Source organism: Copidosoma floridanum, unplaced genomic scaffold, assembly GCF_036245765.1.
Source record: "Copidosoma floridanum isolate Cflo_tuat_1 unplaced genomic scaffold, Cflo_Japanese_pri ptg000032l, whole genome shotgun sequence".
NCBI classification, from domain to species: domain Eukaryota; kingdom Metazoa; phylum Arthropoda; class Insecta; order Hymenoptera; family Encyrtidae; genus Copidosoma; species Copidosoma floridanum.
The window spans coordinates 3,036,183-3,108,271 of record NW_028321909.1 but is presented as its reverse complement, the minus strand read 5'-3'; the positions used below and the strand labels follow the sequence as shown (position 1 = coordinate 3,108,271).

Sequence of the window (72,089 nt, the reverse complement as noted above, 5' to 3'; positions counted from 1 at the left end):
TTGTATGTTTGAGTGCAGTATTGTCATCTATTGTATACATTATTCACCACAATCACTTTGTTAAGAATGCCGATTAAAAGTTTAGATACACCGAAAGTTTTCAACGGCGCAAAGAAAGTAGTTTATGACCATCTCGTAGATTTCGATCTCTTACAATAGCATTTGTCTCTAATAAAAAACGATGCTGCATTAAAAGTATGTTACTTAATATCTTACATGATTTTTGTATTCATCAAGCAAGAAAAAAGTTAAGAATACGTTAAGTATGGTAAGGATTGAATTTTTTATTTGCTTTTCTCACTTTTGGAAGTATCTGTGAAGTATTAATAAATTATTATATTAGAAATGGAAACACTAATAAAGGTCTATAAAATTTTGTTGATGCTTACCAAAACGTACCTTTTATTTTGTTGTCCCTATTTGTCCTTTTTCGCATCCTAACACTTGCATTTATTTTACACTTTTTTCTTCATTTTAAAAATCAAACACATTTGTAGACATCATAAGAGTTTTCAACATCTAAAGATACACGTTACTTATACTGGTAACCTAAGATCACTATTCTTCGCAGCTGACTTTGCTATCGAAAACTTTTCTGCATGATTATGATTTTAGCTATTAAAGAATATAAAATCTACTGCCACAAAATGAAATATGACCTAGTAAAAAAAACGTGGTGCACAAAATACTAGTAACAAAAAAATTGATTCGCCGAAATAATTAAATAAAAAATTATTAACTTACTTACAACCATAGAAAATGAGCGAAGATCTGAAAACCTTCATGATGTTAACTTTTCTGCAAGACTGAAATATTATGTTTCAGCAATGATTATTTTTTTAGAAGTACTATAAAACATAAAAATCAGATTAGATGGTAATTTTTTTTTCTCTCTTATCAAGACAAAAGGTGAAGGATTCGTCAAAGTTTGTGAATCATAAGAATGTATACTTGCTTGTCTTCTTGTTACGGGAATTCAGTTACGGGATAATGAGTCCGTCTGTTGATGTGCGCACAGTAGCTGAAAGGGAATTTTCTTTACGTAATTACTGTAAAATGAAAAGAAAATGTGAGATAAATTAAAATTGGTCAGAGAGCCAGTTGATAGAAATCCAAATCTTTTGCTCGTGGTGCACCAGCAAGACCAGTAAGCCTCAGTGATGGTTGGACGAAGAATTCTTTTAGAACGAGAAGCTCGTATTTGTTCTTTATTGACACAGGGGCAGATGGCGCATTTATATCCTAAACCGCCAAGTTTGCGTCTAGGGGTAATCATCTCCAGTTGTCCAGCTTTAGTTATATAGTGGACTCCCAGGTATCATCGTTGGTGGCCTGAGCGTTGAGCCCAAGTAATAGATGTTACTCCTGCCGACAACGTTTGGTTTGCTACAAAATTTAAAAACTTTTATAAGTAAAGCGTTTTGTGCTTGTTGATTGGCTTCAAATTTCACTCTTAATACATAGATGTAACGTTTATATCGTAGCATCAAAGTACAACAGTAAGTAATATTCGTTCAGATCGGTCTTACGATTTAATGAGTAAAATATTGTATTTAATATCAAAAGGAGTTTTACTGTGCAATTAATTAAATGACCAATCTCATCAGGAAGCCACAAAAACGGGAGAAGGCAAGTTTTTATTTATTTACGTGTTCTTTCGTTTTATTTATATCTTGATATATTTTTTAACTACTAATAATACTTCAAATTTTTTTAACAGTATTTCTAAATTTTTTTTTTTTTTAAAATGAATATCATCTTAATTTTTCTCTCGCATTTAAAAGACTCATCATATAATTGACCTATTATCTTACAATTATGACACTGTTAAAAAAATTCAGGCAAAATCAGTACACATATGATGAGAGAAAACTAAAAATACGTAACGAAATTTTAAAATCTGATTTTAAAAATATCTTAGAGACATTCTTACATTTAACACAGTGACTTATAATATTTGTAAAGTAGGTATTTAAATTGAAATAAAAGTCCATTACTTTAAAATACAAGTATTCTTTGAAAAGGAAATACTATACGTGATTGAAAATTCAAAAACATAACGAAATTAAAACAACACGTAAAAAATTTAAAATTTAATAATTTTTTGAATTTTAAATTAAATACTTGATTAAAATTATAAAACAACATTAACAATTCAGAAGAAGCTAGGCCTAATATTACATAAAAAAATTATTAATTCCAAAATACTATTTTTGTATACAGAGGTCATTGTATTATATCGAATGAACCATATTTTGGGTACATTATATATTCCAGGAAAGTATTAGCTATGTGAAAGGCAGCTAAGTAGGTGTTAACCGCGAATTCGCAGTGTAGCAATGCTACTAGTGACTCATTATTTTTCTTCTACTTAATGAAGACAGTGAAAACCAACTTAATTAACTTATTATTGTCGTTATCAATCTATTTTTGATTCATGTGTGCGCTCAGCACCTCACCCCTATTTCTTTTTATGCTTTGTAATTGGACTTCTAGCCCGTTAATCAAATAAATAAGAAAATATTTTCTTATCTGAACTAATATCTTATATTAATCTAATTAAATAAAATATATAATTCTAAAAAAAATTTATTTACTTTATTATTGCAGTATCAATACAAATACTTGTTATTATTTAATCAAAAAAAGATTATTATTTCTAAAATACGTTGACAAATGTTTTTAAGTATAACTAATAAATAAATTGTTTCCTTGGACATGCAAGCGTTAGTGTTTAGAAACCTAGCTGCTTTTCAGTATTATTTAATAAGAAAATATGCTGTGACTTGAGCATGAGCATCGCCGATTAAAAACCCACCTGTTCTTTAGTATTGATCATGAATAAAATGTGCCCTTAGGTAAAGCAAACATTGACTATTGGAAAACTAATTGTTTTTTTAATACTTTTTACTAATTAAATGTGCCCCAAGATCCCCAAGTATCAGTAATAAGCAAACCCAACGGTTTATTACAATTATTAATTTGAAAAAGGTACGTGTTAACAAGCAAGCATCGGTGACTAGCAGTTTATATTTTGTTTATTATTAATACTACAAGACAGTTAAGTTTATAATAGCCGATACTTGCTCGTTTAGGAAAAAATGTATTAAAAAATAAGTCGGCGAACGGCACATTCTGTTGTAAAATGATACTTATAAGCAATTTTGTGTCTAATTGTCAATGCTTGCTCGCCCGTGGACTTACTTTATAAACAAATAATGCTAATAATCAATAGTTGAGATTTTAATCATTAATACTTGTTCCCCTGAGAAAATGTTTTTCTCATTGCATATTGCTGGTGCTTTCTTGGATAGAGGCATATTTTATTAATAAATAATACTAATTAACAGAAATGCGAGGCAAATTAAAAAATCTTTTTGAAAATTTAAAGTTATATTATGGTGATGTAATTTTTAACAAAAAGTAATACCAATCTTTCGTTAGGATTAAAAATGCACGTGAATTTTCCAAAACATGTTGAATTGTAAGATTGTTAGTGATTATTACAGTAAATGTGTATTGATTAGACATAAATGTATAAATTAAAAACCATGACATAAAAGTTTTCACTTAAATTAAAAATTCGTTTGAATTTTTAAAAACATTTTAAATGTTAAGTAACAATATACATACATACATACATATATATATATATATATATATATGTATACACCACTCAAGATCAAGAGTTATCAAGAAAGTCGAGTACAAATCAAGACAAGGACGATGTTACCGATTTCGAGAACGACTCAAGAATAATACGATATCTGATTTCAATCTATTTGGAGAAACGACAAGATTTAGGAAAATATCGTATTCATATACAGAACTAAGCATACCCATAAAGAAACAAAATATAGATATGTACAATTGCAGATAATAATGGGGGCTATTTTCTGCCACTGGGGACGCTCGCCATCACATTAGGTACTCGCCACTCGCGTGTATTTCGTATATATATATATATATTACGATGCGTGATGAGCCTCACATAAAATATAGATATACTAAGGTGTACAGAGTACCTCATGTAATGACGAGCGCCCCCATGGCAGAATAGACTTCATTACAATGTAAGATTAAGGTAGAAAGTTTGTAATATTCAAATGAATATAATGAATGAGGAAAAAGGCATGTACCATGAACATAATGTATATGATAACACAGAAGAAAACACTGGATGAACTATAAATCTAGATTAGAAATAGGGACTCAGTTGAAAATTTATAGCTATGGCTACACCTATAGAGATAATAGCTTTATAGTTGTAGCTATAATGACTTACGTCCATAGCTAAAGTCAACTACAATGTACCTATGAATTATTGTGAATTATAGCGAATATAAAACTAAAACTATTTCTAAAACTGATTTTTTTTTTTTTAAGTAAGTTCAAACGTAAAAGGCGTTATTACGTGGATGACAACTTAAAAACTGAGGGCTTCAAGTACTTTCCAATAAGAAGAAAAAGAATAAGTTTATTTGTTTATATAATTTTTTTAATATTCCTCGAAAGTTCTTGAATACCCCAATTTTTAAGTTATCATCCACATAATAACGCCTTTCATGGCTGATATAACTTTAAAAAAACGAGAGTTCAAAACAACTTTTCCTTAAAATACGCGAAAAATTTATAGCTGAACACCTACATTTTACAACTACTATTCACAAAAATGTATAGATACGTTGTTGTTGATTATAGCTATAAATATATGCCATTGTAGCTATAATAAAAGCTATATTATTTATAGGCATAATTATAGCTATAAATTTTAGACAAAGAAGTAGAAATTCAATACGTATATTGCAAACAACATACTGGCGGAAAAAAGAGTGAGATATGGTTACAATAACATTAAAAAAAGGTACCACCTAGGGTATCGACGTATTCGACGTAGTGGCCGCGGACGCGTATGATAAATATATTGCTATATGCATCCATGCGCCTTTTCTAACCTATACGCCTTGCGACACGCGCTACTTTCTTCAGATTAGAGAATTGAACAAAGTACTGATAACCACTGTTCTATTGAATAATTAGGTTTTTGAGCTACATAATGAGCAGTACAGTGATAAATTAGTTTTTAAAATTTAGTAAAGTAAATATACGATTTTGAAATTTGTTTCGTGGCTTTTTGTTAACCTCAAGGTTTGAAAAACTATTGTCGTTGATTTTAAATAGTAAAACTCAATCCAGTATTAAATACAAATAATATAGCACATTGTCATACTTAAATTTTTCAATGTATCAAGCTGTGAAAAAGAACTATTATAAAAATCTACATCATGCATGATATGAATTGGATGATTAAAAAGGGGCACTTTAAGGGTATTAACATAAATTTACGTCAACAGAAAAACAGAGCCGTGCTAAAGAGAGCCGTACACGGAGCAAGTAATGGCTTTGCACTAATGTGTCTCGTCCTCATAGATGAATGACGAATTTGCATTCGGCATGAATAAAAATAAGAAAATTTAGCAGCAGGGTCGTACTAAAAATAAAAAGCACTTACCTAATTAGTAGTTTTTGTCGAACAATTCTCTGCCACGTTCGCCGACGAGTGCTACTTGATAATGAAAGCCGTTGGTAACTTTTTCCACAAGCAGGCGCACGACTTTCACTTCGTGGGTGACGTACACTGAAAAACTATCGTTACCGCTGTTAACTCGCAGGTGGCACAGATGTACTGCCGTAGCTTCGGCGTAAGAAGAGCGCCGAAAGTATTGGCTTCAAGATGGCGAAAAGTGGTCCCCCCACCACTCTCCTGTCTAAGAAGAGTGGTAGGAGGACTGCTTTTTGGTCACGGCTGCGCGACAGCCAAAAGCGTCGTCTGTTACGACAGTGGTTCTCAAATACTATAGTCACTAGTCATTTATGATGTAGCCATATATATACATGTGTGTATATAATTTATACCAGCTGATTGTTGCGCTATATAGTGGTTAAGTGCTCTGTGTTGTCTGTTCTGTCATTCCTGTCTCCTGTATCGGTGCTGATAACTGAGATACCAAGAGCCAAGCCAACGTTAATGCTGGTACTTATAAGTACTGACCAATGGCTTGACCTTGACTTCTCTTCAACCAACTGTGGCCTTTTTCACCAAGTCAAACTATGAGGTGAGCAAAGATACTACTGTTAGTGCTAGCAGTTTGACAAGTAGCTGCTAAGCAGATCTGACAAGTAAACTGCATATTTCAGTTATAAGCCCAACAGTGTTTGGTGAGTTGCAGTGCTTGTTTTTTTATTCTCTTTTTGTATATTTTTTTGTCTCTCTTAAATTTGTATATAAATCAAGCAGGACTTTAACGTGGGATTGCTAACAAATGAGTAATTCCCACAAGTTTCCAGTCACAAAGTTGTGAATTACTTTTCCTGCAATCAAATCAAACAAAACAAAAAAAAACTTATCAAGAAGCAAGAGGTTAAAATTTAGTTTTATCAAGCACAATTTTGGAGGATAATAAGAAAAATCAAGGGCTGATGAAGTTTGACAAGAAAATGTACCTGAATCTCTGAAATCATCGAATGGCTGTGAATTCCAGTTGCTTTAGAGGCTGTAGTAAAGAGTTTTTTAATAATTATTGTTCACAATGAAGGTACAGAGAAAAGTCACTCAACGCTCTCATGAAAACTTGGTGCCATGTGATGCTAATAGCACAGTTAATAATAAAAATGAAGTTCAGACTTGCTCAAAGTTAACAAGTGCGCAGCTCATCATATTCCAAACATAAAGTACAGTTGTGGCAGATGGTCTTTACAATTATTCAAATGAAGTAAATTATGAAGGTTAAGAAATTTCCCCACCAACTTTCCAATTTTGCTGGCTGCAGTAACAGTTGCTTAGCAGTTGGATATCAGTTTTAGTATCGTAATGCCAGTTTGGATTTGTATTCTCTCGACCTGGAGCAGCCAGGCTGTATGATACGTACATCAAGATCAGTGTGCCAAGTGATCAAAGGTTTTGTCCTTTTTTTTATTCATGTGTACCTAAAATATTCGTAGTGTTGAGAAATTTAGTATGATAATTATAATTACCATCAAGATTTTACAAAATAATTTGGGGAGCTGGCGGAACGAATTCAGCTGGCATTATTGTGAGTTGCTATGATTGTGGAAAAATAATGATTCACTTTGCTGACAAGATGTTTGAGAACGACAGCAACTGTTTGATTAGCAGTCCCGACAAACACAAAGGTCCTGTGAGAGCACTGGACTTTAATCCATTTCAGTCTTATTTTCTAGCTACTGGTGCGACAGATAGTGACATTTATACTTTGTATATTAATTGGACAAATAAGCCTATGTCTCCTAGTTCCAAAAAAATTTACCACCTGAGAATGTACTAGATGAATCATGGAATACACGAGGTACGTTACTTGGCAACATTTTTTTTTACATATTCATAATTGACATTAGAGCATTTTGTTGTTTACAGTGCAACACATTCTTGCTTCAACATTTTCACAGCGTTGTGTCATTTGAAGAAGAATTGAGCCATGGTAATACTCACCGATGCCAATTCAAGAGCCTCTATAAGCATTGTCATCAGGAATTGTAACATAATAATTCTTCATCATTATTGAAATATAAGTGAGATGAAAATCAGTACACTAAAATCCTTATATATAGTCACACAGCTGTCTCTTGCTTCAGAAGAGGATTAAAATCCAATTATTGAACTGTGGGATTTGAGATTTGCAACCACACCGTAAAAACATTCCAAAACCATCGAAGGAAAGTAATATCAATTGCCTGGAATCCTTATTATTCTGATCTTCTCAGTTATGCAAAAGACAATAGAATTCTCTCTTGGAATCCTAATTTCGACATTCGAGTACGTAGCAGTTAAATTTTTCTTGCAACTCTGTTTTTTTATTGTGTGATGCTTATTTTTTATTACAAATCTTATTTTAGGGTGGTGATATTGTTGGCTAATTGGCTCAAACAAATCATGGAAACTTAAATGTATCTTAGTGTCCTAGATGAGCTTGTTTGGTTGTGAGTACTACTTCATATGGCCAGGCAATAGTACACTCTCTGTAAGGTGGAGCTGACCATTGATCTGCTGAAACGTTGAATAAAATGTTGATTTATTTCCTGGCATGGACCCATTCCCACAAATCTCACCGATGATGCAAACAGAAGTATATTATGAAAATAATGCTGTAGAGTCCCCAGTCTCTGGTTTAATGGTAGCTAACTATGCGAATAATACCATAGTTGAAGTTATAACTTTTATTCAACTAACAATGAGAGTTGGAAACAAAAATAAATTAGTACCCGAACCAAATAATATACCAATTAAGTCAGACTATACACCTGAAATTCATGATCAAACTGATAAATTCCAACTACTCCAATAATTGTAATTAAAAACGCTTCCAACTACTGTTCTCGTAATTTATGTAGCTCTACTAGAAAAAAGTAAGCATTTGCAATTGACCAAATTGTTTAAAGAGATACTACTTTCAAAAATTTAAGTATTAGTTACATTTCAACATTTTTACAAATTAAACTCTAATTTTTTTTTAGAAATAACAAACATTTTATTACACCTGGATCTGTCCTTACTCTTATTTTCCATTATCCTTTTTTCACGATATTCTCTATTGGATTAAATTTTTCTTTGAGCTCATTAATAGAGAAAACATTAATCATACACAACGTTAAATATCAAAAGAAAATTGCAAAATCTACACCTATAGAAATAATGTAAAGTCAAAGACAAGATTATTTAAAGAGTAAATAAAAAATAGAGAGGTAAATGTAGAGATGAATAAGAGGTTTAGTCGAGTTATTTAATTGTATATTCGTTAATTTACCATAAATCAGTTATTAATCAATTTTTTTTTTTTTTTTTTTTTTTTTTTTTTTCTTCCATTTAATGATTTTAATTTAGGAAACAATTTTTTTTTTTCGTCACATTTTTCACAGTAAATCTTTCTCTTTTAAAATTGCACCTGGTAATGAATATGCAAAAGTTGGACTCAACAATAGCTTAATAAAAAATCAGGTAACTGTTAAATGAATATTATGTATACATCGGGTAAGATTTGCTCAAGATTTACATAAATATATTAATATTTAATAATAAGAACATTCTAAATAATAATTAAATTATTTACTGGGAAAGAAAGCGCCAGTTAAAAAAGCCTTGCTGTTTCGGAGATTTTAACAGTAAGTAGAATAATTCTTATGTAAGCAAGCGGTAGTGATAACTAGCCCAGTCATTTATTAATTCATTTAATGAATAAATTATTCCTTCGGCGAGCAAGTGACGGCGATAAGTAGCTTTACCATTTATTAATTTACTTAATAAATATATTATTTCATTGGCAAGCAAGCGGTACCAACAATAAGTTTGGCGATTTATTAGCTTATTTGATAGATAAACTTTTTTTTTGACAAGCAAGCGACAACAACAAGTAGCTCAGCTTTTTGATGGATTATTTAGTTAGTAAATTTATTCCTTGGTGAGCAAGTAGTGGCAATAAGTAAATTAGCTGTTAATTAGTTTATTTAATAAATTTATAACTTCTTTGGCGAGCAAGCGATGGCAGTTCATAGCTCAGCTATTCATTAGTTCAGTTAAGAAATAAATTATTCAGTTGGGGAGCAAGAAATGCCAATAACAAGCCCAGCTATTTCTAAGTTTAATGAATAAATTATTTTTTTGCTGAGCAAGCGAAAGCGAAGAGTAGCTCAGCTATTTATTAATTTGTTTAATAAATATATAATTTCTTTAGCAAGCAAGTGATGGCAATAAGAAGCTTAGCTGTTTATTAGTTTAATAAACTAATTAACTTTTTAGTGAGCAAGCGACATCAACGAGTAGCTCAGCTATTTATTACTTTTTTAAATGAATTAATTCTTTCTTCGGCGAGTATGCGACGGCGATGAGTAGCTCTACTATTTATTAATTTACTTGATGAATATATTATTTCTTTGGCAAGCAAACTACGGCAGTAAGAAATTCAGCGATTTATTAGTTGATATGATAGATAAACTATTCCTTTGGCGAGCAAGCAGTGGCAATAAATAGCTCAGCTATTTATTAGTTTATGCAATAACTCAGATGATTCTTTGGCAGGCAAGCGATGGCAAGAAAAAGCTTAGCATTTTGAAAGTTCATTAAATAGATAAAATATTTATTTGATCAGCAAGAGACGGCAGAAAGTAGCTTAGCTACTTATTAATTTATTAAATAGATAAAACAAAATCTAAAAATAAATATATCTCTATAGCGGGAATGCGACGTTAATGAGAAGCTTAGCTATTCATTAATTTATTTATTAAATAAATCATTTTTTTAGCAAGCAAGCAGCTGCAAACAAAAAGCTGAGCTTATCATTATTTTATTTGGAAACTACATTTTTTCTCCGGTGAGCGAGTGACGGCAACTACTTGATTACCTATTTATGAATTCATTTATTAAATAAAGCATTTTTTTTGTAAGAAAGCGACGGCAATGAGTAACTCTGATTTTCAATAGATTATTTAATAAATACGATATTTCTTTGGCAAGCAAGCAGTAGCAATAAATAGCTCAGCTTTTCATGAATCCCTTTTATTGTTAAACTTATTCTTTGGCAAGAAATCGTCGGTGGTAAACAGCCCAGCTTTTTATTAATTCATGCAATAAACAAATTATTTCTTAGGCGAGTAAAAGTAGTGGCAATAAGTAAATTAGCTATATATTAGTTCATTCGTCAAATGAATTATTTTTATGGCAAGCAAGTGTCGGTAATGAGAAATTCAGCAATTTATTTGTTAGGAAAAATCGGGTTTCACCTGGTGCGTATTCGACCAGGGAATCACGAGTCAGCCAATAACGCTACGCTTATGATGCTTTTTTACTGCTAGCCTATAGATAAACTTTTTTTTTGACAAGCAAGCAACGACAACGAGTAGCTCAGCTTTTTGATAGATTATTGAGTTAACAAAATTATTGCTTGGTGAGTAAGTAGTGGTAATAAGTAAATTAGCTGTTAATTATAGCTTATTTTATAAATTTATAACTTCTTAGACGAGCAAGCGATGGCAGTTTATAGTTTAGCTATTTATTAGCTCAGTTAAGAAATAAATTATTTATGTTGGGAGCGAGTGACACCAATAAAAAGCCCAGCTTTTGATGAGTTCATTTGATAAATAATTTTTATTTTTGGCAAAAAAGTGATTGCAATGAATAACTTATCTATTTGTTAGTTTATTTTATAAGTAAATTAATTTTTTGGTGAGCAATTGACGGCAACGAGTAGCTCAGCTTTTTATTAGATTACTCAGTAAATAAATTTATTCTTTGGCGAGCAAGTGGTAGCAGTTAGTAGCTTAGATTTTTATTACATTATTTGATAAATAAGTTATTTATTTGATGAGCAACTATCAGCAATTAGTAGCTTGCCTTAGTTTTTGTTTGTTGAATGAATAAATTTCCTGATCAACGAGCAAGCGGTAAAACTACGCAGCTCAGCTTTTTTATTATTCAAATTGATAAATATATAATTTAAGCTTAGCAATTAGTAACTTAGCTGTATATAAATTTGTTTTATAAATAAACTATTCCTTTGGCGAGCAAGCAGTGGCAACAAATAGTTCAGTTATTTGTTAGTTTATATATTTACTAAGATGATTCTTTGGCAGGTTAGTGATAGCAAGAATGAGCTCAGCAATTTATAAGTTTATTTAATGGTTAAAATATTGATTTGATCAGCAAGATACGGCAAGAAGTAACTCAGCTTTCTAATACATTTTTTATCAACGAAATATTTTTTGGTAATTAGCCGACAGAAATAAGTATTTTAGCTCATTATTAGTTTGTTCGATTAATAAGATATTTTCTTGGCAAGAAACTGACAGCAAGGACCAGTTTCGCTTTTTGATTGATACCCAAAGTTATTATGATCGAATACAACATTTAGAATGCTATTAATAGTGTAGGCCCTCATGAAAATTTCAGTATACTTTCAATAAAAAAAAACTTACGCTGCGTAAGGATGGAGTCTTGAACCTTGAACTTTAAGGATCAATCCATGTACCCCCAATCCCTAATAACCCAACCTCCCCAGGGTGTGTAACTTGGCGCCGGCCGTACCGAGTGATCTCTGAAACATGTGGCATCTCCGGGGATGTTATTTGTTAATTAGCCTTGATATGATGCTTTTTCAGAGAGCGCCGACTTATCTGGTGAGGAGCAGACGTCTTGAAACACGAAGTTTTCTCCGGGGAAAGGCTAAACAGTGGCGAGTGGACTCGTTGCATCATTGATGCAAAGAATGCTACTGTGCCCATGAAATGATAGGTATATGATATTGAGTAAGAGATTGGTAAATGGGTGTGGCAATAAGTTTACCTTCACACATAGGTAGTGAGTGAGGGTGGCCCTGAAGACTAGGCCTGTAGGCTCTCTTGGTAATCCGGTAAAAGAAAATTATTTTGAAAATTTGATCTAGCTATTGGGATTATGCCTATACCACGTGACCTCAGTATATATATGACTAATATAGAGGCGAAATAACACAGGTCTTACGGGAGGAATCTTGTTTTTATTTTTTTTCGCACTTAAGGACGTTCGGTAGTGTTAGCGGGGGGAAACATTTGCGCGGTGAGGGGAAACCAGCGATGAATGAAGATTTGGCAACGTCGTACGGGTCTTAAATGTGTGAGTGTTCATGTACACGCATCAGGTGTCTCTGCACACTCTACACTGTCTGCTCGTCTGCTGCGTGCTGCGTCGGTTACGACAGCGTTCGTGTATCAATGTTTTTGTGATAAAGCTGTAAGTATTTGTTACTGATTTATTATAAAAGTGTAGTGAAAATGAATAAATGAGTAATTAGAAAGACTTGTAACAATTGTATTTCTATTTGTAGATTTAGTCTATCATTCCCAAAACAGTGATTAAAAATCTATCTTAAGAAGAAATAATAAATTTGAAATTAAAAAAAAAAAATAAATAGCGTGTTATTAACATTTATTGTTTTTTATGGGAAGGGGTGGGCGTTCTGTACATACACTCACGCACACACGTAAGCTTGTATTTTATGCGTGAATGCATAAATATCTACAATAATATTGAGATATTTACTGATCAACATCCTGGAACATTTTGAATTTCCCGCCCCTTGCGACGTTGCCGTTGCGTTTCGGTCGAGCTTTTATTTAATTTTTTATTTATAAACGAATCAGACGATCGTCGCAAAACTTAGCATACATCAAATTAATAACATTATCTGTAACATATAAAAAAATTGGCCAAATTCACTGGCCCAATTTGCTTAAAACTGTGATTTAGTCAGTTCTCCTATAAGCGACAGTGTTAAAATGACTTAAATTTGAAATTCAATATCTCGAAAACGAAACAGAGGAACCTCTTTAAATTTTGACTGGTTTATTGTAACAACAATAAAAACGTCTGGTCAAAATTTCAGAAAAATTCGTTGGAAAATTCAATCACTACCGAACGTCCTTAAAAAGATATTGAGCTTAAAAAGGTTGTTAATTCCATGTTACTGACATAATGAGAGTTACGTAGTTATTTTTTTCCTTTGGTGAATTCGTTCATGAAGGTTGAAACAGCGTTTTGAACCGTATACGGAGTGCCGTTTAACCCTACTTTGAGCTGTTTGTTTCAGCTGTTGCTGCTGCTGCGACACTGCTGCTGATGCTCAGAGGTAAACAAACAGCTCAAAGTAGGGTTAAACGGCACTCCGTATACGGTTCAAAACGCTGTTTCAACCTTCATGAACGAATTCACCAAAGGAAAAAAATAACTACGTAACTCTCATTATGTCAGTAACATGGAATTAACAATCTTTTTAAGCTCAATATCTTTTTAAGTGCGAAAAAAAATAAAAACAAGATTCCTCCCATAAGACCTGTGTTATTTCGCCTCTATATTAGTCATATATATACTGAGGTCACGTGGTAGAGGCATAATGCCAATACTATAAAGTTCAGGGCAGCCAAATAAATTTTTAAATTAACAATCGTTCTGTGATGTCATTTTTAATGTTAGATAAAAGTAGTTGCAGATAATTCAACCCACTCTGATCGATAGACTTGTTAGAAAAAATAAATCGTTGGAAGCGATTTGTATTGTGATCAGAATACGAAGCGTTGTTATCGTAACCTTATTGCGATCACAAATAAAATCTCGCTCAAACGCATGGATGGAACCATTTGTTGTAATAAAAACCAAGTACAAGTAGCACTCCGGGAGTGCAGGCAGAAGTGAAAACTTGAACTTATGGCGCGTTGGGCACTTTTTTGGGTGAGCATTTTTAGGTGCGCTCACGACATGAGAAATTGTACATAAAAAAATCAAGTTTATCAAAGCAATGTGGGCACTTTTTGAATGGACATGAAGTATAATAATATAGAAACTATATTCGAAGTAAGTGGTTTTATTTAAATGAGTAAATATTAGTAAATAGTAAATACAAAATTTATCAATTTGTTTAACACATAGCAGCAACACAAGTCAAATGAAATATTTAAATGAACAAATTTTCCGTTTAATATTCATTTATAAAATAAACATAAAAAACTCTCAATCTCGTCTGTCGCGAGGGCATTAATTGGGCATTCGTTCGTGCCTTTTGAAGCAGTACAAAAGGTTAAAATTTTTTCACCCGCCATGGATAACTAAATTTATAAAATATTCTGTTACTAACTTATATTTACTTAAATGAAAGAAAAATGAAAAAATAAAAATTACCGAACGCCTAGAGCACTGGAAAACAAGAGACTTTTAACTAGCTACAACTGCAGTTTTGAAGTATCAAGCAAGTTCTAACGATATTAGTTATCACGATTGTAGTTAAATTTTTTTTACTGTAAGTTCGGTCACATTATACTTGGTAAACGCTGTCAAAAATTTTCTTGATCATGAAAAAAAAAAAAATTGGTCCTCTAGATTACATTTTTGACAAAAAATTTTTGTTTTTAGTTAACACAGCACGTTTTAATGTAAGTTTAATTTATATACGTGATAAATATAATGGGATACGACTAATTATGTATGGATTAAAATAACTTATCGATTAATTATCCCATTTAAAGTTTACTTATTAAGGATATAACATATCATTTTTTTTTTTCAGACGCCCTATAGTATTAAAACGTAATCAAAAACGTCAAAATCAATAAAGCTATTAGCTGTTTGTCGTAACTGTAAAAAGTTTTATAAAAAATTGTTTAGATATTGAGTAGGTTAAATACTTTTTTTTATATTTGTGTATTCCAAATTTATCTGTTCATACAACTTTTTGGAATATACAAATAGCCACCGTATACTTTTGAAAAAGCTATTTTCAGAGTTTCAATCATTAGGTAAGTTATAGTTGACGGTTGAGTCAATTTTTCGGTGGCTGTTACAACTGATCTTGCCAATTTGGTGATTATTTTTTGTGTATACTGAAAGTCATCAGTTTCCATTAAAATTTTTTTTATCTCCACTTCATGTTTCTTGTACAGCTCGATCTCCAATGGCTTTTTAAAGCATTGAACAAAACATGCCTCATTAATCTAAAGGGAAAAAGACGTTTATGAAACTAAGTATCACCAGGCAACAAATTGTAACAAACCATGACTTTAAATTTAAGTGTTAAACTTGTATATTTACCTTGTATAAACTTCTAGACATGAAAATCACAGGTTGCCACATTTCTTCACAAGCTTTGCAAGAACATGGAAAACCGAGATTACATACTCTCATACACTTCACTTTAAGCGTAAAACTAGGTCCATAGCTGAAACATAACTGCAAGAAAACAATAATAAATTGGGTGAGTCATCTATGTATTTTCGTGTATTTTGTCAAATGTGTACATTTAATTATATTAATTAATAAATACTGCACCTGCTCATTATTTTTTATTGGCTTCAAGGCATACACGACAATCCTGTTATCTTCCGTAAAACATCTGCTGATATTAGGATCGCAGTCATGATTGATTAAAGCAGAAATAGTTGGAATACAGTAACCTCGTATTGATAAGTCACTTAAATCATCTAAATAACCGTAATTCTTTAAACCAAAGCGTTTGTTGTCGATCTGGAATTATTTTAATTTGGTTAGCTTAAAAATTAGATTCAAAGCACAGGTTCATAAATCAGCGTATGAATGTTACAAACTACAAGGAGTAAGTGAACGAATCTTAAATACCAACAAAAGAATTTTTATTTAGTAACAATAAATATATTTTTTACTATGTTTTTACCTTGACACCGCAAGAATAAGATATTTTCATTAATTTCAAAATCAGAGATCCAATAAACAAAGCTTCTTTATTTCTCAATAACCTTTTGCATTCATCACCAGAGTATTTATTGCCAAGAAATAGTGTATACTTAGCTAAAGATATCATAATGCGTAAGGAAATTTTCGCAAATACAGCTGAAATTGTTGGTGAAACACTACTGTCCAAATTTAAGATGCTTGTCAAACCTTTGTTCTGTAAACTTCCATCAACAGTAAATGCACTTAAACGATCATCTAAAAAAACAAATTTTTTTTTTTAACAAAATCAGGAAACATCATTGATAATTTTAAAACACCAGAAGTGATTCATTTATTACTATAGGACTTTAGCAAGAAAAACTTGAGGTGATTCATAAACTTTAGTAAAACAATTTTGATTGAAAGAAAACGTGATTACTCACCTTTGTTTTCTTCAACAGCAGAAAGAACCAAGTCTTGAAGATTAGAAATAGATCCAGCCTTTTTACATTCTAATATGACCAATCTGAGACTAGTCAACAAAAAATCATCAAAGTTCATGAAACCATCTCTCATACAGTATCCAAATGCTGGACATTCAATTTCATGGTATTGCTCCCAAGACTCTTGCTTACATTTTTCCGAACAGTACATGCACCAACTGCATGAATCACAAGGTATCATATTCCAGCACACGATGAAACAGTGATTGCAGAAGGCATGGGCTTTGCACAGATTTAATGCCGATACGTATGGCCTTTCTACAAAAACAACTTCTCCTGGTTGAATATTCCGAGTGGCAACGAGATGTCGTTGAAATCTAGGATTAAATTTGGCACTAACCAAACTGAAGTCAGCAGTTTGCTTGTTCACCTGTGGTGCAGTCTCAGTTTCCTTCTTTTCATCATCTGATTTGCTTGTTTTCATGCAGTTTATAGACTCTCCAGTTTCCTTTATCAATGTTGCTGAGCTTTTTTTATCCGAAACACTGCTCATAAAGGATTTAGCTTCTTGCAACACTTTTCTTGTATCTGGTGATTTAATGTGTGAGAGGCATTTGGCTTTGCGACACAGCCATTTGAGTTTTGAGTCATTGGACTTTGAAATGCTGATTGCTCTGTCAATGTCTACGATAGCTTCTTTGTATTTGTACAAGTGCATGAGAAAAGCGGATCTATTGGCATAAGCGAGTTCCTGTGCAACTGATCCTGGAAAAGCTACTGCTATGCTCATACAGTACAGCTGCCAAATTTTTTCGTGAGTTGTCATGTCATGTCTTCTAGAGCTATACAAAATATTTCCTTTTTCTCTGTCAAGCCTAGAAATTTCATCGCTTTTTGAGATCCTTCGCATAAGTCCATATATTACATTGTCATTTCGAGGATCCAAAAATTCCCTGATCATGGCGTTCTTTTCTTCCTCCATCGTGTTTATTGAAAAATGGACTGGGCAACAAAACGTGTAAAAAAAATTATTTTAATTTTTTTTCTATTTCCATTCATAAACATCGAGCAAGCATAAAGCAATACAAAAAAATGAGATATATGAGCACTAGGAGCTTTTTATTTTTACTCCCATGTGTTTGCATAATTATATACACGTCATTTATTGTGTTTTTCCCTGCAAAATTTTCATACTCATTAAAATTTATAAACGTATTAACAATATGACTCTGCACATATCCACAGCAAAAATTGAAATATATATGTATGCACTTGACCCAAAAGATCACACAATAGAATTTTTTTAGCAATTCTACGACCAGTGTTGGATATAGTCCGACGTTTAGCATTGGGCTAGTGTGTGTGTATATAAATAAAGATGTAGCATTATAATTTCCAACATCCAATCCAATATAAAATTTTCATGAATTAGTACGATTTTGAAATTGAAGCTTCACAGCACACAGGCGTGAGAAATTCGTTCTTGAATTTTACGTAATAAAAGTATATAAGCACGAGAGACGCTGAAGCACATTTGCAATTGACCAACGATTAATAAAAAAAAAAAAAAATCCAAATAAATCTTGTTCCAAAAATGTTCATCCTTGTGAGGGTGATTTATGTATATTTGCATTGATTTTAACGCGTAAAAACAGGGTAGACGCATGCTATTTTTATCTATGTAGAGTTTTTGGTACAAAATCCAAACGGATTTCCTTGTTGGAATCGTCAACATTGATAACAATAAGAAATATAATTAAAATTACCTTTTTCGTCAAAAAGTCACAAAAAAAGCTGCAACTAAGTAAATTGTCGGAGAAGTTACAGGCACAGGACTGTACTTTATATGCGTTGCAAGTTGCAATGCAAATCGCTCGACGCGTTTATGACTGTTTATAAGCACTGTTACGAATTGACTAAGGCGGTTGTAAGCATGTAAACTTGTAAGTACAATACGAAGTAACTTTATATACCTATATATACTTAGGTATATTCATAACTGCGCCGCAACAAAGACAGCTACAGCTTAAGTAGCTCTTATAGAGAAAAAAATACGCCGTACTTAAGGCTTATTATTTACATTATTGGCATTACCATTGCATTCATGTTGGGTGACATATGCTTGATAACACTGAGTTCGTAGAAAACCCTATCTGAAATTCTGAAGCCGAGACTACCATATTAATACATCTATATCTATGCGGACCAAAAATATACGTTACAGAGACAAAGGAAGTAATTTTTGATGTTTATGTTCAACTGAGTAAAAATTATCTTTAAAAAAGATTTCAAAATGTAAAAATATACCAAATGCAACAATAATTTGAGTAAGTATACTCAAGCATGGCAAAAGATTACCACGTAAACTTTTTTTTTGAGAATTAAAAAAAATTAATAATTCTCAAACTTTGGCATTACATTTTTTAGTTTTTTAAGGGTTTTTTTTTTTTTTTTTATTTAAGATTAAAATGTGTCATTTTTTGGATAAGTATGGATATATTTTTTTTTTCAATCGTCTACGACTGTAATGAAAGCTTTCTAGCTCAGTAGAGGGATTTATTTTGCCATCGAGAGGATGAAATTTTACTCACTGTCAGCCAGACGGATGTTCATTCCGAGGTTCATTCGATTCACTACATATATACCTACATTAAAGTCACTCACAATTGTTTTATTATTTAGAACAATGTTTCAAACTAATGTACGCACGTTCCGAAAATTAAAGTTCCATAAATACAGAAATAGAACTTTAGTAATTTTGATGGTTGTGGTAAAAATAGAACGTTACGCCGCTTGTTATAATTTTCACTCAACTACTCCCTACACTTTTTCCCAATTTAGTACACAATTTTTTCTGCTCAACAGAAGTACATACCTGAGTAGTGAGAATTAAAATGGCCAAAAAAAATTGAACAAAGTTGAAAAATTGATTTTTAGGATATAGATTTTAGTTTTGGGGTGTACTTTACCAAAGAGATATCAAGGGGTACATGATCGATTGGGAAATAACAACGAACACCCCAATGCACATTAAGAAAAAATACGTTTAAGGTGGCTTCGGCATTTTTTATTAGAATGATAAAAACCTAAAATTCAGATATTATGTCAATAAAGTATGCTCAATATGCATAATATTATGGTCAACCAGTTTATTTTCGAGTACTTACATCGCAACTGCTTAAAAATTGCCACTTTAACACGTACTCTTAAGGGAATTGTTACAAAGTATAAAGGAAGAAAAGTATGAAATAAGTATATCAATACTTCTCCTCTGAGCTGCTTCTGAATGTGTATATCGACGGCCCGGACGAAGAAAAGCTTATCTCAGATTTTGCCGTTCAAAATAACATGGAAGTCTAAGGTTGCGATTATTTGGACCAAAAAATATCCCAAACTTGTCTTACTCGTGTCTTACGTCAAGATTAGACATGAATTTGACAAGTTTAGGATATTCTTTTAGTCCATGTAATCGCAGCCTGAGCTAAGCTTTTCTTCGTCCAGGCCGTCGGTATGTACATGCGCCAGGTACGTACCATTTTAGGTGCTTTAAAAAAATCTATTAATTTTTACAACCATTATTTTTCGATACTTTTCTGGTGATATTTTTTTTTATCTTGTATAACTTATTGTTATAACTGTATTTATACAGAAGACGGTCCAAGTCACCCTAAAAATTAAAAAAAAAAAATGTAATACCAGTTTGAGTGTTGTGGATATTTTTTTCGTGTTTTTTCTTTTCAAAAGTTTAGGTCTACGATGGTACTTTGCCAAGCTTGAATGTACTCAAACTATTATTGCAACTTATAAGAAATATTTATGCATAATAAGATTATAGTATTTTTTTAGTAGATGGGTATTTTATAGTTAGAAAAAAAAAAATTAATTTACAACTCTTAAATTGTCATGACATTTTTAATTTTTTTATAAGGAAATTGTTTTTTATTTAAAATCTTACTTTTTTCGAGGTAAAATTCATTACTCAAATGTCCGACTTTCCAACCAGTTAACTGGTTTTTTTAAGTTTCATGCGAGTCTCTTCGCGTTAATGATAGAGCACTTATTGCTCGTCAATCTGCTCGACCGGGGATCGAATCCCGGCTCTGACCGCACCTTTTTTCAGGAACCTCTGTGGTTTTTCCATGTCCCCTATAGGATATCCCTGCTATGTAGTAAGTATATGTCCCATCCGCTGTGCTAGCTCCACACCAGTGTGGTGTATAATACTTAGGTATACCTCATATTACCTTTTCTTCTTTATTAATTATTTTAAGATTCGAGTGATAGCTAATGATTTTTGAAATTTTGAAATTTGTGGTAAGGCAGCGAATGTATTCTATATATACCCCTCCCCCGTTAAAATGTTGTGTTTTTCTATTTATTATTGTAAATATACGTTTTGGAATTTTAAAATTAAGTAAAACAAACTATGTAACATACCCATATGTGGACTTATGTAAGGAAAAAAAGTACACACTTCTCGTCCAGAAAGTAAGCTATTTCCAACACTCTAAGAATAAAAAGACTTGTATGAGTTCGTGAATGTAAAGTAAGTAGACATACATATGTTATTTACCATTACGGTCGATCAGTGAAGTCAAGCAACATCGGCGACGGTGAGTATGATGGGTAAGTAACTGTTCGCCTTTGCTATTGATATCTCTGATCGATTGATTGATTCTTCTGTCCTTTTTCGTCACATTTCGAATATAGCCCGCTGTGTAGTCGTATGGAATCGAGATATATCCTCTTTCTCTATAATATACTGCTGAAATATTGTTTTTGCCAGTCAAAAAGTCTACTTTTTTTTAGTATAATTTATCAACGTTTTCAATTTTATGCGATGAAGAATTTAATTCTTTATCAATTATTTTGGAAATAGCGTAAGCCTAGTCTACTTGTTTGAAAAAAAGTTTATTCAATACAATAAAAATTACAATAAACTTGTAAGTAACTGCTCAAAATTACATTGAACTGTTTGATTTTATAAACTACACTCCAGTAGAGGAATTTAAAACTGCAACTAGTTTTTGAGCTATAGTTAACACTCACATAAATACTTCTTGATTTGAAAAATACAAAAAAATTAGGAAGCTTGTCATAATTGTAAGTAAATACAATCAAGCTCTATTGTAATGATTTAAATTTCTAGCATGCATTAAATAAATTAAAGAGTTGTTAAAAGATTATTACTTTTACTGAGGCAAAGAAAACTTATTAGTTACGCAGTCATCAGATATTGGATAGACATACGAATACACGTGACTACTAACTAAGTTTAATGCTGCAAGCAAGAAGCAGGTTACAGCTGAAGGTTGGGGTATTTCTTTAAGAGCAGTTTCTATTGATCGTGCCAAATCCGTCAACATTTGCTGAGTGCACACAAAATTGTAAATAAGTTGATAGTTTTTTGCAATCACTGACTCATGTTTTCTGTACAACTCTAGTTCTAGTGGCGTTTTAAACAGCTTCTTTTCGTAGTTTTTTGGTTTCATCTGAAAATAAATTTCAAATTTTTTTGAGCACAAACTTGTTCTAATATATAATTATATGGTTAATGTTCAAAAGGATAAATAATACCATCATTATGGAGTCAGTTGTATTCAGTAGAGGAGGCCAATTTTCTTCACAAGCTCGACAGTTACATGTAAATTGGTGATATTCTAATAAGTACATCTGTCTCGAAAATTTATCCTGTATTCTATAATTATCGACATAAGCCGCGAGTATCTAAAATTAGATTGAATAAAAATTTTTTAAAAATCATTTATCGCATGATACACTTAAAAACATAAATGAAATTAAAACTGCAATACCTTTTCACCCTGTTTTATTGGTCTCAAAGCATAGACGGCTAGAGTACTGGCTTGATTAAAGGTTTTGCTGGCATTTGGGTCACAGCTATGTTTAACAAAACAAGTAAACACACTTGGTATTGCGGCACCAATGGTAGAATTACGGTCAGTTCGTCTTCTCATAAAATCCCGTATATTCGAAATCTTTATAAAAATGTTATCACATGAAATGCATTTTTAGTCGTTATTGCAATTAATTATTTATAAGTTGAGTAACATTTAATTTTTTCAAGTATTTCTTCTAAATTACATTATAACATATTAACATTCAAAGAAAAATTTTTCTGAAGCAATCGCACAATCAGAAACAGAAAATTCTTTTTAAATAACAAATAGTACTTTACTCATGAAAATACTCACTTCGATTCCATTGGCAACAAATGTAGTAATCCTGTAAATGAGTGATCCCAAAAACACAATATTCTTGTTACTGGACAAAATTTTACATTCTTTAGCATTAAATTTTTTCCCACAAAACGTAGTGTTCAAAGCCAAAGAAATCAAAGTGTGCAAGGCTATGTCTGAATAATTGTCTAAAGTAAAAGATGACTCAGTTGCAACCAATTGGCATAGTTTTAAGAATTTGTTCATTTTTAGATTTCCATCAATAATGACTTTTTCTGTAGGATTTTCTGTAAAGTGAAAACATCGTGACTATTTCTTTTTTTTTTTTTATTTTAAAAACTTAATGGGTAAAATGTAGAAAATGAAAGTAAACTTAGGCTTACCTTTTTTTTTGTTAATTTTTCCCAGAAGAAGTTTGAGATTCTCTATGCCACTATTTTTTCTACATTCCATTACTGTAATATGAATAACGTTGTGTATAATACTATCTGTACTATTTCCCTTCATGTAATCTGCTAAAGTATAGCACTCAATATCGTGGTATTCATTCCAAGCGTCGGTCTTACATTTTTCAGAGCAAAACATTACTGATGGACACAAATCACATGGTATTGTTGTCAAACATGCAGCATGACAATGACTGCAGAAGGGATATGCTTTTTTGGAATGTAAAATAGATACCGAGTAAAGTTCTTCGACATATATCACTTCCCCAGGGGCAATGTCACGAGTTGCAACAAGGTGTCTTCCTAGTTTTGGACTGTACTTGTCTGTGACGTTACTAAAGTCTTATGTTTCAATGTTAAGCTCTGGCATCTTAGGATCGTTAAATTTTTCACTTGGCTTGGAATATTTTTTGCTGATTAATTTCTCAGTCGATTCAATCAGAGTCAGCACTTTGGTGTGATCTTTGTTCTTGTGGGTGATGAGTTCAATGTGACCCTTAGCTTCTTGCATCAACTTGTGAGCACTTGGCAAGTCATCAAGGGCATGAAAGCACTTGGCCTTACGGCATAGCCATTTGGCTTTTGAAAGATCAGAATCAGTGATACTTAGTGCCCGATCAATATCGACAATGCAGTCCTCGTACTTCAACAAGTGTAAGAGTAGAGCTGATCTGTTGGCATAAGCTGTTGCTAGCTCTTCAGACTTGGTTGGGGCAAGGGCTATGGCCATTGTGTATCTTTGCCAAATGAATTCATGTGCATCAAAATCGTGGACCTTCCGTTCAAATAACTCGTTACCTTTCAACCTCATCTTCTCGGAAGATATCAGATTCTTAGGTTTTGGTGTGACTGCATACTTTTTAATGCTCTGACAAGACAGAGACTTAAGCTTCCTCAGTAAAACTTTTTTCTCTTGTTCCAACATTGTTATAACTAGGTAAAACCTATAAAAATAACATATTTCAAGCAAACTTCAGAATGCCGGTGTTTATAAGAGCGGAAAAAAGTTTAATTTTGTGGCAATAAATGATAGTGGAAAATAAAATAGGGAGTGCCTAAACAATAAAGTTATATGAGAACGAGAAATATACAAATCGTTATCATAAATGAGAAACAATAGAGATTGAAAATTTTGCCTCACTTGATGTGCTAACAAATTAGTTTTATTTCCGTATAATACCTTTGATCATACGTTATTTTTGTTAACAAGGTACGCATTTTTCTTACCAGATATTCCAAATCGTGGACTTTGAAGACTGGAGGAAAAGAAAGTATCAACGATAAGTGGAGTACTTTTGAGAGTTTTGAGCTCGCAGTAGCGTTGTTTATAGTTGTTTAAAACTAAAACAGTTGTTTTACCGAGTGTGAAGTGTATCACGCTCATAGTCTATGACTGAACTGAACACTGAAGAAGTGAAGAGTGAAGAAACTAAAGCGCCACGCATGACGTAACGGCGCGTCAGTTTTAGTCATTTAGGATGCGTATACATCATGTATACATGGGAGTCCCGAAGTCGAGACTGACTAAGGGTGCCTGTACATGGAAGACCTGCTGTTTGGCAACTTCTCGTCATGGGCATTTGTTCGTGCCCTCGCGACAGACGAGATTGAGAGTTTATTGTATTTATTTTATAAATGAATATCAAACGGAAAATTTATTTATTTAAATATTTCATTTGACTTGTGTTGCTGCTATGGTATTGTGTAAAAAAAATTGATAAATTTTGTATTTACTATTTAATAATATTTACTCATTTAAATAAAACCACTTCCTTCGAATATAGTTTCTATATTATTATACTTCATGTCTATTCAAAAAGTGCCCACATTGCTTTGATAAACTTGATTTTTTATGTACAATTTCTCATGTCGCGAGCGCACCTAAGGGTGAGATTACATGGAGTCTGGCAGTCTGCAGACTGGCAGAATCGCGCTAAGTTTAAAGTATGTTTCAATATCAATATTTAAAACCTGTTACGCAAGCAAAGAAATAATTATCGTAATACATTTGCATTTCTGTATTAACTAATATTTATGAAAAAAAAGGCGACAAAAAACGTTTTGTCACAGTTACATATTGTTATATATACCAGGTTACATCAGTGACCCTACTGACCGACTGTGCGATGTTAACATAAATCTATAAAAAAAGTTATAAAATAATATTTGACACGTTTTATTGAAAATGAAATTGATTGTAACTAAGCCTTTATTCTGTTATGACAATAATTACAATTTTTTCTTTATTTTACTAAATTATTCTGAAATGTTATAATTTAAACATAATTTAAACTTAGCGCGATTCTGCCAGTCTGCAGACTGCCAGACTCCATGTAATCTCACCCTAAAAATGCTCACCCAAAAAAGTGCCCAACGCGCCATAAGTTCAAGTTTTCACGTCTGCCTGCACTCCCAGAGTGCTACTTGTACTTGGTTTTTTTTCTTGCATTCTGTACAACAGACACCTTGTTTTCAATGAAACTAGACTCTGAAGTCGTATTTTGATTTTAGAAACTAGTTTTAGTAAAAAGTTTTAAAAAAATTTAGAGTCAGTATAACAAACGACTAGTCGGTAAACAGGGAAATTAGAGTAACAGGCTGCCAGCAAAAACTAGTCATTTGTTATACTTACTCGAAATTTTTTACCAAAATCAATTTCTGACATCAAAATGCGACTTTAGAGTTTAATTTCATTGAAAACAAGGTGTCTGCTGTACGGAATGCAAGAAAAAAAAAAATATTGATCTCTATCAATTTGAATTGAATCGCCCGGCGAAGCTTTGACTGGCATTCTCCAGGCTCTGTTCGGAAATGATACGTTGGTTAAGTTTTTGGTTGGTACCTACCCCCACCCTAGCTTAACTAACCGACCGTGTGTTCGCACATGTAAACAATAGTTAATCAGCTGATCACGTTTTGGTGCACTTTAAGCGCTTTTGTGGTTAAAGAGAGGACTTGAAAGCTAGGGTGGGGGTAGGTACCAACTTAATACTTAACCAACCCATCATTTCCGAACAGAGCCCCAGACTGCAGGTTTCCCAAGGCTCCATTAGTTAAGTCAGTTAAGGTCACGTGATCATTTATCGTAAGTGCGAGGGAGACAACATGATGTCACCGTCTCACTCGCACGCATAATAAATGATCACGTGACCTTAACTGACTTAACTAACGCTATATGCTCATTTCCACGCGAGTCCACTCCTCTTCTCGTAGGCGCACGCTGTTCTATACGAGTCGCGCACTCTCGAGATATATATTTGTTTATTGATTTTTTTTACTAATTAGTAATTAAATAATTACAATACACTGACTTGACAGAGATTACATATAGTCTTATGATCATCGTATAAGATATTATTGCCGAAGAATGAGTGAGACGGTGACATCATGTTGTCTCCCTCGCACTCATGATAAATGATCACGTGACCTTAACTGACTTAACTAACGGAGTCTTATGTGAACACAGCCTGCATAGATTAAGACATCTAATGTATACATATTTACATATCTATATAACTGCTGATGTTCCGCAATAATATCTTATACGATGATCATAAGACTATATGTAATCTCTGTCAAGTCAGTGTATTGTAATGACTTAATTACTAATTAGTAAAAAAAGTCAATAAACAAATATCTATCTTGAGAGTGCGAGACTCGTATCAAACAGCGTGCACCTACGAGGAGAGGAGTGGATTCGCGTGTAAATGAGCATATAAGCGCACATTTTGGAAACATGTGGAAGAAGTATATCGGATATTTGCCTACGAGGAGAGAAGCGGAAATGTCGACTATAGCTATATAGCTGAGGGCACAGCCAAAGCAAGCGGCGACACGAGTTTTTCTCTTTTGACTGCAACCGAGTATATGCTATATATATTTAACTGACTCTTGATCTCTCGCTCTTGCTTCAATGTTATTTATCAATCTGACTCAATTAAATCGTGGAACTACATGCTCATTAATTATATGCACAGACTTTTGATTTCTATACATTATTTTTTAATCCTCCCGTACTGTTAACATTCGCAAAACCATGAGTGTTTTTAAAAAATGTACAACTTCAACTATTTTTTAAGGTTTTCAGTACAGCTTTCACCACTAATTTATTAATTTTACACATCCTAACTGCTGTGAACGGTTGAACAAGCTCTGGAGGATATCCATGAATATATGTGACTTTAAAAGAAAATTATCTGGACCTTCAGATGGCTGAGTTGGATAAGGCTTATGCCACTTAATGAATCGTTTTACACTTTAGGGTCCAATTCCACGTCATGGTGGATTTTTTTGTTTAAACAATTTATCATTTTGTTTTCATTTCTTTTATTTATGTTTCATTTAAAAATACATATGTGTCGAAATTTTTTTCGAATACATCAAAATAAACATTGTTACTTTGATACTTCTTGTTATTAAGGCCATTCCACAATTTTATAACACTAAAATAACTTTGAGGATTTGAACACGATTTATGCATTTTGAAATTTCTAAGACATTATGAACATCCTATTAACGACAAAAAAGAAGCTAGAGGCAGAGGAAAACTCATACTTTTACTACGATAATATCAAATATGATTATTACCAGTTAAGTAGAACTTATATCCAATTATACGTGAATATTTATCTACCTACATATATTATATTTTTTGGCTTATATTGACATTCCTTATTAATACCTTGTGGTTATTACATTGACAAAACTCGTACTACATTATAATTATGTACAAACATTAAGGCAGATTCTTTAGTTTTTATAGATAGTGCTTATTTTAGATTAAAGCTTTTTTTATTCAACTCATACTAGTTTCAACCACTTGTAACTCGGAGTATGAATGTAAAAAAAAAGTTGTATTGTGTATAAACAATTAATCTTTATACCTACAATGAATTATTATTGTAATTTTACGGAAATAGTTACCAAAATCTCTTGATAGCGCGTAAATCATATACAGATAATAAACATGTTTTTTTCTGTTTTGAAGGTGGCACTGTATATATATTTTTATCGATCAATTACTATAAAGATATTATAATTTTACAATTTACATTGTACTTTAAGTCCTCGCAATTGGTTAATTAATTTAACATTTTATGCAACACACAATAATTTGCATTTTGTTCGACTGTTTGTAGTTGATAAGATGGACCATCAAAAAACACCTCTAGCCATACAACGCAAGGCAGCTAATTTTTTTTTGTACTTATAGTAACACTAGCGGCCCCCCAGTCTCGGCTTCACCCGAGACTCACTAAATGGAACACCGTAGTGTGTTGACACGTAATGTGAAACGTTTTCAGTTAAAAATTTTACATACATTTCTAACACTGCTCAAAACAAAAATATTCTTATTAAAAACATATTTGTTCGGAATTCATACAGTTTATTTAGTCAAATAATAAGCTGTAAGAAAATGGAAAAAATATAATCATGCTTAAAAGAACCTCGCGTTCCTTAAGCCATAAAATAATCATTTGCCCTAAAGGGCCGTTGATTTGCAGTTTCTCCCGTATAATCTATGAACAGGGCTATTTTATAAAGCTGTAAGGATTTAAAACTCACAAAAAATTTCCTATTAAAAAAAAAATTTCTTCTCTTATCTCACAACTTTATTACTACAGTAATAAAGTCCTGGAGCTCAATCTCTACATTTTTTATGGCCACAAAAATATAAATACATATTCTACCTATTTACAAATTTTTCAGATATAAGAGATTACTATGATGGTTATAGTGAAAAGCTGATCATTCACTTAATAAATTCTTTATTTATCGATTTTGATGCTGCTTTAATCTCGATAAATGTTCAGCGTCATTTTCTTGATGCCTAAAATTGTATTCATTAGATGCATTTAAGGTTTTCCTTCCAATTCGACTTCTTGCGACTTTTGACATAGTTAAGACTCTTGTGAGCCCTAAAGGCTATTTTTTAACTTTATAAGGTTGTAATGTATTTGTTGGCATCGTAGTTTGACGTCCGATGACCTTGAAAAGGACCGGTGAGCTTCTTATACCCTTTTTTGACTGAAGTTTCCAGCACACGTGATTGCCTCTATACTTCAGGGTGATCTTCTCTGGCCTGTTATTGTAGCACCACACTGATCAGGAGGAAAACTACGTTTGAAGCTTTACATAGTCTTTTAGTCGACGAATTGTTTTCAGAAATGGTAGTAAAAATTTATTTGTTGGCAAGGTAGTTCAAACTTAGGGGGTCCTTAAAAGAACTGATGAGATTGATGGTTAATTAGGGAACGTAAATACTTATAATGGCCCTGAAAAGGACCAGCGGTGAAATTTCCAGCTATTCCTTATTATAATTTTTGATGATGAAGAGCTGGCCATGGGTAGCTTAACTCTTACCCTCGAAGTCTTTGTATACTGAGAACATGACGGAGGGAGGTACGCCGCTGACCAAAGAATATCTCGTCTTCGGGTCGTTCCCCGGATAACCAACCGCTCATCGTTAGTCGGAAAACTGGGCCTGAAGAATACCTTCTCTGTAGGTATGCCGTTGGGATGACCACTAAGAAGGAGGCAGTTGTGGTTACTTTTACTCTTCAGGGCTGTCTTCCCTGGCTTGCATTTGAAGTAGAAAATCTGACGATACCAGGCCAGATGGTTGAACTTCCACAGAACTCTAAAGTGTTGGAGCAGGATATGCTATGCTATGCTCTGGATAGACACGTCTCCTGATATTCCACTGGAGATGTTGACGTTCCGAACACCAATTTCTCCGTGGCACTCGGTTATCTTGTCGATCCGGAATATAAATCGATTTATTTTGCTTGCCCATGAAAGAAGTGTGTCATCGGTAGCCAGGATGCCCAGCTGCACGACTAACAACGCTGTTCTTGGTGTACTACGGATGAACGACTACGATAACGGACAACTCGGTGGGGTATCTTATAACCACTTTTCACTATCTTTGATTGCGGGTGGCTTCAATTTTACCTTGATTCCACCTAGTGAATCTTACTGAACTAAAGCGCAAAGCTACCTTATTTTAGCAGAACTTAGAGCTCATTTATCGCTGTTGTTATTAATTTTTTCACGAAAAAAACTGTGCGAAAACCATTTCAGAATTATCAAGAATCGTTTGTAAATTTTAGCTTAACCATATGGAGAAACTCTTCAGCTAAGGCTTTCTTCTCTGGATTTTTATTTTGTATGCATTCCCCTATCCACAGATTACATACATCAACAGTGATTCGAGCTACGTCTCTAGCTGTTGCTGGTGCATCGAATCGCTGTTCCTGAATATTGAATCTGCCTAAGTCGTTAGCTGTTTCAATGTAAAATTTTGTGTAACCAGGATCCATCGTTGATATGAGATCAGTTACATCACTACACTTTAGTCGTAACGTATTTAACATTCTTGCTAATAATCGCACTTCTGCCCTAATCTGTTTGTTGTGATGATTAGAGTTTTGAAATTTAAATGCTTCATCGTTTCCATAGAGCACAATAAGCAAATCATACTTTGCGGTATTACCTATATCATCGTCATGTAATCTTGACAAGACTATTCTGAGGTAAACACTTGCTTCTGGATGGAAATCACCAATAACAATGTTGCTCAAGACGGTTGAATTAGCATGACTAACGTTATCACTACCTTTACAACGTGACATATGGTTATAAATTCCAGTTGCAAGTAGAAATGCAAAGCAAAATCTACAAACTCGATAGTCTTTTAATGTTTTTTGTTTTCCATTACCTAAGTCTCGCGCGCGTCTTGGAAATTGGATTTCATCTAACGTGGCAGACTGACAGTTATGTAAAAAGTTACCCTTATCTTTGATTTTTCGCAATCGTTTCAACCTCTCAAGCTTTGATTTTTCGCAATCGATTCAACCTCTCAAGCTTTGATTTTTCGCAATCGATTCAACCTCTCAAGCTGTTGAGTTGTAAGTTTAATACTTGATGGTTCGTTTTTGACAATTTTTTTGGCACGCTTTGCTGCAGGAAGTTTTGAAATGATTTGAACTTCAGGGTCATCCATATGTTTTCGAAAAAGGTGATCCACTAATTTGCCTTTATAGAGGATTTGCCGAGGTTTTCCTTTTTCTTCTGGATTAATACTCTTAAGAAAGCAGTATGGACAACAGTAGGTCTTTGGATATTTTGGATTAATGTAATCGGTCTTATTTTTCATTCCAGATCCTAGTGCAGCAGTATTTATATTTTGAAAACAAATCCTTTCTCCATTTCTTGGAATAAATAGTAACTCATTTTTTGTGCTATTTAATTTACTTGCATAATTATTTTGTGTAATATTTTGAGTATTATCTTCTGACTCAGAAAGTTTCTGATCGAAAAATTTATTATTTGTATTCTGTAGTTTTTATGAGTACTATTTCTGTTAGTTTTATGAGTACTATCAACTTTTTGGGGTAATTTTTTTGAAGAAATATTAAGAAAACTTTCAGAAGCAGTCACATTCTCTGTAACATTACAAACTAGGTCGTTCTCATGCGAAAAAGATAGAAAATCGTTCGAATTATTGACTATATCGTTGATATCATCATTGTTACAATAGTTCAAGTCGTTTGAAGAATGCTGGAGTAAAGCTTGATCTATTGATATAAAAAGATATTTTAAATGTATCGCTATAGAACATTCATAAAAAGACATCAGGTAAACTTGTTTATGTATGGTTTTTATTTTTTACCTAAACTGTAAGTTTCTCCCACTTGTGTATCAGGATTCTCAAGTAGACAAAAATTTGTCTTATGTTTATATGTATTACTATTGTTTTCTTTGGTTTCAAAAGACTTGCTTTTTTCATCATTTGAAGACAAAAAAATATTACAACGCTTATCATAAACCAGGCTTCCAATATTTTCGTTTATGGCCAGTTTAGATGAACTTCCTGTAAGTAAAAGTATAACAAATTTAGTCATCATTTACTGTCAATTTCGTAAGGAAAAATTCTTGAAAATATTGAAAAAAAAAATATAATTTTAGAAAAAGTAATTAAAGTTTAAAGTATTCTATGGCATTAAGTGAGGTTAATTAATTCTTACAGATTACAAATATTATATCACTTAGTGATATCTTTAACAATCTATAATAAATATTTTCTGACTAACGACTTATGAATCTTTGAGAATTGAAAGCTTACGAATAGTTATATCTAATATATCTATGATGTTTTATAGCCTTATAGGAGTAAGCCTTTTTACGTTATTGTAAAATAAAAAAGAGGTAATCATACAAATAATCTCATGATTAGCTGGTCAATACATAATGTTACTAAAAAATCTGTAAACAGTGAGAAAAAATTTTGAACCAACAGTAACAATCGCAGTGTTCATAAGAAGTAGCACTGCGTACGGATACTACATTGAACAAATATTCGAATAGTAAGAGATGTTAAGCTGCTAACTCTATTTTAAGCAAAGTGTGAACTAGCGATGGCTGAATATGCGAGTGTACACATGTTATAGTAGGGGATATAAAAAAAATGTTAGTATTAAAATGTTATTGTAGAAGTAACTTTAACTACAGGAATAAAAAACGATCGCATTTGTTAACTTATTTTGACAATAAAGTCAAAATAAAGATTATTTACTATAGGTACAACAGTATTATCGAGAAAATACATCACAAACGTTAGTATAACAACTGTGACACAAATAATAAACATAAATGAAAAAAATAACAAAAATTTACAATAGTGAGATGACAAATAATATTGATATATTTATTTTATCTGTCATAAAGCACAGTGTAGTGTTCTCCCAGAGCCTCCAGGCCTAGTTTTATTGCTAGTAACTCTTTGTAGTTTATGTGATGGGTCCATTGTTCTACGTTCCCCTTTCCGAATACTTTGTTTGAGCCGTCTGTGGCGCCCCAGCCATGATCTGAGGCGTCTGTGTGGATTTAGAGCTTGAAATTTTTTGTTTTAATATACTTTGGGCTAGTAAGATGTTCCTTCCACCAGGATAGGTCCTCTGTAGTATTTTGTGGAAGTACTATTTCTGCGTGGAAGTTTTTCCCGGATTGGATTAATCCCTGGATCTTGATTTTCTCTAGGGATCTAGTGTGGAGTAGGCCATACTCTACCCCTTGGCAGGCAAAGATCAGCTTTCCTAGCAGTTTGGTCAGATCTATGATCTTGCAGTTTTTTCCTGGTTTTATCTTTTCCAGTTTCTCAGTCAAGGTAATGATTTTTTCTTTGGTAAGTCGTAGACAATATGAATCTGAGTCTATGATCAGTCCCAAATACTTGCAGCATGTGCTGGGAATTAGTATGCTTTTTTGAAAATTAACTAAGAATCCCAGGGACTGCAAAACACCAAGGGTCAATTCCGCATTGTTCCTGCACTCTGTTTTCGTGTCGCCCATGCACAGAAAATCATCGAGGTATACTGTGGATAGGAGATCCCGGCTCCTCAGTTTTGCCATGACTGGCTTCAGCAGTCTAGTGTAGACGTAGGGACTAGAGCTGAGCCCGAAAGGGAGGCAGGTAAATTCAAATAACTGGTCATGGAACTCAAATCTTAGATATTTCCTGTAGTCCTTGTGTATGGGGATCATGAAATAAGCATCTTTTAGATCGATGGTGCACATCTATTGGCCCAGTAAGATTAGTCGTTCCACTGATTTTATGCCCTCTAGTTTGAAGTGATTCTTCACTATATACTTGTTTAGTTCAACTAGATTTAGGATGAATCTCGAGGAACCGTCTTGTTTTGGCCTCAAAAAGTAGGAAGATTTGAATTGGCTTGGGCAAGGTTTGCACACATTAATCGCGCCTATCGATTTTAGTCTCTCAAGTTCTGTGTGGAGTTTATCTTCTTCGGTTTTGCTATAAAAGTTTTTTGGTCGTGTGATTTGGACGGGTTGTTGTTTGAACCTTAGTTTGTATCCCGTGATACACTCTAATACAAATTTATTCGAGGTTATGTTTTCCCACTGTTCTATGAACCTCCTCAGCCTACCCGCGATTAGGTCGGTGCTTGAACTTACTTTTATATCTGCTTGTTTTGCTGTCTGCCGGTTCCTCTTGTATTCAGGCCCCGGCCTCCTCTGCTCCGCTTTCCTGACACTCCCTGTTGCTGTGTTTGAAATCTGTGGTACTGCTGTGGGTATTGCTGAGAGAGTTGGTATGTCTGTTGGAGCGGCTGTTGGGCTCCAGGTTAGCCTGTCTGTGAGAAGGGGACGGAGCAATTCCCCTGCAGGCTTAAGGCGTTTAAAGGCTTCCTGTATGGGCCCCCTGGCCTCCGGGATTTTTTGGTTTTGTTTTCAAAGGTGAACAGCTTTTCATGCGACTTAGCCTCTTTAATTCTTTCAACTAAGTTGTCACCGAACAGCCAGTTGGATGATTTTGATGACCTTAATACACCCTTTAACTCGTTTGGGGCTACTTGAGTGATCGCTCCCGCTCGAGATTTGTTATGGCTTCGTAACAAGTCCGACAGCAGAATTCCTGCGTCTAGCAGTTGTCTAAAGAGGACTTTCCTGTCCAGTGGTGCGTTTGATGCGACTTGATGTATCACGGAACTTACCGCTCTCAGGGCGCCACTGGCCCGCTGACCGCGAAATTTCAACTCGTCGCGAAACGAGACTTGGATGAAAAGCAGCATAGGGAACGAAAGGTCCCCGGATCCCCCTTTTGACGCCAAACTGTACACATTTTTTTGTTCTACTGAGACTTAATATTTTTTTTAAATCTTATACTGTTATTTAAAACTTCATGGCAATTACTACAATGTACACTCACATTAAAGTATCATGTAGAAGCACCTTCTTTCATTTCCAGCTGTAAAAAAAGTCTCAAAATTGAAGCTGTTAGATCTGTTAGATTATTAAAAAATAGCAGAAACTATTCAACAAAAAAAGGTAAAAAAATCTTCATTGTTGGCTGCATTATTCAGATTTATTTTGTTATTCGATTATTTTACGTAGTTATCTCTTGTAACATGGTACTACGAGTATGAGTTTTACTTTTTTTCACATCATCTTTCGATAAATATCTTTTTCATAGCTTTCCGAAAGTTTTTCTATACCTCTAACTATTTCTCTTGCCCTTTTATCAATATATTTGTAAGTTAATTATATCTGGCATTTCAAGGAGATAAATCTTTTTAATATTCAACTATATTCTCATTTTTTATATCCTGCATAGAATATGTACGTTCGTTAATACATCAACCGTGTTGCGAATAATAAATTGTATGAAAGCAGACTCTCTTTTTCTTTATAATTATTATGCAAGCCTTTGTCGGTATTTCGACGCAGCTGCTGGAGTGGGCGGTAGAGTTGCCGTGGTCGACCCATTATCGAACATAAGGTTCGTACAAGAGATGGAGCTCGGGGTGAGAAAGCTAGGTTTTCCCAAGGACGATAGCTGGCAGAGCGCTCGTATGCTTACAAAACAAGGTTGCTAGGCAACCGCGATATTTTTTTTAAAACAGTCTTTTATTTGTTTTCCGTTCTTTAAATACAAAAGAAAAGAGAGCCTGGCTTCCAGTTCGCTTTGTAACTTCGAGCTTGTACGCAATTGAAAATAAACGTTTGCTGTTCAAGATTTACTTGCTGTTTTTTCCTTTGGCGTGAGCCTTATCGTCGGCAACTAACCGATTGTCATGCGATACACCGTTTAAGAACTTTACTATTATTTTCTTTTTTCCTGATATATTGTCATTCTTTTTTTTGAAACACTTGCAATATTTTGTCTTATACTAGTTTCTTCATACTTTTTCTCTCACTTTTGATTACATTTCTTATTAATCTTTCTGATTACTCTAACTACTTTTCTTACTGTACTTTGAAGGAAATGAAAACATGGTGCGAAAAGTAAACCACTTATTAATTTGGAAATGAAAAAAAGCAATGAAAATAAAATAATCGTTTATTAATATGTACATACGAAAGCTGCTGCTAGAAAATTCTTTCTCCTAAGTTTTACGACAAAATTATTCAATTATTTAAGAAAAAATGGTTAATTGTATGAATAATTTATTAAGTGATAAAATTTTAAATTAAATTTAACTTATTAATAAGCAGCTAATAAACATTCAAATCAAAAATAGAATAAAAACCACACTGTAGGAAAAAGTAACTGATTCTCCGATATCAGAACTGCTTATAGCAGTTTGGATGAGATACTCAGATTGTGTGAAGAAGATCACTGGTTCGAATCTCAAGTAAAGTGTGTGTGTGTTTTTTTTATACATAGAATTAGTTAATGAATAAGAAATAAAGATAAGTTCAAGAAAAAGAAAAAAGAAAATTCTAAATTTACTTGCTTTACTTGTGTGGTATGGTGTGGTGTGGTACGAAGCGGCGAGGCAAGAGGGTGCTGTGGTGATGCAGAGTTGTCAGACACAGATTAGTAAAAAAAGGAAGAATAAGATTACAAATTTACTTCCGTTACACACTTTCTTAAGGTCACAATCTGAATTCGTTTGTTAACTTTGTAGTGCAGAACTCGCCTACAGAAGTATAACTTCAACGATGCTTATTTTGTTGAAGGCTTAGGAACAAATATACTTACTCAATGTATTGTAAATAGCTAAAGCTAGCAAGATTTTAGTAATAGAAAATTTTGCAAAAATTAGTTCTTATTTAAAGAACAAACTAATTACCTTACCTCAAGTAGGAAACGTTGTTACGTAAATAAATGTGTCAACAATAACAAAGACAAATAAAAATCATACAAATAGTAGAACATAAATAATATGAACGATAAATAATATTATTGATATTATAACTAACAAACTAAGAGAAATAGCATATATTAAGTCAAATTAATTAATATTTAATTCAATAAGTTAAAAATAAAATGGCCGATGGTATACTAGATGAACTAAAAAATATAAAAATAAAATATGCAAATTATATTAAAAATGAAATGGCAAATTAAAAATTTCAAAATAGAAGGACAATGGCTAAAATAACTTTAAAGTTATACATACTGATTTAAATGGAGCACACAGTATCACATGTTGCAAAGGAGACAAAAATTTTTTACCTCTTATTGATGAGTATAGGAAGTGTGCAAACATTTATTGTATTAAAGAAAACACTGAAACTATTAATTGTTGTATTGACTGTGTGAATTTAGTTAAAAGTCCATTTCGTAAATAAAGTAAAAAACTTAATTGTTATAATACAAAAAAAAATATCTTATTGAAAACTTATTATTATTATGTATGATTTCCTTAACTATCAAGGAATTAATTTTTCATGCCTACTATAAGCACATGCATGAAACAATATTAATAAAAGGTACAATTAATTAGCTATGGATATGGAAAAGTGCCTAATGAAAGAGGAACAATGTGTGAAGGTCAAGATGCAGACAGGGAAGCAGGGTCAGAGCAAAACAAATGAAACGGGAATTTGCATTAATAAGTATCATCTTTTTATTTAATGAAAGGTGATTGATAAAAAGACCGGACTGAGTGGCACACCTACCTATCGCCTCGGTTGTCAATTGTCGACTGCCCGCTCGCTTCAGCGCCTCCGCTTGCCCTATTTCCGAGGTTGTTCGCCTATAGCGCTTACAATGCGCCCGCTAGTCCTACTCAGTTGGTTGCACTTATCGCTATATATATTGTGTTCATTAAGCCGTACAAATCTTGGCGCACATTTTAAATCGCTATTTACTTACTATCCAATACAAATGTTTAAGCATATACGTGTAGGATCCCCGGCAATCCCGAAGCAAGTACGACCGAACGCCTGCCCCATGTGGCCCCACAGGACGAACCCCAATCAAACCTCCTCTGGAAAGCCGCCACACTGGGTTGATTTGGCAGCCCAGTCCGACTCCACCCCAGACCCGTACATTCACATCATCACCGCAATCACATCATCATCGCGCTAGTGAGCCTTGTTACCGACCAGGTAGAAGGCATGAGCGGATCTTGCTCTGTACTCACCTCCTACCCCCACAGCTGTCCCTAGCGCCTCCTTATGCGTGATACTATGCAAGTACCCAAGGAGCCCCCTACAGTCCCGATGCACCAGGATCCGGGGTAGGCCAGCCGTTCCCCGTTACTCCCCAGGCCCGTTCGACCCGCTTGCATCGGCCGAGAACGTACCGCATCGGGTTAGTAGCGATCCTTCCCCAAGCGCCAGCCAGTCTGTGGTTTAGTCAGTAACAAAATGAATTCACGATACAAGCCAGAGATAATTAAAATAGTTGCGTACTGAAGAAATAGAACAATTGCTTGTATACATGAAAATTAAATAGCTTAATAAATACTTTTTTGGTGAGAAGCCGAACTCAACACTTTTGAAAATCCATGACAGTAGAGTTTTTGTAAGAAAGCCAGAACAAAAGGGACTGAGTACTTATTAAATGATAAGCCATAATTAAAAATTTCTATTAGGTAAGGTGAGAATTGTTGTTAAGTTTTCGTTAAAAACTAGGTTAAAGTTGCTACATATGTAGAGATAGTTGAAGGTAAAAAAAAAATAACTTGTTTAAATAAGATTTTTGAAAATAATATTTCTGAAAACGAAACCTACTAAAGAATGATCGTAAAAATGATTATGTAAATGGAAGTGAATCTGAAAACAATTGAAATGAAATTATAACTTAATATAAAAACAAACAACACAGATCGAGTGCTAGACTAACAGACATAAAAAATAAACGATTAGTTAGGAAGTCAAAAAAAAAATTGTCCAGTTAAAAGATGTAGTAATCCAATTACACACGTTATTTATGTAAATTATATTAATGGTGATTTTTAAAAAACATTCAATGAGGGAATAAATTTTAAAGAAGGTAGAAAGGCTAGAAACTGTGACATTTAAAATTAAAATTTAAATAACAATAATATATGGGAAATTGTTCAATAAACGAAAGAGAGAGAAATTTTAGACGTTAAATGGATAAACAAAAAAAAACATAAATATACGTTAAAAGTAATACGTTACCATCAAAAATAATAAATTACAAAGCTCACACTTAAACGTAAACATAACAATTTTTATTTGTACCAGAATATTTTTTTTTATCAAACTTTTATAACCTAGACTTTTTTATTTTAAATATTGTGAAATAATAATAAGAAACTTTCAAATTGACTTTAAAAAAAAAAATTTTGCAAGAAGTTTATTAAATTAGAATGAATTTATTTCTCTGTCTTCAGTAATAATAAAAATTTACGGATGTACGGCCTCTCATGACAGGGAGCAGGGTAAGGAAAAGCAGACAGTTTTGCTGTGAGACGGTTGCCTATCCCCTTAACGAGGAGCATTGCACGGTAAAAATGCACAGGTGAAAAATTACGGAGGTACTTGCCCGAAAAAGTCACACTAATTGGGAATCGAACCACAGTCTCCCGTGTGCCGATCCATAACCTAGCCAACTGAGCTACCACGCGCTTAACACAGACATACTTATAGATACAACATTTATAAATGATATATACATACGTATACGCACTGATTGAAAATGTGTCACACTGCCTTTGTACCTGGAAATAAAAAAAGGGGGAGGGTACGCAGGAAGTGGATTGCCTCGTCTCGTACGTCCTCCGGGTCCCCCGTCCTCTTGGATTCTGCACCTGAAAAGGGGAGTTGTACGGGATTTCTCCTCTTGTTCTACCGAGAGGAAATAAATTTGGGGAATGCTACCGTGTCAAGTAAGGGAATCGTTTATTGCACTCTCCACACGGCTCTACACAACTCCTCGACGGCGCTACAGCGGTTCTGCCTCACTGCACGAACCGCGAGCGCACGTTCGGGGTCCTGATACCAGGAGGGGCCGCTGCCCTAACGCTCCCAGCCACGTCACACACGCACACACACGCGCACCCTCACACGCAACCTCTCGTCCCTGTCCTTTCCCGGCCCGCTACACACCTGCTCTCTGCTATCGCGCCCTTTTCTTCTCGCCCCGTGTCAACCTTTCTCACCCTGTCTCTCTCTCTCTCTCTCTCTCTCTCTCACTATCAATGTCTCTTGGTAATCTGCTCCTTATCCCCTTCAGTCCCTAGTCCCGGTCCTCTCTCTCTCTCTCGTCCTCTTGGTCTCTCTCTCTCTCTCTCTCTCTCTCTCTTTCTACACACCTAGAGCGGAAACGCGCGAACACCCCCTAGATTCGGCACTCCCGAGCAGGCACCCACGACTTCCCGTAACCTGGTTCTTTCTCTTTCTCTCTCTCGCACTCTCTCTCTCTTGGTCCTCTGTGTACCCCGGGACTTAGTCGGGGTATCGCGATCGCGAGCCCTAGCACGACGCACAAAAAGAAACGGAGGGAAAACACGCTACCTTTCGGCTCTCTGACTCGCGGCAACGGCGTATGGCGTCCGGCTGGGCCTCGGGCTGCTGGTGGGTCTGTGGAGCTGACGGCGGCAGTCCTACTCTCTCTCTCTCGTCCTGCAGTCGCTCTGCTTCTCGTCCTGGGTCTTCTCCTGGCGATGATGATCTCCGACGACGGGGACACAGCAGCTTTCTCTTTTCTCTCTCTCTTGATTGGCCAACAACTTTCTCTCACGCTTTCTCTCTCTGGGTTGTATGATTTATTGGTTGCTTACCTAAGGGAAGCCGAAATACTTGGCGGACCTATTTCCGCAGACCGAGGGCCTGAGGAGATCTGCTAGGCGTGTTACGTCTGGCTATTTTATACCTTTCGCGCGCTCAGTCACGTATGAGCGTTCTTTTGTCATAAGTGCTCTAAAATTATGGGAGGAGATTCCTGGGTCTGTGAAATTGAAGGTCACTTACGAATCTTTCAAAGTTGCGCTTTTCGAACATTTTTTCAATAATTGATTTCAGAGTTTATTATAAATGTTGAGATAGATTTTGAAGCATATATACTTACATATACATATACGAACTCGCGGGTATACTTACTGGACACACGATAATTTTAATTTATGTATTTTAGATTGACAAATAATTTTTATTAATTGTTATGGAAATGCGTCTCATTGATTGTTCTAATAGTCTGTTACTTACGCCAAAATTTGTTATATTGTATATTCATGCTTGTTTTATATAATAATGTTTGTAAATCCTTTTGTATTTTTTTACATTGCCATACGGTTTATTAAACGTTGGCATTAATAAATTTATTTTCATCATCATAATCATCTCTCTCTCTCTCGCTCACGAATCTCTGGCTAATACGCGCGCGAAAGCTCTCGACTCGAGACTAACTCTCCGTCCTGCTGCAACCACAGCACGTATCTCTCGACTTTTACTTTTTCTTTCTCTCTCTCATACCCGAGGGCCACCGCCGCGACCCGAACAGTGGTGCGCGCGCTCATGCGTATATTTTTGCCACTGTTGCTGTGGTGTCCCGCGTCGCATCGTCCTCTTTCCTTTTTTTTTCCGGGAGCCAAAACAAAAGAAGAATTCCGGGAAGGTAAGCCTTTGCCGGTGACGTCATACGCGTTGCGTCAGCGAGAGCGACATGAGCCAGGAGGCTCAATTTGCCTCGTTACAAACCCTCCCCCCTAGGCTAGAGCACTCCCAGCTGCTCGAAAGCCGATCTGGTTCGCTCTGTCTCTCTGTCTCTCTGACGCAACACTAGAAGAATTGAAAGAAGATGGAAAAATACGTACGTTGGCCTCGCGGCTAAGAGTCCAGATGCTCCGTAGCGGTGTCTTCTCCCTGGGTGGTCCCTCTCTGGTCCATGGTGTCCTCTCCCCCGCGGGAAGATCTTCGATAATAGTTGTCCGCTAGTTCTTTGGTCCTTGAGTGAGTCCCGGTGGTTTACCCTCAATTCGCGTCCGGTGGTCCTACTTCTATCCTCCCATCTGCTTTCTTAGTCCTTTGTCCTCTCCCCCTAGTCCGTTGTCCATTTCGTCCGGGTGGAGGCCCCAGGCCTACTCACCGCGTTTCGCTGGGAACACCCTACGGAGCACCAGCTCCCGCAAGTCCTGAAAATAGCCCTGAAGACTCCCCCAGACGCGCTCTACCTGATTCACTCGCTCCTGAGGCCAGCTAGGGTGGTCCTGAGCCCGTTGCGCCCTATCCCTCTTCAGCTGACGCTCAGAAAGCGGGCGGCTCGAGTATATCACCTGGGAGAGCTGCACGGTGGTGGACACCAGAGCTACATCCCAGTTTCGCCCCTCTCCGGTATTGCGGTGTAGAGCTCCATGCTGTGGGGCCCCCCGCAAGAGGTCTCGTGCGTCCTCGACGGAGCGATTTCGAAAGTTCGTCCCCTGGCTTGAAGTGTTCCTTCCATGGCTTTGGGGAAGACGATCCTTCGAATCTCCAATTGAGGTAGAGGTTCTCCCCCATAGGTCCTCGGCTCTGGGAGAGGGGGCGGGGTCACGCGGCCTTTTCCGGTACCGCACATAGTCAGTCTCGAGTCGAGAGCCTTCGCGCGCATATTAGCCAGAGACTTGTGAGCGAGAGAGAGAGAAAGCGCGAGAGAAAGTTGTTGGCCGATCAAGAGAGAGAGAGAAAAGAAAAAGCTGCTGTGTCCCCGTCGTTGGAGATCATCACCGCCAGGAGAAGACCCAGGACGAGAAGCAGAGCGACTGTAGGACGAGAGAGAGAGAGTGGGACCGCCACCATCAGCTTCACAGACCCACCAGCAGCCCGAGGCCCAGCCGGACGCCATACGCCCGCGCCGTTACCGCGAGTCAGAGAGCCGAAAGGTAGCGTGTTTTCCCTCCGTTTCTTTTTGTGCGTCGTGCTAGGGCTCGCGAGCGCCGGTAGGTCTCTGGGACTAAGTCCCGGAGTATACAGAAGACCGAGAGAGAGAGAGAGAGAGAGTGCAAGAGAGTGTTTAGAGTGTTTAGAGTGTTTATTATGCCTTGGGGAAGACCCCCATCTGGCCAAAAAGTATAATACAATAATATAAGCAGACTTAAAACTAATTTCAATAAGCTAAAATTGTAGCAAACAATCAAATTACAGTAAGATAGCAAAGTGAAAGATTACAAATTGAAGGATTAATCAGACTTGAGCGCAAGGTAAATAAATGTAAGCAACTTAAAACTAAAAATAAAAGGTAGAACAACATAGCAGTGTAAATTGAATGCATATGATAGCTGAGAGTGTAGATACAATAGGTAGATTGATTAGCGGAAGGGTGTGGGGGCTGTGGAGATGCGAAGGAAGGCGTTTTGAAGGTTGTGGGATGCGAGAAGGCTAGAGAAGGCTATCAATGGAAGAGAAGTGGTGAGTGAGGATGGTTAGTGGTTGGGGAGTTAAGAGGGATAGGAGGAGGGATTTATATGCAGAAGAGTCAGGTGGGGAGAGAGCTGGTGAAGGACTGGGGAAGTGAGGTAGGCGAGATAAAGTGAATGATGGTTGGTGCGAGGAGGAGTCGTTAGAGGCTAGTTGTCAGAGTTGGGCTATGGTGTTGTATATTATGTGTGATGGGAAAGGTTGACCACGTCAGAGCGTCCGCTGTTAATTTGAGGTCAAGGTTAAAGCACTGTTTGCGTTATGCGAGTACAATTCCCTCCCGCTCAACACGTTCGATCCACTCGCTCTGGTCGCGCTGTAAGAGGGTATTATGGAGTAGGATTTGGAATGATGAATATGAGTGATCGGCAAGGTTTATTGGAGAAAGTGAATTCAGGAGATCAGATGCTTGAATGTAGAAGGAATCGTCGCGAGCACGGGTGCGGGAGGGAGGGACGATGAGCAGGGGTTGTGGGCGGCGTAGGGTGCGGGAATTAGTGACTGAGTGGGATGCAAGGCGAAAACAATCAGCGAGGTATGTGGGGCAATGAAGGCGAATTATGTTGAAGGCAAGACACCCCAAGTGGTACTCACGTCTACGTTGAGCAGAGAGCCAGCCCAGTTCCAACCGTAATGGTGTGATGTGAGCATCTCTAGGAATATTGCCAGCTACGAAGCGGACACAAGCATTAATGGCTCTCTGCATTTTTAGATTGCGTGTGACGTCCAGTCGAAAAAAAAACCGATGAAGCATAGTACAGATGCGGAAAGACCAGAGATTCGATCAGAAATTTGCGTAAGGTACGAGTTAGGGCATGTCTATTGAATCGCAGGGAACGGAGTGTGTTATGTACTTTCTGGTTGATCTTATTAATCTGTGGGGACCAGTGGAGTGTGGGGGTAAAAACAACGCCCAGGTTCAAGGCCTTCTCCACAACAGGAATCGCGATGCCATGAATATGAATGGGTATGAGGTATGATAGATCTAGGCGAGAGATGTAGGCGAGGCTGCCGAGAACCATGGCCTTGGATTTCCGCGGATTGAGACTTAGGCCGTTACGATGAGCCCACGCCACAATGGCCTCAAGGTCACGATTCAGGCGGGCAATGGCCTCATTGATGGACGCAAATGGACAATGAAGGTATATTTGGGTGTCGTCATCGTAAATCATATGTTTAGAATAAGAGAGAGAGGCGGGGAGGTCATTTATATACAAGGAGAATAGGAGAGGGCCAAGGACACTTCCCTGGGGAACACCTGCGAGAGCAGGTCACCAGTTGGAAATGGCTTCCCCGTTACCCCCCCCCCCCCCCCCGATGGCTTGTTGACGATTAGAAAGGTAGCTATGGAGAAGAGTTAGAGCACTATTGGAGAGATTGAGATTTTTTAATTTGTGGAGAAGTTGCAGGTGGGGGACAGTGTCGAAGGTTTTAGAGAAGTCGAGAAGAACCAGTATGGTGACCTCCTGACGGTTTATTGCCTCTCTTATGTCCTCAGTTACGCCAAGAAGGGCGATCTGAGTGCTGTGCCCCCTCCTGAAGCCTGATTGACGCGGATCTAGAAGATTATTAGATAAGATGAATTTAGAGAGCTGTGAGGATAAAATACGTTCAAATGCTTTTGAAAGTTCGGAAAGAGACGCTATGGGACGCATGTCAGATGGGGAGGAGGGGTGACGTATTTTAGCCAGGGGGAGCAACAGGGCACTCTTCCAGAGGGTGGGGAAGTGCGAATGTTGTATTAAGCTATTGAATAGAAATGTGAGAAAGGGTAGGATGAAGCCGAGAGTAAGGCGAAGCATTGAGTTCGATATACCATCATGTCCAATTGCTTTAGATGAGGATGTGGTGATGGTGTGAAGTATTTCATCAGATGTTGTGGGTTCAAAATGAAAGACTGGTGCCAAAGAGTGAGGAGGAGGGGTGCGAAGTAATGTATTTAGGTTGAGTGAAGTGAGAGGTGAAGTAGATGCGGGGACGATGGAATATGTAGAGATAAGAGTATCCGGGGAAAAGAGCTGTGTGGGTGACGGAAGGTTTTGACTGGTGAGGTTGAGTTTGACTATTCGATACCCTGCTGCGGAGGTGGCGATAGCACTCAATATCTGTTGATAGGCCAGACCGTCTGGCATCACGATACGCCCTGTCTCTCACCAACATCATGTCCCTGATCTGATGAGTGACCCACGGCTTTCTTCGCGATGACAAGGTGATCCGTCTGTTTGGAGCCAGTCTGTCAAAGGCTTCAAGTATAGTGGTTGAGAAAAGAGTTGTCAGAGTGTCGAGAGATTGCGGGTTCGGTTGAGTGCATGAATTGATTAGAGATGAGAGGGATGGTGTGATATGGAATGAGAGTGCTTCAGAGTTTATGTGTTTGAGGTTGCGGGCCGTAATAGTTTTGGTTATACTTGGTATATGGAGAAAACGAAGGGTGATTTCGATCCAGTCATGACCGGCTATGAAGGGTGCGGTGGATTGTTGGTAGCGAATTAGCGAGGTTGGGTCTTTTATAATAAAGATATCTATCCAGGTGTGCGAGGGGTTATTGCGGTAGAAGGCATGGTGTGTCGGATTGGAAGGAACCAAGTGTAGGGAGTATTCTGAGATCTTGGTGGAGAGAAACTGAGAAGAGATGGATGAAGTGAGCATGTTGATGTTGAGATCGCCAGTGATGATGATATTAGAGTAAGCCGGTAGATGATCTGAGAGTGTGTCAAAAAAGTGGTGTGGAAGAGATGCTGCGGGGCGTCGATAGACAATGGCCACAAGTGTTCTATGCAATGCAACTGCTATTTCGAGGATAAGGAATTCTGGTGTGTTATCAAATTCTGGGTCCAAGCTGGCAAGAATTGTTGTCTTAAAGGAATCCCGAATGTAGGCGCCAACACCACCCCCTTCCTTCCCTGCTCTGTCAACCCGAAACAGGGAGTAACCACGGATGCCGACAACCTCATCCAGCGTGTCTGGCGTAAGAAAGGTCTCAGTAACCGCAATAACATCTGGGGACCTGTCAGCAGATAAAAGTTTGAGTTGTGTGTGATGTGGATGGTTGAGACGATTTATGTTGGCGTGGATGACAGTGATGGAGTTTGTTGATTGATTGATGAATGAGGGGAGCGTGATTAGCTGTGTTTAGTCATTGTTGGGATGGGGCAGGTTGGGGAGGTAGACGGACAAGATCTTCAATCGAAGAGATGGGTATGAGATCGGATGAGCGGCTGGGTCGCATAAAAAACATATAAGTCCTTGACTATCGGTGGCAAGTAATTGAGGCGTCGCTGTGCCTCTCTTGCCTTAAGGACGTTCGGTAGTGTTAGCGGGGGGAAACATTTGCGCGGTGAGGGGAAACCAGCGATGAATGAAGATTTGGCAACGTCGTACGGGTCTTAAATGTGTGAGTGTTCATGTACACGCATCAGGTGTCTCTGCACACTCTACACTGTCTGCTCGTCTGCTGCGTGCTGCGTCGGTTACGACAGCGTTCGTGTATCAATGTTTTTGTGATAAAGCTGTAAGTAATTAACCGCTACATATCTTTCATGGGATGATATTTCAACGAACGTGTTTTCCGTAAAAGATGTTCTTGCGAAAATTCAAAGAATTTCTGATGAAAAAATGTATTCGCCAACTTTTTCCCCCATGTCGTCTATCATTCCCAAAACAGTGATTAAAAATCTAAGTCAAAATAAAGTAGATTTTAATATTATTGTTGATAAATTTATGGAAGGTAATGATGGTTTAAGATCGTTTCTAATAAATGGGCAAAGCCCTTTAATCAAAAGAGCTACCAGTGTAAGTAAAATACTTGAATTTTTAAATGACTTGACAAGTCTCATACAGCATGGGATGTCAGATAAGTAGGATGATTTCTAAGATGAGTGATTCAAACTATGAGCATGTTATTTTGTAATGTACAAAAAAATTGTATCTTAAGAAGAAATAATAAATTTGAAATTAAAAAAAATAAATAAATAGCGTGTTATTAACATTTATTGTTTTTTATGGGAAGGGGTGGGCGTTCTGTACATACACTCACGCACACACGTAAGCTTTTATTTTATGCGTGAATGCATAAATATCTACAATAATATTGAGATATTTACTGATCAACATCCTGGAACATTTTGAATTTCCCGCCACTTGCGACGTTGCCGTTGCGTTTCGGTCGAGCTTTTATTTAATTTTTTATTTATAAACGAATCAGACGATCGTCGCAAAACTTGGTATACATCAAATTAATAACATTATCTGTAACATATAAAAAAATTGGCCAAATTCACTGGCCCAATTTGCTTAAAACTGTGATTTAGTCAGTTCTCCCATAAGCGACAGTGTTAAAATGACTTAACTTTGAAATTCAATATCTCGAAAACGAAACAGAGGAACCTCTTTAAATTTTGACTGGTTTATTGTAACAACAATAAAAACGTCTGGTCAAAATTTCAGAAAAATTCGTTGGAAAATTCAATCACTACCGAACGTCCTTAAGTAAAAGGCCATGTATGTGAGCCGGCCAAAGAGGGCGACAAAAGATGGGGGTACTGCCACCGGTCCCGAAAAGATCCTGGGCGCGGACGTTCCTCAGTCGATAAGACTGAGACACAATCAGGTCCCGAACCCTCGCAGTGGCAAATTCGGCCACAAGCGAGTGAGGCTGAGTGATGTTACTTGAGGGAGTGGCCATTGAAGCCGCGAGGGCCGGTTGTGATTTACCAACCCATGGTCTAATACGAATTATGAGATTGGCACAATCTGGTAGGCCTATGGCAATGAGGACCTTAGTCACTTGTGATTTGTAATGCTCAGGAGAGGAGGCGGGGATTCCAATAAAGTCATCAAAGGGGACATCAGTTCATGGTTATTACCTGAGTAGATCGTATAAAAACTCCGGAACCAGTCTGGGGTGTCCTGTGGTAACGGTGGTGAAGTGGGATTTGGGAGTGATGGAATAGCATTTGCGGGGGTGTTCGACATTTGTGTGATGATTGATGAGTCAGGGGAGAGAGATGAGTCAGATGTGGTTGGAGTGCTTGAGAAGTTGATGAATCGGGGGGCCTTAGAGATTTGTGATGATAGTGGTGATGGGGGTGAGAGGAGGCGTTTAGTTGCGGAAGAAGGGAAAAGTGTTGAGGCCGGAGGGGTGTTACAAGCAGGTGTTGTGGGGACGGTTGTGTGTAGATTCGCTATTGCAGATGAGTAGGAGATGTGAAGAAATTGTTATGCAATGCAGCAGGATGGACGTTTGCGTTTTGTGAAGTCAGGTGTTGTTGAGCAAAACGAGTGGAACGTCTCTGAGCATTGCGTGCAGACGGCTCTGGCGTGGTTCCAGAAGATATAATGAAAATAGAAGTAGACGAGTAGTAGTAGAGTAGCTGAAGCAGGCGGCGTGGCAAGGCAGGTAGCGCAGTCAAGGCACTTTACACGGCAGCTGTCAGGAAAGCACCAACAGTTTGTAGCAGACGTCAAATGGCAATCGCTGTACGCAGTGAATCAAGGCATGCGCACATTGATGGCAACAGAAGTGAAGTTGACAGGTCACTGCACAGGTGTCGTTGCACGAGATTGGCCCGTTGATGGTCGATGGGCATGCGCCAAGGCGACCGATCAATCAGCTGGCCCAGTAGTAAGGTTTATGGGCGGGGCGGCGGGGGGAAGGCGAGTGGAGTCCTAACCTCCTATGCTTTCGTTGCAGATTCTTCCGTTGCAGATTTTTCTTAAAGGAGGGCCTGTAGTTCTCAGATCTCACGAGAGCCTACCGGGGAGCAAATCTGCAACTAACAAGAACAGGGCACAGCAGTAAAATTGCAAAAGACACCAACCTGCGGGAGCACGCCAAAAGCACGACCAGACAGGACTCACCAGAGAGAGAGAGAGAGAGAGAGAGAGAGAGAGAGAGAGAGAGAGAGAGAGAGAAGAACCCGGTTACGGGAAGTCGCAGGTGCATGCTCGGGAGTGCCGAATCTTGGGGGTGTTCGCGCGTTTCCGCTCTAGGTGTGTAGAAAAAGAGAAGGTTGAAGGTTGAAGGTTGAAGGTTTTTATTTATGACCTTAGGGTAAAACCCTATCAGGATTGTACAAATGTTAACGAAAAGCATGATGCAGTAAAAAATACAAGTTCGGCAAATCAAACAAAGATAAGGTCAAAAAAGCGGGTCTTATAGACTAAACTGTAAAAATAAACAAGAAATAAAGTAATACTAAGTTCACAAGATATCGTATAAGCAGCTTAGAGGTACCCACACGGTAACAGCGGTGCTAAGACTAAGTCAGGTTTGAGAGGGGGGTAAATATTATCATATTCATATCGAATTTGCCACGGGAAAGGGTATATGGTGAGGGAAGAGAAAAACATGATAACTATTAAACAGTAGGCAGACCCTCCTCCACGACTCGGACCTCCCAGTCGTGTATATCGAACTCCAACAGCCTATCAAAAAGTAAAGTCCTGGAAGCAGTGAGCGACAAATCAAAGGAAAAGGGCGCAAACAAATTCAGCAGGTATGATGCCTGTACATGAAATGAATCTCTGAGTGCCTGTGTGCGCTGGTTCGGTATTTGCAAGGGGGGCAAAGCTCGACGGGCAGGCACTCGGGCTAACGGACGATACTCAGTTAGCGAAAAAAGCAAGAACAGGTAGTCAGGGCATTGATGTTTGATGGTTTTGAACGCAAGTAGGCCCATAAAAAGTTGTCGCCTTCTAGCCATCGATAGCCATTGAAGTTTGAGCCTATGCGGGGTAACGTGCGCTCTTCTAGGGAGACCACCAACAACAAAGCGCACACAGGCATTGAGCGCTCTCTGGAGCTTTAAGTTCCTCGTTGCGTCTAGAACTGTATACACCGCGCAGGCATAATCAAGGTGAGGAAACACCAGGCTTTCAACCAACAGCTTACGAACGGGAGGGGTCAATGCATGCCTATAGAATTTGAGGGACCTAAGGGCAAAGTGAACGCGCTGTACAACTCCATTAACATATGCTGTCCAGTTCAAAGTGGGAGAGATAAGTATCCCAAGGTTTTTGACACTTTCAGAAAACGGGACAAGTGCAGGGCCAATTCTAACCCATGGAAGGTCAGCCAGATCAAACCGCGACATATATATCTGGCTACCCAGCAGCATCACTTTGGTCTTCCTAGTATTAAGGACAAGGCCATTCTCCTCCGACCAGTTGATAACCGCAGACCCATCCTCCAACGACAGTGCAACACCCCCCTCCAGGTCAGCCGGAAAACAGTGTAGGTAGATTTGGATGTCGTCCGCGTAAATCATGTGGGAGCAGTGTTTGAGCACACGTGGCAGATCATTAATAAAAAGCGCAAACAACAGAGGTCCCAACACACTCTTTTGCGGAACACCAGCCTCAACCGGTCTAAATTCAGATAAAGCACGACCCTCGGCACCGACCGCCTGAACCCGGCCTGACAGATAGGACCTAATAAGCGCAATTGCAAGATCATCAAAGCCCAATCTGTGAAGTTTTTGCAGCAATTTGTCATGAGGCACAAGTTCGAAGGCCCTCGAGAAGTCAAACAGGACTAACAGGGTCACTTTACGTTGATCAATGGCTATCCTTATATCGTCCGTGACCCTAAGCAAAGCAGTCTGTGTACTGTGTCCGCTTCTAAACCCAGCTTGTCGTGGGTCCAAAAGACCATGTCTGTGCAAGTGCCGGACAATCTGCTGGTGGAGGATCCGTTCGAAAACCTTTGACAGCGCTAGAAAAAGGGCAATCGGTCTGGTGTCCGCCAGCGAAAGAGGAGCTCTAATCTTGGCCAACGGAGAAAGTAGAGGACGTCTCCAAGGCAACGGAAAATGGCATGCATCGATACATGCATTGAAGAACCTAGCAAGGGTAACAGAAAGCAGGGGAGCAGCAAGTTTAACCATCCTGGGCGACAAACCATAGAGATCAAGAGCAGAAGAAGAAGAGCGCAACAGTGCAGTACGCACCTCAAAAGCCGTCGTGTGACTAAATGAGAATCTACTCCATGGAGGTTGAGGCAGCGGAAGAAAAGGTACCGGTGTGATGGGCCTATCAGACGCGGGGGTGATGATCGCTCTGGTGCGGGCAGCGTAGGCATCATTGAGCTCATCGGGGTTGAACAGGTCGAGCGAGGACGGCAACTGCTGAGATGAAAGACCAAGTCCTCTAAATGCACGCCACTTTGCTCTCGCGTCCGGTGCACGATCAATCACCAGCGCAATGTGCCTATTCTTGGCTGTGCAGATTGCATTGGAAGCACGTGCCTGCAACCTCCTAAATTCCGCCACATCCTCAGGGCGTCCCATCCAGCGGGCCCGACGATCACGGAACAAGCGTCTTATTTCACTCGTCATCCAAGGTTTCCTTTTAGTGGAGAGATGTAACTCAGTAAGCGGTGAGATCTCATCGAAGGCACAGAGTATTTGCGAGGAGAGCCGCGACGCAAAAGTGTCAATATCGTCTGCCTGACAAGCGCTGCCATCCACGGGACAAAGGACGCTAAGCGAACGTTCAAGAGCGCTACACAGCACGGTTGGATTGATACGCCCCAGGTCCCTAATTCTAATGGTCTTTGTAGCCCGCCTACCGCCAACCTTGAGCACCAATTTTATCCACTCGTGTCCCGTAATAAATGGCGAAACTGACTTGTTATAGGAGACTATGTGCGAAGAATCAGCAACCACGAATACGTCAAGCCATGTGTGGGACGGCGGGTCTCTCCATAGTACATGATGAGTAGGCTCCGAAGGTACCAGGCACAATGCAAGCTCGGATAATCTGTCACGAAAGAATTTGGACGCGTCGGTAACAGTACAGAAATCAATATTAAAGTCCCCGGTTATGATCACTTGGTCAAAAGAAGGGGCATGCTCAGCGAGGGTGTCAAAACAAAGCAGCGGAAAGGAGGCCGCGGGTCTCCGGTAGACCACAGCAAGAAGTATTGAGTAATTCTGTATCTGAAGCGAGAGCAAAATGAATTCCGGAGTATTATCAAAGAGAGGATCGGACTGTGCAACCAATGTAAACATGTATTGTTTTTTAATATAAGCACCGACCCCACCCCCACCGCCACCCTCTTTGATGCGGTCCAACCTGATAAAGTTATAGCCTTGTATTGCGATAATGGAGTCAACATCGGTAGGTAGAAGGAATGTCTCAGTCACCGCAAGCACATCAACATCTGCATCTATTGCGAGGGCTTCTACCAGATGAAAGTGAGTTTTGAGGCGTTCGACATTGAAATGAAGAATAACAAGGTTGGAAGTGCGAGCGGAGACAGGGGGGGGGGCAATAGAGGAGGAGGGGCAAGCCCGATAGCACGCCAAATGGGGTGAGATTCCCTATAGAGGCGCAGTGTCCCGGTTCAAAGCTGCCAGCTCTTGAAGAGAGCGGACAGGTACCGGCGCAGCACCCTGAGTTGGTCTAAGATAAACTGTGTAGTTCTTAACATATGCTGGCCGCAGTTTGAGGGCGTGTTGCTCAGCTCTTGCACGTGAAAGCAGTTGATGAATTTCCTTAGGCCAGAGAGCACGGCAGTACAATTTGGTGAGCGCACCCACACCGAAGATACTCTGAGCAGAAAGGTCTTTCAACTTCATTGAATGCTGCACGTCCACATCACGAGCTGAAGCTGAACTCAGCTCAACAACCATGCCTTTTGATGCGACAGCAGCCGCAGGCCGAGAGGACCCGGTACGATCAGGTGTGGTCCATGGGCGTGTACGAAGAACAAATCTACTGTAGTTTACGAGACCCATGGCTGTAAAAACTTTATCGGCAGCCTCAAGGTCTGTTAGCTCGACTTGAGTGGGTATGCCCAACAGTAAGACCTCATGCGAATCACTCGAAGCGATGTTGAGCCTATGAACAGTGGTTTCTAAAGCTGCAATCCTATCATCATGTCCAGTCAAATTCTTTAAGAGCTCAGCCCTAAAAGCTTCTTCCCTAGCCAGGACTCTGGCCTCATATGCTGAAAACCAAGCGGGAGCTACGTCACTTTTTGAAGTGCCTACCATTTTGTCAAGAGAAGAAGAATCGCGACCTGGGGAAAACCGATCCTTTTTACTGGGCTGCGTCTGTGAGGGCGAGTCAGGAGTCGAGGGGGAGATCTGCCTTTTGTTGGATGATGGTGGAGGAGTAGTTTGTGAGGCTTGGACAAAGAAGGATTTGAATGTATTCACGGAGGCACTAAACTTGGACATTAATATCTAGATGTGTTACCAGGTGGGCAGCTGCACAGCCTAAAAAAAAAAAAAAAGAAAGCAAGCAATAGCAGTGAACCATAAGACAATTAACTTAGTTGATGCAAAAATACTAAAAGACCTCACCAGTGTGTACAGTGTAGTAATATGTAAGCAAATAAATAAAGAAAGCCAACAAGAAATGAGTGTAAAGCAGTAACAGCAAAGCAAGCATGTGTTTTCTCCCGTGGAACCCACAGTTGGCGGTTTGCAAACACTCCAGCAGACGGATACTGTAGGCTGCGTAAATAGGAGTGTGTCGTGGCCGAAAGCAAGTACAGCTGTAGCAGAAGATTTTGTGCTCATGCGCCCATGCCATCATGCGCAGCGGGGAGGCGTGGTAATTCAGGAAGAAGCTGTTGAAGTTTAACAAGATGGCCGCTACGATGGAAGTTAGCCAACCATCCAGGACAGCAGGAGGAAATGGAATTCCCTGGCTCGAATAATACGTCAAGCCCGCTGCTAACACTCTTACGCCTGAGCCAGCAGGAACCCCACTCTCCTGCAGCAAAAAAATGCACAACGAGTAGTATTACCGTCACTAAATGTTAATAACTCAAGAGCAAGAAAAGTACACGACTGCACAGTAACTCACCAGAGAGAGAGGAGAGAGAGAGAGAGACCAAGAGGACGAGAGAGAGAGAGAGAGAGGACCGGGACTAGGGACTGAAGGGGATAAGGAGCAGATTACCGAGAGACAGTGATAGTGAGAGAGAGAGAGAGAGAGAGAGAGAGAGGCAGGGTGAGAAAGGTTGACACGGGGCGAGAAGAAAAGGGCGCGATAGCAGAGAGCAGGTGTGTAGCGGGCCGGGAAAGGACAGGGACGAGAGGTTGCGTGTGTGTGCGTGTGTGACGTGGCTGGGAGCGTTAGGGCAGCGGCCCCTCCTGGTCTCAGGACCCCGAACGTGCGCTCGCGGTTCGCGCGGCGAGGCGGAACCGTTGTAGCGCCGTCAAGGAGTTGTATAGAGCCGTGTGGAGAGTGCAATAAACGATTTCCTTACTTGACATGGTAGCATTCCCCAAATTTATTTCCTCTCGGTAGAACGAGAGGAGAAATCCCGTACAACTCCCCTTTTCAGGAGCAGAATCCAAGAGGACGAGGGACCCGGAGGACGTACGAGACGAGGCAATCCACTTCCTGCGTACCCTCCCCCTTTTTTTATTTCCAGGTACAAAGGCAGTGTGACAAATGTAATGGAGTATTGTTATTTAATACTATAGTTATGTTAAAGTATCGGCTGCATGAATTTTTTGAAAATAATTTTTTTTTTTTATTACTAAGTTTACTCTATAAAAAAGACATAAAAGACGAATTTGGTGGAAATGAAGTATATATACATACCATTTTGTTGGACGCATGCAAGTTTATCGGACTCAGACATTCTATCACTTTCTGGAATATCATCCATGTACAAGAATTCATTAATGTTTTTAATATCTGAAGCTTGTTCAACCATCCCATTTTTATGGCAAACAGCAAGTACTTTATAGCTCATCTTATCAACATCTAAAACTCGATGAGTTGGCATATTAATTTCTAAAATGAAAATAAAAAAACTTTGTTATGCAGCTAGCTATCACTAGAAGCTAAGTTTTACGTGAATTCTTATCAAAAGATTCTGTCTGTCAATTCATGGGAATACGTAATGGTAAGAAGTAAGATGTACTCAGTTTATCATACAACCTTTACTTATACCATTTAAGTAGTACGAAAATGAGTCCTTGGGATATTGTCCCTAGAACACTATAACAGCCTTTGTTAATTACTTCAATTGCTATATAGATGGTAACTTTTTTACATATTTAAATTGATGTTGTTTTAATTTGAAAATAAAAATTCGTTTCACACAAGAAGTTTATTATCTTGGGTTTACATTTTTTTTTTTGGCTTCTGCATTGAATTCTATTGAAATTTATGAATTATTTTAGTTGTAAAAAAAGTATTTATCTATTGGGATTAATAATCAAACTTACCATAAAAACTTTCTTCCATGTTAAGTGTAACTGGTTTATCCGAAAAATTAAATTTATGAGCCAATGATAAATCTATGTTTGAATCCTGCGACTCACTTAAAATTTGGATAGAAGAATTGCTTAAGTCACGGGTTGATTTATTCATAGGAATATAAAAATTAGAAGATGAATTCGAATGTGAGCGATGACCAGACAATCTTTAAAAAAAACGTTTGCAAATTAGCAATAACTTAAAGCATGCAATTGGGTCATAACTGGCACTATAATTTAATTCTAGATCAATACTAGATTATCGAAACTAATTTCATGAGTTTTGTAATTCCAAACCTTTTTAAATTACTATAAAATATTATAAATGACCCCGCACAAATCCTTATGTTTTTGGTTCTCAGTAAATTTTGATAAAATTTAAGTATGTTGTAGTTAATGATCTCCTGAACAAAAGTTGTTATGGCCGCGAGCTCCGAAAATGGACAGATTTAGAGAAAATAATTATTTAACTTACGCATTTTAGTCAAGATTACATTGACAGGCGATGCAGGATAGTAAACACATATAGTACGTTTTATACACAGGCACATTGTATATGATGTTTTGACATGAAAGTAAAGAATAACCTGATTGTCTGCTGCGGACAGTACCTATGTCCCATTAGACTTAGGTAAAGTAGTGTTGATCTCTTATAAATGTGATATTTATATTAATACAACCTTAAGTAATTGTTCAACTATATTGTCTCAGAATGTCGAAGTATTAGGTATTTAATAACACTGTGTTCCATATCACCTATAAGAAAGGCCACAATCTAACCTTGGAGTACGGATTTTTAGTGATAGAATCTTCAGGTGCCTTCACTCCGTCCCAACATTGTAACAGCAGCAATTAAACAGCCGTCTTCTCATCCCGAGCACGATGCGTAAGAACAGGCAAACAGGCCACCTTCTTCTCATCCCATAATACGAGCAACGGCTCAAAAAACGACTTCTCCTCCAGTGGGGCCTAGAACATTAGGGGCAATCGCGCATGTTGACTTCTTCTCATCCCAGCTTCAACGCCACGGCTAAAAAGATACCATCTCCATGCCTCCAACTTGATGCAGTGGTGACCGTCTCTTCTTCTCCTCATACAATATCTAAAGTTTAAATATCACTAAAACCAACTTTTTCTCTTCCTAGATCTATTGTAGCAGGCAAAAATCCGCCCTCTCTTTATCCCATCCATGATGTAGAAGAACCATTACGCGAGTCACTTTCTTCTCGTCCTAGCACCGAAGCAGCAGCTTAAAAGACACCTTGTCTTCTGATGATTCGTATATTCTGTATATTCGTGTTGAATTGTCACTCAGAGAATTTCTCGATCGTCAAAAAATACTTTGGTAAGTTCTCGTTCGTCGAAAAGATTAGAAAAAGCTCTTGATACGTCGTCGAAGGCACTTAAAAATATTCTTTGTCATTGAAACGGGGTCCATATAGCTGTCCATCGTCATGAAGCACTCAGAAGAGTTTCTGAATGTCTAAGAACACTCGAAGGAGTTACCATCGAAAAGCTTTGGGAGGAGTTTTATTTGTCTAGAAACTCTCAGAGGAATTTTTGATCGCCGAGAAGTACTCGGAGGAGTTTTGTACTGTTAAAAAGCGCTCGGAAAGGCTCTTCAATGTTAAAAAGTACTCAAAAGTATGTTCTGGCGTAGAAACAAACTTGAAAAAAATTTTCGATTCCCGAGAATCACTCGGAGAAGTACTCAATCGTCGAGAAGTACTTAAAGGAGTTATTATTAAGAAAAGTTTTTCATTGTCTAGAATCAATAAGAGGAGTTCAATAATTGTTGAATTAATTAATATTTATTGTTGAATGGACGTTAAGAAATGTGTATTTATTCGTGAGGGAAGCGTGGTTAGGTTGCATAAATAATCACTCGCTGTTTATGAGCTATTGTTTTGCTTTAATTATTATAGAATATATATGAAAAGGTTTACAATATTTTTATAATAGATCCCTACGTGAATGCATTCAACGACAACAATACAATTGATACAAATCAAGTCACGTCTCGCCTGCCTGGGTTACACTTTGAGATACTAGAACTAATTCGCGGAAACGAGGGCGCGAATTATAAAGAAAGAGAATGCGAGAGTGCCGGTCGTGCGTCTGAATAGCTGGATACACTCTCACGGGCAGGCTGTCGTGATGACTCACCGACTGACACAGATGTTAATAAACTCTACAGACCTGCGATTGGCTGTGATCACAACTGTTCCCTTCGCGCACCGATCTCTCGGTCAGCCTCAGCGTAACGCGAAGGAAGGCTCAGTGAAGGTTAAAGGCTCTGGCTCCGTACACTGACGTCTCGGTCTGCCTCAGCTTAGCACGGAGTTCGAGTGACCGTGGTGATGGTCGAGGTTCTGGCTCCTCCGTGTCCGATAGTCTCGGTCAGCCTCAGCGAAACACGGAGGATCACACCAATGTTGAACGCCTGGTCTCTGCCTGTGGCTCAAGGTACCGCAAAGCTGTGTTTCAGCTCTCCCGCCCACCGTTCCCGCACCTCTCCGCGTGTCACGACAGACCTTTCAAAGTCCCCGGGAACTCACGTGAAAACTTGTATTGGTTTTAGGTTAGGCACCGAAGATAAAGGGACAACTTAGTGTAATCTGGGCACCAACTGCCGTCTACTCAAGCTCTGTTCTCCGGTCCGCGCGCGTTCGTCTCTCAAACTCGAATCCGTCCAACTTCGAGGCCCCTGCGGCCTGCGCTCGCTCTCTCGCCTCTTCCTCCCTTCTCTCCCGCTGGTATGTGCGCAAGCCACCCGATGGCGCTACTCTCTGCGCAACGCGACGCGCACCTCAAGTTTCAATCGTCGTCGTGCTTAAAACTCCCGAACAATAATCATTAAAAAGTACTCGAAGGAGTTTATAATCGTCAAAATGCACTAGGAAGAGTACTCAATCGTCGAAAGGCAATCGGAGGAGTTCTCAATCGTCGATCAATGCTTGTGAAACTTTTCAATCATTAAAAGAAAGCCAGAAAAGTTTTCAATCGTCAAAATGCACTTGAAAAAGTTCTTGGTCGTTGAGAAGCACTTGAAGGAGTTCTAGGTAGTCGATAAGCGAACGGAGTAGTTCTTGATTGTCGGAAAGCACTCTGAGGAGTTTTTCAACGTATAGAAGAGCACGAAGGAGTTCCCGATCGTAGAGAAGCCCTCTGAGGAGTTTTTGATCATTGAGAAGCGATTGAAAAAGTTCTCGGTCGTCGAGAAGCGATTAGAGAAGTTTTTGATCGTCGAAAAGCACATGAAGGAATTTTCGATCGTCGATAAGCGCAAGGAGTAGTTCTTGATCATCGAAAAAGACTCTGAAAAGTTCTTGATCGTCGAGAAGCAATTAAAGAAGTTCTTGGTTGTCGAGAAACGATTGGAGAAGTTCTCGATCATTGAGAAGCACTTGGAAGAGTTTTCGATTGTCGAGAAGTCAGAAGCACTTGAAGTAGTTCTTGATTGTCGCAAAACACTCGGAAGAGTTTTCCATCACGAGATGCACTCGGTGTTTTCGATCATCGAGAATCACTCGGAGGAGTTTTTGATCGTAGAGAAGCACTCTGAGAAATTTTTTATCAAATAAAAGAGCACGGGGTAGTTTTCGATCGTCGAGAAGCACTTGGAGGAGTTTTTGATCGTTAAGAAGCACTCGTAGGAGTTCTCAATCATTGAGAAGCACTTGAAAGAGTTTTTGATTGTCGAGAAGTGAGGAGTGCTTGGAGCAGTTCTTGATTGTCTCGAAGCACTCGAACGAGTTTTTGATTCGATGAAAAGCACTCTGAGAAGTTTTTAATTGTATAGAAGAGCAAAGAGGAGCTTTTGACTGTCGAAAAGAACTTACAGGAGTTCTTGATCGTTGAGAAGAACTCTGAGGAGTTTTTGATCATCGAGAAGCACTCCAGGAAGTTCCTGATTTTTGAGAAGTACTCGGAGAACTTATCGATTGTCGAGAATTTTTTGAAAGAGTTTTTGGTCATCTAGAAACACATAAAGGATTTCTTTATCGTCGATTAGCGCACGGAGTAGTTCTTAATCTTCGAAAAGCATTCTGAGAAGTTCCTAATCATATAGAAGAGCATGGAGGAGTTTTCGATAGTCGAGAAGCACTTGGAGGAGTTTTGGTCGTCATGGAGCATTTAGAGGAGATTTTAATTATTAAAAGGATTTGTAGGAGTTCTTGGTTATTGAGAAGCACTTGGAAGAGTTTTCAATCGGTGAGAAGCTCTTAGAGGATTTCTCGATCATCGAGTTGCACTGGGAGGATTTCTTGAACGTCGAGAAGCGATTGGAGGAGTTCTTGATTATCGAGAAGTATTCAGAGAAGTTTCTGACCATCTTAATGCATTTAGAGGAGTTATTGGCCATCGAGAAGCATTTGGAGCAGTTGTTCATCCTCAAGAAGCGATCGGAGAAGTACTTGACTACTAAGAAGCACTTGGAAAAGTTTTTTATCCTTGACTTACACTTGGAGAAGTTCTCAATCGTCGAGAAAAGCACGAAGGAGTTATTGATCATTGAGAAGCACTCTGAGTAGTTTTTAATTGCCAAAAAGCGTTTGAAGAAGTTCTCGATCGTCGATATGCACACGAAAGAGTTATTGATCGTCTAAAAGGATTCTGAGTAGTTTTAAATCATATTAAAGAGCACGTAGGAGTTTTTGATCGTCGAGAAGCACTAGGAGTAGTTCTTGATCGTCAAGAAGTATTCTGAGGAGTTATTGATAATCGAGAAGCGATGGAAGGAGCTTTCGGTCGTCAAGAAGCGATCAAAGGACTCCTTGATCGTTGAGAAGAGGAGTATTTGATTGTTTAGAAGTGCTCAAAAAAAGTTTTAATTGTCAGGAAGCACTAAGAGAATGTTTTGGTCATTAAGAAGCACTCGAAAAAGTTCTGGACTTTTTAGAAGCGCACGAAGAAGTTTTCGATCGTCGAGAAGCATTTGGTAGAGTTTTATATTGTTAAGTAGCACTAGGTAGAGTTATTGATGGTCAAGTAGCACTTAGAGAAGTTTTTGATTATTCAATAGAACTTGGAGGTGCTCTTGACCGTTCATAGGAGTATTGTTCCACAAGCAGATTATTCGACAGGCAGCTTGTTCTGCCACCAAATTGTTACAATGGTGAATTTTTTAAATTAATATTATCTAATATGCAATTATTTTAAGTGGATTTTCTTGCTGGCAGAGCGTTCTATAGGCAGAAAATTTAAATATTAACTATTTAAAAAGTGAATTTAATTATTTGGATAGGTACAAAAGTAAATCATGTTAACGGCATGTTGTATTAATTAAAATTATTTGATAGCTAATAAGATTAAATAAATAGTATACATGGTGTTTTGTTTAACAAGCAGATTTATAAAATTTTATTTTATTTGTCGACAAATAGTTGTATTTGATTTTTTTTTGCGCAGATTATTTTCAATAAAATTTAATTATACGATTTAATTTATTTACACTATTTGACCGATAAAGGAGGCATTATTATACAATTACAAGTGTAATAATAATAATAATCAATTTATCAAATTCAAACATTTTTGTTCTGAGAAACAATTAAATTTATCTTTGTTTCGATGAGCATCCCCTTTTATGTTCTGCTAAGCCATGACACTTGTATTTTTTGCCACACCAATCACAGGAGACATCTTCTCCTCCTGGGACACAGGTTTTCTGATGCCGAGATAATTTTCCAACTGTTACTTTAATATTACAACGATCGCATGCAACATCCACCGGTTTCTCATCCATCCTATGAATTGTTTTTAAGTGCCTCATTAATGTAGATGTAGTTGAAAAATACTTATGGCACAAGGAGCAGATATTGTTGTCTTTATTAAAGTTTTCCTCGTTGTGCTGGCATGCATGCAATAAAGCGAAGTACTTGTTTTTGGCGGTGTATGCGCATTGAGACTTAGGGCAGGGATAGTTCTTATCAACATGAGTTTGCACTGTTGCGTAGATTTCTGGATTACCCGGGACCCATGAAACTGCCGTACCTTAGCAAATACAGGTCATAAACTTATGCGCAGATGACTGCCAAATTGGATTCCCAACATTCACTGCCTCGCATAAGTTCACGCCAGTATTAATTACTTGGTGGTAAACGTAGTCGCGCAGATATATGAGACAGCCAGGGGGTTGAACGACAGTCTCATACGGCAGTCCTTGAGATGCGATGTATGCCGGAGTCAATGCAATATTTTTATGGTGCATTGGTGTGGTACACCCTGCAATCCACGCACCATAGTTTTCACCAGAATCACGCAAGTTTTGTATGGATTCACTCACTTTTAGACTCAATTGGTATGAGTATTGAGGGTGAATAAACGTCCACAACTTACATGCATTGGGTAACCCCCAATGCATAATATTGCATGAGCCTAAAAACCCATCCTCCATGTGCATTTCCGTAAACGAATATTTACCTGCTATGTAAAATGATGGTATGTTTACACCAGCAGATAATTCTATGTCTCTATTTCGTTCAATAGAAATGTAAAGAGGCATCTGTCCTAGTAACGAAGGGGTCATTGATCCTCGATGAGCCATGTTCATGCAATAAATTGGTGTTAATTGCCCTTCACTGATCGAGTTCAACACCCAATTTACTTTGGCATCAGCTTTCGCTAATGTCAAAGGCATCTCATTCGTTGTCTTTTGACCCTAAAAAATAGATATTTTAATTATAATATCAATTCTTACACTTTCTTCTCCCACTACCTTTCCCAATAATTTAATTATTTTTTTGAAATATCAGATAATTCGATTTGGCAAGTATTAGTTCTGACATGAATTATTTTTGTAACAAATAGTTACACTTGCCATAATAAAGTATTTGAGTCGTATGCGAAAAAAGTAGTAATCAAAGTTGCTAGTCATATGTTTGTCAAAAAGCCACGAGACACGTTTAGCCTAGAGCACACGTATATGTGTATGTATTTGCTATATGAGTTGCTGCTAGCGACCTCTGGTGGTTTGAAACGGGTTGAGCTCTCGGAAAAACCATATAGTTCTGTGTATAAAGTTAGTAAAATCCGTAAGAATGATGTTGCTAAAATCTTGAACTGACATGAATTGCGCTTGCGCTGCAGATGACAACGAAAATGCAACGTATTATTTTACTCATTTTCCTACGTCATAATTACTTTTAGCAATACTATTCTTGCACATATTTCTATCAAGTACAGTTATTTGGATTTTTAATTTCTCAATCTACAATTTTTACGCATGTAACAGATCAAAATAGTGTCAAGTTTTAAGATCCAGGGGAAAAAAGCTAATCGTACATAGAATTAAGGCTTTAGTGTTCCAAGAGCTAGCAACATTTTCACCACCATGGGTGCTTAAATCGATTTTCTTATCCCCTCTAAACGAATTCACATAGCGTATAAGCCGCATGATGACTGTACGGACAAAGTATTTGCCCAAAGATCATTATTGCTGTAATTATATTTTTAATTCATAAAAGTTTTATTTCTTTGGGGGAATAATTTTCTCCTAACTCAACTTTTTTAGCGATTTAAAAACTACTAATTTAATAAATGACCGATCGAGACCTGGCTAAGTATGCTATGTGTCAAAATCACAACGTTTGAGCCCACAAGTGAGTGATGATGAATAAAAAAAAACAAAAAATGTATAAACAGGGGCAAATGACCCAATTACTATGCATTGAAATATTTGACTGTGCATAACTGTTTATTTTTCGATGGTTTTCGATGTAAATTGAAGCAGTTTTATATTATGTTTGTTTGCAGCATCTTTTGCTATTCAAACAATAAATGTTTTTCCGTTAGGTTACTTTTTTTTAAAAATAATTGATTGTTATAAAATGGTGCGTATGGTCATAAAATCAGTACCAGTTACTGCACCCCTAACTACTGCGCTAATATCACCCTTAAGGTTCTTATGCTAAAGCCTAGACCCAATTATTGCGCACCAATTACTGCGGATGACTACGAAGTTTTGTAGGTTAGATTCGTTTAGAGTCACTTAGTTAGGAAATTATGAATGTAATAATGTAAAATATAATTCTGGATTGAACGTTCTTAATGTCCGAACGTTTTACAATACTTAATAGTAAATCGTAATAATCAATTATTCTTTTCGAAAGTTTGTTAATATACTGTTAGTTTAGTTTTGTAGTGGCTTATTAGCCATGAATTATCAGATTAGGGAGTAAAATGAATAGTAAATTTTTTTCGGGATAGAATTTGATCATTTTTTATCTATTGATTTTCTGCATTGATTTCACCTTGTAGGTAATCTTTTCCCATAAAAAAAGATCGTAATTCGTCTATTTTAATGTTGTTTACTGTTGTAATAATTACCACAAGTAGTTTCCTCAGCAGACATTTGTCTATTGGGCATTCATCAGATTCTTTATTATTTATGTAGGTACAGCCCAGAGATGCCAGTTTTACGAAGAGCCAACCGAGTAAATAGTAAATTGCTGTTTAAAAGCTCGCTACAAGCCATACCTGTTTTAACTGGACTCTTTTTAGGTAGTACATCGTGATACTGTGATAAAAATAATATACATCTGTATACATATACACATACATAATAAAATTCAACGTTGATTATGTGATAGAAATTGTATTGCGATTCCGCCAGTGCTGCTACGATCCTGGCGGTGAAATCGCTTAGGGAGGTTCGGTATTTTTTACGGGGGGTGGTGAGCAGATGTGTGAAGACTGCGGTGGCTCCTATTTCGTAGAGATATTATAATATCGCTATGTCCTATTTGCACACGCAGGCAGTCCCATTGCGCCATCAAGTGAAGATAATCCAAAGCCTGTATTGGTAAAAGAAATCAGCTGACTCGTTAAAAATACATATTCAGTTTTATTACTTTGTCAATTGAAAAAAAATGAGAACTTAGGCAAATTAAAATTTTATAAGCCGGTCAACGTCTAACGTCTATCTAGCGGTTTTACAACAAAAATGAGTAAGGAAGGCCGTTCGTATTCTGTAATAATAATTTTCTTACCTCAGGTGCTCACTTGCGTGTAAAAAGTACATCTATGTATATATATATATATATATATATATATATAACGTTTGACGTATTTATAGAATACAAAAAATTTCCAAAATACAAAAATTTTAGAGAACGATTTCGCACGATTTCGTACGATCGAGCACCTAAGATACGAAAACTTTTATCGCTTTTTGTTATTAAACCGTTAGATGGACATTTGGTGTTGACCTGCTCACGAAATTTTAATTTACCTAAGATTTTTTTTGCCACTGAAAAAATGATATTACCAAACTTAACTAGTTTTCCGCTTGGTTTTAAGAATAATCCATTTGAAGTTCGAACTTCCACGACTCATACTTGGTGATCTGAACCTGAAAATACTCGCGTTACAACTCCCTTATTCGAACAATTACGATTTACATTTTTATCAAAAATTAAAACCAGGTCGTTTTCTTTCAAAGGCCCTTCTTTTACATGCCACTTTTTACGAGTCATCAAGGTTGGCAAATATTCACGCAGCTATCTTTTCCAGAATAAATCTGTATAATGTTGTGCTAAAATCCATTGCTTGCGCGTACAGAATTTCTTAGTCTCAAATTTACTAATTCGAATTAACCCAGAGGATGTTCCTATTAGAAAGTGATTTTGAGTTAAGAACTCTTCGTCTCGAGGATCTACGGATACATGTGTGAGAGGCCGAGAGTTTACACAATGCTCGATTTCTATCAGTACCGTTCGTAAAACTTCCTCACTAGGTATGCGATCTTTTAAAACAACACTTAAGGCTGATTTAACCGATCGAATAAGCCGTTCCCAAGCACCCCCCATATGCGATGCAGTCGGGGGATTGAATTTCCAACTTATTTGTTTTTTATCAGCAAAACGTTTGATCACTTTACGGTTTAATTCTTGTAATGCTTTCTGGATTTCCTTACTCATACCTTTGAAATTACTTCCGTTATCACAGTAAATCACACTTGGAGTGCGTCGACGTGCAGAAAAGCGCCTTAGAGCCATAATAGCTGAGTCAGTGCTCAGACTATAATCCAGTCCAAAATAATCCAGGCCACAATGAGTAAATGGAAGAACGCGACTTTAAAGTCTAGCTGATGGCAGCGCTGCCATTTTTGGATTCGTGGGTGTTCCCCTTAATATTCTGCAGATTATACATTTATTTACGATATTTCTCAAACAGCGCCTCAAGCCAATTATCCAAAATGTTTGACGTAATTCATTAACGACAGTTTCGTGACTTCCGTGATAATATTTTTCGTGAAAATATTTAATTATTAGTTGTGGTAATACCTCTTTAGCATCTAGAATGACTGGCAATTTATTAGTTTCGCTGGTATCTTTTAAATTTTCGAGTCGACCTTTTGCGCGTAATAGACCTTGATTATCTAAGTACGACTCTAAATTCAAAATTCTGCTGTTTTTGAAAACAAATTCCTTTTTCTTTAAACAATTTATTTCATTTCTAAACTATTTTGCTTGACTAATTTTTAAACACAATAACTCTGCCCTTGCTCGAGGACCAAGTGAATCTTTACTTTTTAATTTCCACAGTTTAACGTCCTTAGAAAATATTGACAACGCTTGAAAAATCATCGAAACCGAATTAAGTAGGCGTTCTAAAGAGAAAAGCGTGAAAAATCAATCAGTGAAGGTTCGGAAGTTAGTGTTGTAGCAACCATATAATTAGTTACTAAATTGAATCCTCGCATTGAATTGTCTTAAAATCACCCTTTGGCCAATCCTGCTCGGGTTTTTGTAAAAATTCAGGCCCCAATAACCATCTACTATTTTTCTCTAGTGCACCAAATACACACCTAGTTTCATCGTCCGCCGGATTAAAGGCCTTTGAACTTGCGTCGCAAAAAATGTGAAGCTCGGCTTCTTTAACTTGATGAGCTTTTACTTGATAACAGCGATCTATTTCGCAAGTTTTCGCTTTTTCTAAAGCGCCGAGCCATTGTTTCCATTTTAAAAATTCTGTGTCTCGTAGTTGTTGATCCCATTTAATTTTACTATGCCAAATATCTTGCAACAAAATTCGCGATTGAATTAAGAGCGGAGTTAAGAAACCCGATGGGTCAAAAACTGACATCATAATGATTAAGAATTCTCTTTTGGTAGGCCTTTTAAATCCCTGCAAAATTTCGTTCGCGATTTTATTACTGTCCACGTTAAATGATAATTTATCTTCTTGATTATTCCATTTTAAGCCTAAAACCTTCTCACCACCGCTTTCTTTTGTATCGGTCTTAATTAAATTTTTTTAGTCCATATTTTCATTCGCGTTTAATAATACCTCACCCAAATTACTTGCCCAACCGTGCATTAACCAGTCTGCATTTTCGTTTACTTCTATTGCTTGTTTAACTCGGGATGACGCTTCTTCGATCGTTTCAGAACTATCTGAAAATTCATCCATGTAACAATTATTTATCAACCTTTTCGCTGTCTCTGGATATTTTTGACTAAATAAAGTTGCGTTTTTATTTTTAACATAAATAGCTGTGCAAGGAGAGCTCGTTGCACCAAATAACATAGATGACATTAGATATTCCTGAGGTTCGATCGACCCATCTTCCCCCCTCCACAAAAAGCGCTGCGCGTCGCGATCTTCGGTTCTAATCTTGATTTTCAAGAACATATCGCGTATATCTGCTTTCACAGCAAACGTATATTGGCAAAAGCGCATCAGCACTCCTGGTAAAGATTTTAACAAAGAAGGGCCCGGAAGTAATAGAATCATTAAAACTGACAGAAGAGGTCTTCGACGCTGCATCAAAAACGAGTCTAACTTTTCCCGGTTTGTTTTTATTTTGGACCCCAAAATGAGGTAAATACCAAATTCTTTCTCCCGTTATTTCTCTATCAGCCTTTTCAGCAAACCCATTCGAAATGAATCTATCCATCTCCTTATAATACATTTCCGCGTATTCCCTATTACGGTCGAATTTGTCTTCAAGCTTCCGCAAGCACGTTCGGTCTACTATCTGGTAAAGAAGTGTTTTCAGATTTCCACAAAAGGCCCGTTACCCATCCAGAATTTGTGTGTCAACACGTATCATTCAAAATTTCGAGCGCTCTTTTATTTTCGATATTCGACTCTTTTTCTTCGAGATCGAAAAAATCTATTTCAAAATAAAAATTGGTTAAATTTTGCAAGTTATCATTTTTAGAATTAGACCGTTTAAATTCATTGACAATATTTACTTGCCGAATTTTATCTGGACCTGAATGACAGTGAATGGTCCATCCTAATAAACATCGTGAAACGGCCATATTATTGTGAAATTCAAAATACTCTCGAATGAGTATTAAATTACAATAATCTTGTCCTATTAGCATAACAGGGGCTTCACTATAAGATTCAACGTAAATACCGGTCTTGTTGTGACAATACTTTGTAAGGTCCTCGCTGACAGTCTGAACTGAAAGTCCTAAATTTTTTATGATCAGAATGTTTTTTAGCGAAAAAATACTTGATTCACCTTGAATTTTAACATCCACCTTTTCATTTGACATTACGGTCGCACTCTCATCCCCTAAAACTTTCAGTGCTATATTGATTTTTGAACCTTTTAATTTTAATTCTGAGACAAGCTTTGAATCAATCAAAGTAGCTTGAGATGCATCATCGAATAAAGCGTAAATTTTCTTCGATTTTTCTTTTCCAAAGATAGTAACGGAAATAATTTTTAAAAATGTCCCTGTTGTAAGTCAAGAGGACGTATTTACCGATTGAAAAACATCTACCTTCGATTCAGAGGTTATAATGGTTCACTACTTTGAGTTGGAACATTTTCAATTTTAAAATCAACGTTTTTCGGAATGAAATGAAGAAGGGTGTGATGATTGCGACCGCACTGTCCACATCGTAAGTTCTTGTTACAATCGTGACGAGGATGACCACTCTCAAGACAGCCGTAACACAGTTTATTAGCTCTTGCGATTTTCCACCGCTGTGGCATTTGAATTTTCTTAAAATCAATACAGTTCTCAATTGAATGATTATTTCTTCCGCAATATAAACAATTAGTATCAGAAGTTTTATTACTCTTACGCGTTTCATAATTCATTCCTTTGTTTACATTTGTAGTCAAAACTAATTTCTGATCGGATTGAGAGTGTTTACTATTTTCATCAGTTCGACGTGAAACTGCCTCGTTCAAATGCACATCGATTACACCCGTTTTTACAAACATTTCAGCTTCAATCAATACAAATTTGGCAATTTTTTCTATCTCAGATTTGTTCATATCTTCTTTAATTGCAAAACGAACATAATCGTGAATCATTGAGCGAGGTAATTTTTGTAATAATTCTTTGACAAGATCTGGACTGTGCAAGTATCCTGTAATGCCAAAAGATTTTATTCCCGTCACAGCATTTTTCAATGTGGTTGCAAATTCAGTCAACGAAATTTTATTTGATTCGATCTCTGGCAAATTTTTAATTTCTGTAATAATTTTATCAATGATTAACCTTTTATTACCGAACCTCATTTCCAATGTTGACATAATTTCTTGTGCATTACCTGAAGAAAATATAATCTTAGCGTTGTGCGCTTCACCGGAAAGCGCTTCAAAAAGATGCGTGACATTTTCTTTATCAGAATAGCCTCCTAAATCGGTTGAGGTTTCGAATGCTTGCTTAAAGCGTTCCCAATCGAGAGGATCTCCTGAGAACTTTGGCAAAAGTTTTGCTGATGTCATTCTGTTCATGAATTTTGCACTTTCATTATTTAAAGACGAATTCCTGTTAGCAGTTGCTAAAGTTTTTTTCATTGCATTTACTAACCTATTCACTGGATCTTCTCTCGATTGGGTATTGTCATGATTTGAGCTGTGCATTAGTCTGTCGAGTTTTTCGCTCATATTTTCATAATTATCAACTTCTGATACATCGTCATCCGATGATGATTCAATTCCAAAATTATTTCCTTCTGCTTGTTCAAATTCTAACCTGTTCTCAAAATAAAGGCTATTAGCATCGTTTTCTTCTTCATCATCAGTTCGCATTACTTGATTCAACACTGCTTCGATGACTGCTACGGGATGACGGAATGCTTGATATATGTTCGCCGCCCGCAGTTGTTTATCGATGACTGTCGCTGCTACTGGACGACGTGGTGTGCGAGCACGCGCTGCCTCTGGTTGACGGGCCAAGGCCGGAGCTTGCAGCAGCTCGACAGCCGCCTCTGGTGGTGGTCGACGCGGCGCGCGAGTACGCGCTGCCGCTGGTTGACGGGCCAAGGCCGGAGCTTGCCGCAGCTCGATAGCCGCCTCTGGTAGTGGACGACGCAGCGCACGAGCGCGTGGTGCCACTGGCTGATGGGCCAGGACCGGAGCTTGCGGCAACTCAACAGCCACTTCTGGTGGTGGACGACGCAGCGCACGAGCGCGCGGTGCCGCTGGCTGACGGGCCAGGACCGGAGCTTGCGGCAACTCGACAGCCGCCTCTGATGGTGGACGACGCGGCACGCAAGCGCGCGCTGCCGCTGGCTGACGGGCCAGCACCGGAGTTTGCGGCAGCTCAATAGCTGCCTCTGGTGGTGGACGACGCGGTGCGCGATGTTGCACTGCTGCTGGAACTTGTAGTGTTACATTATTCGCCTCTGTATTTCCCGCCACTGCTTGTTCCATAGCTTCCAGACGATGAGGAAAAAAAAGTTGATTATCTTCCGATGACAGTGAGGGTGATCGCAGTCGTAAATTAGTTTTCCTTAAATATCTCTGAAAGTCGATAATTTGCGGTTCTTCTAGCCATGGACAGGACTCGGGTTGCTGTGGACCGATTTCCTCTTGCGGAAGTCGTGGGTTTCCAAAAATGTCGCCAACATCAGCTGAAGCGTCTCAATTCCTCTGTGGTCGAGTTCGCTTGACGTTGTTGGCCTCAAGAGATGGAGCTTTTCTTTTCCGTCCGCTCACTTTCCCACGAGTCAATTAAATTGTCCCGAGTTTCGGCACCAAATATTCTGAATGATTTGACTCGGGGAAAATAATTTAGAGACCAATTGGAAATAACTTATTTATTGATGTAACAAACGTGTTATCGTTTAGGCGGACAAAATCGAACTGCCCCGAAGCGTAACCTCACAGTTCACAATGAAAAAAATAACATCGAGAAAAGCCCCATGGCAACGACAAACGACGAACGCTTCTATGGCCTACCGTCCGCGATGAACCTATTTGTTCTATCGCCCCGTGCCTCATTCGAATTGAGAAAAGTGCGGCCCCAGATGTTCCTTTTCGAACTCTGTGCGAGCGGCCTACTTAGAGCTTCAATTTTATCTCTGTGGCGAAGCATTCTCAAATAATATATAACGGGTTATTGAACGAGTAACTGTGAGGTTGAACCAGAACAGTCTTCACACTGCATTACATGAGCACACGCTACATATTTACACGTATATATGTACATGTTAATGAAACATGTTTATTAGTTAAGGAGGTTTGGGAGTATCATTCAGAGAGGCGAAGAACGGGGAGTCCCCCCTGCCCGCGCAGCTGGGCCCCCTTTACCGTGGACCTCCTCTTGCACTCTACAAACTTGAAACTGTACGATTGTAACTGCTTATATTTTTGAAAAATGCCTGGCAAGGCTTGATTTTTATTGACAAGCATCTTCCTTTTGTACCGAGGTATCTATGAAAACGTTTTTTTTCATTCCAACACTGCTTAATATGCTTAAATATGCTTTAATATAACATACATTTTTTTTGACACGTTTCTCGATTTTGAAATTGTATCCCAAACCTCCTTAAACTATAGAAGACTAAACGATTTAAAGTACAGACTGTAATTTTTTCATAACATTTCATGGTTTCATCTGTGAGCACTGATGAGTTGAACCATAGAGATATAAGCAGTTGAACTCAGTTTAATTAACTGCGATGCAGTGGACGGCTGTTTTCATGCACGGTTAGTAAAACTCACTTCAATACGGGCTGTATTCCACTAATGCTGCCAGTAGTTAACTCCTAATTAAGCTTCGTGAGCCGTGGCAATGCTGGATCGTTGGTGGCACTAGTGTCGATATTTAACTAACGCCGCTGTGTTTCGCTAAGAAAAACAATCCCCCAATTTTTGCATTGAAAATCCGACTCACGTCATCTATTTGTTTAACTTGGCGGAACACAGTGGCGTTAGTTAAAAAGTGTTACGAGCATCACTGACGATCCCGCGTTGCCATGGTTCCCGAAACTTAACTACTGGCAGCCTTTGCGAAATACAGCCACGGTGTCTTATTCGCACATGCAGGCAGCCTTATTGCGCCACCTTGTAGAGTTAACCCGGAGCCTGTATCAGCTGACGCGTTTAAAATACATATTTGGTGATATCATTTTGTCAATGGCAAAAAAAATCTTAGGTAAATTATTATTTCGTGAGCAGGTCAACACCAAACGTCCATCTAACGGTTTAATAACAAAAAGCGATAAAAGTT

The 72,089-nt window shown here is 37.5% G+C and overlaps 3 protein-coding genes across 6 annotated transcripts; all 3 read right to left on the bottom strand.

The window, feature by feature from the left end:
* Positions 1-15,048: 15,048 nt before the first annotated feature.
* LOC149373336 (protein-lysine N-methyltransferase SMYD4-like) lies at positions 15,049-23,020 on the bottom strand. 4 transcript variants are annotated; one of them, XM_089597343.1, is made up of 12 exons: positions 22,875-23,020; positions 22,476-22,658; positions 22,240-22,389; positions 21,933-22,154; positions 21,236-21,427; positions 21,100-21,169; positions 16,663-17,664; positions 16,448-16,495; positions 16,221-16,354; positions 15,860-16,054; positions 15,623-15,760; positions 15,049-15,525 (listed from the first exon to the last, which is right to left on the bottom strand). In XM_089597343.1, the coding sequence occupies exons 5-12, from the start codon at positions 21,236-21,238 to the stop codon at positions 15,247-15,249; spliced, it is 1,869 nt and encodes a 622-aa protein (XP_089453469.1). In that variant the 5' UTR covers positions 21,239-21,427; positions 21,933-22,154; positions 22,240-22,389; positions 22,476-22,658; positions 22,875-23,020; the 3' UTR covers positions 15,049-15,246. The 4 variants fall into 4 exon arrangements, with proteins under 4 accessions (XP_089453469.1, XP_089453467.1, XP_089453468.1 ...); XM_089597341.1 differs by having other exon boundaries at positions 16,221-16,495; XM_089597342.1 differs by having other exon boundaries at positions 16,221-16,495; positions 21,236-21,424.
* A 278-nt stretch (positions 23,021-23,298) lies between these two features.
* LOC149373335 (protein-lysine N-methyltransferase SMYD4-like) lies at positions 23,299-24,684 on the bottom strand. Its single transcript, XM_089597421.1, has 2 exons — positions 24,533-24,684; positions 23,299-24,249 (listed from the first exon to the last, which is right to left on the bottom strand). The coding sequence occupies exon 2, from the start codon at positions 24,228-24,230 to the stop codon at positions 23,649-23,651; it is 582 nt and encodes a 193-aa protein (XP_089453547.1). The 5' UTR covers positions 24,231-24,249; positions 24,533-24,684; the 3' UTR covers positions 23,299-23,648.
* A 25,098-nt stretch (positions 24,685-49,782) lies between these two features.
* On the bottom strand, positions 49,783-52,434 carry LOC149373334 (uncharacterized). The gene has a single exon (XM_089597465.1). It carries the CDS (start codon positions 52,432-52,434, stop codon positions 49,783-49,785), a length of 2,652 nt encoding a protein of 883 aa, XP_089453591.1.
* Between the last annotated feature and the right edge of the window lie 19,655 nt (positions 52,435-72,089).

What these genes read in the sequence shown, in the direction of transcription:
- LOC149373336 (XM_089597341.1), bottom strand. An exon ending in CTTATTCTTGCGGTGTCAAG is followed by an intron (nt 16,055 to 16,220) that starts GTAAAAACATAG and finishes AAATAATTCCAG; the next exon opens with ATCGACAACAAACGCTTTGG. An exon ending in TGTCTAGAAGTTTATACAAG is followed by an intron (nt 15,526 to 15,622) that starts GTAAATATACAA and finishes TTTTCCCTTTAG; the next exon opens with ATTAATGAGGCATGTTTTGT.
- LOC149373335 (XM_089597421.1), bottom strand. Translation starts at nt 24,230, where the DNA reads ATGTTGGAACAAGAGAAAAAAGTTTTACTGAGGAAGCTTAAGTCTCTG.
- LOC149373334 (XM_089597465.1), bottom strand. Translation starts at nt 52,434, where the DNA reads ATGTTTACATTGGTTGCACAGTCCGATCCTCTCTTTGATAATACTCCG.